The sequence below is a fragment of the Ciconia boyciana genome, chromosome 7, assembly GCF_034638445.1.
Source record: "Ciconia boyciana chromosome 7, ASM3463844v1, whole genome shotgun sequence".
NCBI lineage: Eukaryota > Metazoa > Chordata > Aves > Ciconiiformes > Ciconiidae > Ciconia > Ciconia boyciana.
In genome coordinates this window covers 4,513,186-4,574,133 of record NC_132940.1, presented here as the reverse complement: position 1 = coordinate 4,574,133, position 60,948 = coordinate 4,513,186, and the positions used below count along the sequence as shown (strand labels likewise).

Here is a 60,948-nt window from a genome sequence, read left to right as displayed (position 1 = left end):
AGGGTCATTTATTTTTATCAGTTCTGTAGGAATTGCCGTCGCTGTTACAGTGCCAGCCTCTCTGCTAACAGCAATGCCGCAGCGACGTGGGTCAGACGCTGTGCAGCTGCCTCTGCCCGGGTGGGCTCGCAGCCCCCTGCCTCTCCCCGGCCCTGAAACGTGGGGCACGGCTGAAGGCTACACTGGAAATTGCCTGCGTTGGTCTTCACTTTGCAAAATGCTTCATGGCAAAAATGTTTCAGTAAGGATTTATTGATGCACGAGAAAGAGGTGTTATACAGTAACTCTTTTTTAATGGATTATTTGTCAAGGATAACAAAATCAAAAAATGTTTGTAATTACTACCTGTATTAAAGTTATAAAGCAAGGGCTGGTAGTGCTCTTCCACAGTACACAGCCATAGCCTGAACACTGCACTCTCTAAAGTGCTGCTCATTCTCTTGCCACTGTGAAGCATGGCCATCCATCATAAAATTAGGAAAGCCCCAAGCCCCTCATTCATTTACAGTGCCGTATTGCAAGCCTGAAAGTGCCCTGGCAGATCCCCAACTGATCACCTTTCTGATGTGATACAGAGTGCGAGGTCCGCTTGTAAAAGAAATTATTTTGCAATTGCTTTAAAAGAAAGAAACAGCCAGCCTCTCCCTGGAGCCAGGGGGTTGTTACCACCGCCCATCTTGTTTTCAGCATCTCTGCCAAAGGATTTTCCCTGCTACGACAGTGGCCAAAGCTTCCCTACCGAGGCACAGCGCAGATCTTGTAGGACTGTGGGGCTATCGTGATGCCCAGCTTGAACTGGAGGCTGAGCGTGGTGTCCGGGGGTGGCTGGAAGGTGAATTTCTGGAGCAGAGCCGTGAAGAAGAGGAAGAGCTCGGAGCGGGCCAGCACTTCGCCCAGGCAGGCACGCTTCCCTGCGGAGACAGCCACCCATGACATCCTCAGCCTGCACCGGCTGCTCAGCTGCTTTTGCTGCTGAAAAAGCCTCTGCCTTCCCTTAGGACCATGGTCCAGCTGTGTCACCCCCTTCCCAGGATGAGTTTTGCAGCCCAAACTGAGCTCCCCAATAACAGCATTGGCGTTACAGCATGGGCTGCCCCCTGAATTGCATGACTTTGTGAGGGCACGTGTGTGTAACCCTATGCACAGGCATGGTATCCTCCCCTGCTTGGATAAGCTGTGCTGCCATGCGTGGTCTGGACGTGCCTATGCTGGGAGAGGTGGTTTGTTTGAGCTACCCCAAAGAGAGCTACCAAAGAAGGTCGGTGATGCTGGTACGGGAAACAGGGGTTCTAAAAGCAATCTCCCCGAGGAAGCTGTTGGCTGGGGTACCCTGTGGTGGCAACAGTGAAGCCCCTAGTGACCTCAGCCACGTGGGAGCAGGAGCACGGAGTGATGCTCTTGCTTTGGGGAAGGTATTTCTAGGGTCTCTGGCATTTTTATGGTCTTTTCTTCATCATCTCTCTTCTGTGCATGTGAAGAGAGACAAGAAAGGGCTCTAGAGTGTGGTTGCAGTGCTTTGGGGTGGCCATGTGAGCACTGCTTGAGCGGCACCTCCCAGGGTGCAGCCAACATCTGCCCTTTGCAGTTGGAAGCCCCATCCCGGTGCCTCAGCATGGAAGCACCAAAATCCAGCAAATCCTACCTATAGAAAATGGCACAAAAGACTCCCTTTTCCAGAACTGGCCATCCTTCAGGAAATGCCCCGGGTTAAAAGTGTTGGGGGTTTCCCACTCGTTCTTGTCAAACATCACGGAGGTTAAATTTGTGAGTACAACAGTGCCCTAAGAGGAGAAAAAGAAAAATGAATTGCACTTTCTCTGTCATTGGCAGCAGTAGGGGCATTTTTATCTTCCTGTTTCCTCTCCATGAAGAACATCCACGGTCAAATTCTGCTGCAATTATTTGTCCAACACCCCCTGCATGGCCGGTTTTTCCTACTTCTTCTCTATTTGGAGGTGCAATGATTACATACCCACGTTTTTCCCTCATCAGCATCATTTTTATCTGCTGCAATCTTGGGCCAAAGTTCCTGTAAAAACTGTTTGAAATGGGATCTATGCCTTGATGGTGTGTGTGGGGGGGTGTCTCGCACCATTCAACGTGCCAGAGAATGGGCTGTTTGGATGACAAAAATACGTGTTCAATAGGAGTGAACTCTGGACAGGGCAGAGGCGGTGTGGCTCTGCCCCTCCTGTCTGTGCAGGAGGGACGTGGCCCGGTGAAACATGCCTGGGGAACTGGGAGTCTCTTGCTAAAGTCTCAGCGCTCAGGAGCGGGGTTACCTTTGGTATGTGGAAGCCATCCAAGACAGTGTCCTTCACCGTCAGTCTTGGCACGTTGAAAGGGATGATATTGCCTATCCTCTGCACTTCGTGGATGACGGCGTTGGTGTACGGCATGTTGTTCCTGTCCTCCAGGGCTGGCTGCCGTGCCTGCCCGATGACCGCGTCAATCTCGGCTTGCACGCGGGCTGGTGGGAAAGAGCGGGGATCAGCCAAGGTCCAAGAAAAAAACCCTTGTAACAACGCAAGATGGTTGCTGTGAGGGTCCCCAAGGACTGAGCTGGGACACCTGCCACTGTTTGCACCTCTCTTGTGTGCGTGCAGGGGGATTCCCAATTTTGCTCTCAAAAAAGAGAGTCTCTCACAAAGCTGTGAGGGCTAAAAGCAAGGAAAAACACTGACCTTTTGCTAATTGTACCTTGAATTTCTGGATATATGGCCATATACAGCAGAGCCCAGCGCATGGTTGAGGAAGTGGTCTCGGTCCCGGCGAACAGCAGGTCAAGCGTGCATGCCACAAGGTTTTCCTCCTGGAAGCTACCGCCGCCGTTGTCCTTCACAAAAAGGTGTGTTAGTGCTGTGCGAACCGCGAGGGCTGCCCTGACACCAGGCTTAGTCTAAGTCAACCCCAAGGATTTTGGCAGAAGCTGCTGGCCCCCTGCACCTCCATCCCGCTGACAGGTGCCCTGAACCTGGTGTCCATCCTAAGCTCATAAATGGCCACGCAGGCAGCTCAGATGGAGAATTTGGGCTCGTTTCTTGTCCCTCCTGATTTCCAAGACCTGCTACAGAAGGGTTTGCTCTGCGTTGCTGACCTTGGCTATCTCCTGCAGGTAGCTGTCGATGAAGTCCCGGCTTTCTGAGGGGTTCCAGTCCTCCTTGTGTTTTATGATCTTCTCTTTCACAAAACTTTTCAACAACCTCCAGTTTTTAAAAATGGTTTGGTGGGATCCGGGCAAGAACTTTATTATAGACGGGAAAGAGTTGTACAGCTTTGGACACAAAAGGAGAAAGGCAAATTGAATAAAGGACTGAAAAAACCTTCTGTTATCAAAACTCGAGGAGCCTGCAATGCCACGCTTACTAAATTGCTGGAGTTGGTGGAAATAGCACAGCTCCAGAAGAGCATTACAAGGGACTGGTATTCCTGTTACGGAGTGACTCGTGCATTACCCAGCGTTACAGCAGGCAGGTTGGCAGTCAATGGGCAGGCAAGCTAATGTTGGGGGAGAGAGAGCAACGTGAGCATTGTACAGCTTGAAAATAAGGCAGAAAAATTATGGGGAAAACTACCCTGTGCAAAGGAATAGGGAATGACAACGAAGTTTGGTAAAAATGCTATGAGTTTCGAGGTTGACTCCAGAGACGAAACTATGGCCCTGCAAAACTGCACACTGTCCATGTTGGTGGCAGGAGGGCTGTACCTGGCTCATGATGGTCCCGTGGAGGCCAACCGTCTCATCGATCAGCTGCAGCAATTTTTGGAAGGCCTCATCGTGGTAGTCAAACCGATTGCCAAAGGTGACAGAGCAGATGATGTTTGAAACAGCGTTATAGATTTTAAAGTGAGGGTTGAAAGGATTCCCTGGAGAAGGAAAAGGGAATGATCAATTCTCTTCCAGTCTTCACAGAAAAGGAGAAGAAAAAGTTGTCAGAGGTAAAATATTCAACAAATACGAGTGAAATGAGTGGCCCCTGATGGGCACCTTCCTGTGTCACTGCTCTGCCGGGATGCCTTGCCACCCCCACGAGCTGGCCAGGCTTCGCTGGGCAGCCCCAGCGGTCCCAGTTCAATCAGATTATGGAGATGTTTGTTTACTTTGGAAAGCAAGGTCTGCAGAAGAGCAGACGTCATTTGAATTCATTGGAAACATTGGAGTTTGCACACATATGGGACTTTCCAGAGATCTCCAGGAGAGCAGTAGGCTGAAGGTGGGCTATGAATAATGCTGTGAGTGTTACCTGGCTGCATTCACGGGTCAGTTTGAAGGCAACACACCTGTAAAAGGGAGCTGGGAGGGTGCTAGCATCACTTGCAAGGTGAGGTATTTTTCAGCATGCAGTGAATCATGGGTGAAATTATAATGGGCCATACTGGTTCCTGCCTTCAGCACAGCTTATGAGGGCTGTGGCACTCACCCTGCTCTTCCCCAAACGCTTCCACGAGGCACCGGCACTCCGCCTGGATGCGCTCCTCCAGGCCCCTCTTCCCCAAGCCGAAGTTTCGGAGGGTGGTCAAGGTGAACCTCCTCTGCTGCTTCCATAAGTGTCCGTTGGAGGAGACCAGTCCTGGCAGAAACACCCCACCATGAGCCAAGGCAGATGCCACCACCGAGGAGAAAAAGCTCCAGGGCTCTGTCTTGTCTCCAGCCGTCTCTGACCTCTGCAGGGTCAGTGCTTTGACCTTACAGCTGAGATACGTGTCCAGAGGGGTAACTCACCCATCTTGCTGAAGATCTCCTTGTCGAGAGGAATTTCAGGGCGATCCATGAAGTTTTCCCCTTGGTTTACAAGAACTTCCTTAACCATCCGCAGCCCATTTACAAACACAAACGATGCGCTGCCCACCTGCACGCTGAAGATGTCCCCATATTTTTCAATAAGCTGGGGGGGTGGGGGAATAAATAAAAAGGGTTTCATTTGCAATGAATGTGTCTGTCGGGACAGGGACAGCCCTGGCAGGGGACACGGGTGAAAATAAGGGAAGCTGAGAGCGGGAGGGGAGACGGGGTGTCTGCACAAGTGTCTGCTTGTCTGCGTATGGTCTTTTTTCTTTCCTCTTTTCCTGAATCACTGATCACGATTTGGTGTTAACTGGCCATAAATCTAATAAAACTCCCCAGGTTTGATTTTTCAGTCCTGTGTTTTTCCAGCTTTTTTTTCACTCCCTTCCCAAACGCCCTTCCAGTCCCTGGTCAGACCTACGGGGCTCCTACAGCAGTGACTGCACCCGTGGTGTCATGCCATGCCCTTTGCCCAAAGGATCGCTCCACACTTGTCCCCCTCCTTGTACCCGGGCAAACTTCATCCACGTTACTGCTGACCGAGGGCAAACCTCCTGCCTGCCCCGGGGTGAGTCCTCATGGGCCATGGGGTTTGGGTTAACCCCCTCCCTGCTCTGCAAAGGTTGCGTAGCCGCAATCCTCTCCGTCCCCTTCCCCGTGGTGCCCACCACCCCCATACCTTCTGCACCATAATTTGGGGATTGCTGAAGTTCAGCAGGTGGATATGCCCCACGAAGGGGAATGAGAAGGGGCTGGGAGGGAAGTCCTTCGGCTTTCTGTGCTTCATGTAGTCGGCGACAAGCAGGAAGACAATGAAGAAGACAAGGAGCATCTGGAAGGAGATGCTGTCCCAGAGGAAGCGCAGCATGGGTGGATGGTGGGGCTCTGCAGGGACGTGTCCTGCAGCAGGTCAGGGCAGGTCAAGCTCACGGGGCACCACTGAACCCCGCAAGGACAGGGGGAGATGGGCAACGTGCTGGCACAGCTGTGGGCACAAACACAAGACAGCATGGAGTGGCTTTTGCTGACCTGGCCTGGAGGCTGCGTTCAGACTCCTGCTTTCCCAGGTTTCAGCAAGCACGGTTTGATTAAACCCCTTCTTGATTAAACTCATACATTTCCTCTGATCTCATAAAAAAACCCAAATAAAACACAAACCAAAACACCCCCAGCTCCTCCTTTCCCTTCCCACCTCCCACCGCTGCTTTACAAAACCACAGTGATCCGCGTCCTTGTCTAAAGGACAGAAATGAGCTTTGCAGAGCTGGGATTAAAACTTTCTGGCAGCCTCGCCATGCCGTTCCCACGAGCCCATGGCTCGGTGCAAGCCCCGCTCTCTCCTCCCCGTGGTGCCCTCACCGTGCCGCGTCCCGGCGTCAGCTTCACGGTGCCAGGGAGGCTCCAGCTGCTCCGAGCACCTCGCGCTTTCCTCGTTTGCAGAAGCTCGTTCGTGAGTACGAAGAGTCCCAGACCAAGCCCCAGGTCAGCAGGGACATCTGAGATAAGGTTGCACAAACCTTTCACAAACCATCTGACTCATGAGTTGAGGTTTCGGTGCGTCAGGATGATGTGGGCTGGAAGCAAACAGCCGTCCAGGATCTGCAGCAGTTTCCAAGCACCGTAATTTTCTAACCTCTGCCAGACAAGTGCAAGCAGTGCAACCTGCTCCGGCCATGAGGTTGGCCCTGCCCCGAGCCCTCCAGCCATCCCTTCCCACCTGCCTTTGAGTCCGTAGCCCGTGCTGAAGCTGTACCCAAAGCCCGACAAAGCTAAGGTGGGTGCTGAAAAGCCAAAGCAGATGACCAGCCCTGCAGGCTGTGGCCCTTCGGTGGTAGCTGGTAACAGGCTGTGCCGAATTTTCCTGTCTAAGAATGGCTCTGAGACAGGTAGTTGATCATGCACGTACACCACACTGAATTTTGACTTATGTGTTGTGTTTTATTGTGAAAGCAGCAGGGGCATTTGCAGCAGCAGTTCTTCATTGCACCATGCGGCTCTGCCGCGGCCGTTCGCAGTCATCAGCTGCCACCTCGTGCTCCAGGAGATGATTTGGGTTCATTTTCTCTCCTTTGGAGACGTCAGTTGTGGCCGTTGGGGTTGTCCAGAGCCGAAGACAAGGCGTGGAGATGCAACAGCACCGCTGGAGCAGTGCCATATGTGCAAGAGCGAAGCTGCTGCATAACCTTTACACTTGAGAAACTTGAAAAGCTGAATCTCTGGTTTATTGTGGAAATTAAAGGGGAAAAAACTGTTTTCGAGGAGAATCTCTCTTTTTACCTCTGGCTTTTAAGCATACGTAGGCATGATCCTATGGAGATGCACATGTTCCTTCACTCACATGAGATGTTCCACTCAAAAAATAAACAAATTCATGCCTCCTGCCTTTATGGTACGGGATCATCACACTTAAAAATGGGGGTTTTTTGGTTTTTTTCCCCCAACTGATTTAAAAATTAAAAAGAAGAAGACTTCAATCATTTATTCTCTCCATGAGTAGGGAAGGAAACCCTAAAGTAACAGGGAAAGGCAAGTTTGAAATGGAAGAGGGAAGACATCAACATTTGTTTGCTAAGCCAGTGCAAATAATGCAAGCTGCAGCCACATATCAGAGGTCAGACCTGCACCAGAGCGAATAAAAAAATGGAGAGATATCAGTGCCTAGTCCTGAACAGCTTTGAAAACTTCATAGGTGAAAAAAGTCCAGAGATCTTTTATGTTTTCCCTTTTAGAAAGAAAAAAAAAACCACAACACAGGAGCCTGTAACTGTGAAACATTAATTAAAAACGCAATAGGATTAAAGTGATCAGTTAGAAGGACAGCTCATTGACAAAATCCCTGTGTGCCCGGCGTGGCAGGGATGTGATGTGCAAAGGACTCTCCCATGTGGCATAAATCTGCCACTGCACAGTGATTGCTTTGTAATGCAGCAAAGGTGGTTATTGCCAGAGATGGAGGCTAAAGCCAATGGAAATGAAACTTGATTTAATCCTCTTTTCCTGTTAACTATTCAGTATCCTACATGGGCGCCCATAGAAAAGTCACTTATGAAAGGTGAGAAGAAAAAAAAAACAAGAGGAAAAAACCAACCTTTGCTGTGACTATATTCCAAATAAAAGCACACAGGAGACAGCATTTCTAAGCATTAATGCTTGGTCACATAAATGGAAAAATTCTCTACACGTTGCATGTGTCATTAACTCTTTCCCAAAGAGACCCTGGGATGGGCAGAAGCAGTGTCCCCATCACAGGCGGTGCCATGCTCCCGACCCACCGCCTCGGCCCCACGCCATGGATGTGCCTGCCGTGCATGGCCACCACTCTTTGCCAGAAGCAGAAGGGAAGCGGGCGAGCTCGTGACTTCCCACTGCAAAGCCTCCGTGCCGCTGTTTCCTTCCTGATGGCCAGCGGTGAGCCGCCGCGGGCACAACCCTTCCGACACTCTCAGCTGCTTCTTGTTCTGTTGGGCTTCAGCTCAACTACTCCTGAACAACCCCATGCAATTATTCTTTTGCAACTTTTCTTTCCTGTTGTGTATTTTACTACCACAAACCTTTCTGGATAAACCTTTCCCGCCAATACAATTGCAATACTGCATTTTTATAGCCATTTGCGACCTGGAGGCATGGCTCCTCATGCCATCCCACTTGGGTTGGCCTATGGTACAAGCTGCTTCTACCACCCTGTAGTCTCATAATTACAACTTCCATATACATATGAGATTAAAAAACTGCACGCTGCTGCTGCAAGGATCTCTATTTCCACTGCAAAGCAGCAACATGGTGGTGTGGGGAATGCATACCAAACCGAGGCTGAGGCCACCTGAGCCTGGCCATGGCCACCTGGAAGTCCAAATTGATGCTGAGGCATGAACCCAGAGCTTGCACGTCCAAGGCCAGCTGCCCCCACTGACCAGGGAGACCTCGGAAAACTCAGCCCATGCCCATTCAGGGTGCTGCAGCGTTGGGATTTAGGGGTTGCTAAATGGTGTCTGGGCGGTGGACCTTCCCTATGGAAGAGCCACCGTGGACCCAACTGTGCCCATGGTTTTGCAACTGGCAGACAGCTTCCTGGGAGATGCTAATGGTGGAAATTAAGTAATAAGGCTTTTAAATTCATGCATTTTGTCAAACTGATAGAGGGGAGGAGGCAGGAGGCAAAGGGAAAAGCCCCAAGAGTTGTTCTCGTTGCAGTGTGCAGGATGTGGCCCTCCTGCCACCCTTCCCACTGCCACCCACACGTTGGTGGGTGCTAGATATCCGTGGCCCATCATTTTGGCCCAAAATCTATGGGGTGGATAGGAGAAGGGGCACTTTCCAGGCTTGCGGAGGGCTGAAGCGTGGGGGCACGGGGCAGCCCCACGCCAGCCTCAGTTGCGAGGCAGCGCGCGGATCTGGAAGGGCTTGGGGCAGCGTGTGAGGCTGAGCGTGAAGGCGAAGGTCAGCGCGGAAGCCGCTGGCGCCCGGAAGGTGAACTTCTGCAGGAGGGCTGTGAAGAAGATGAAGAGCTCGGTCCTCGCAAGCTGCTCCCCGGGACAAGCCCGCTTGCCTGGAAAAGGAACAAAAATAACGGCACCGAGTCCCAAGCCAGCTTCAACCACCTCTTGGGCTTCTCTCTCACGCGCTGCCTTGCACAGGCTGCGGGAGCTTTTCTTCCTCGAAAGGTTAGGTGGCAATGTTCACCCACACATTTTGCAGAAATCTTTCCCAGAATTTTACTGCTGAGCAAACTGCGACGGCTGTTCAGATAGACGAAGAGGGGAAACTTGTCGAAAACCCCCCATTTATGCAGCTCGCACAAGAGGAAAAAGCCTTATTTTTTTCATCCTGCAATAACAAATTGATTTCCCTCCTGCTCCGAGCAGTCAGTATTAACTGTTACAGGGATTTGCACTGTGGGAAATGCTGGGCATGGGCTGAAAGCCGGACAAGGAGCAGTACCCCCTGCTCCGGAGGGGGTGTCTTGGGGGGAAAAAAAAAAAACACCATTGCAAAAAGGAAAACCATCTCAACATCTATCATCCTACCTGCAGAGAAGGGCAGGAAAGCCTCCCGCCTCCTGTACTGGCCGTTTTCCAGGAAATGTTCAGGATTAAAGGTGTCTGGAGTCTCCCACACGTTTTTGTCGAACATTATCGAAGTCAGGCTGGTCATCAGGGTGGTGCCCTGCAAGAGGTGGAGAAAACGGGCGATTACGTGATGGAGAAGAGCCGACATGTTGTCAGACTAGTTTATTATTAGCTCTGTTCCACACACAATGTAAACTACATTTTTTTTTTAAGGGCAAAATGTTTTTCCCGAAGCTATGTAATTAAACGAGGGTGAAAGCCTACAGGATTGTTCACTTCTGTGCTCCTCCATATATCACCATAGTGTTGATCCGTACCTTGTGCTGCTGTCACTGGTGATGTTAATACAAACCATCTTTAAATTGATAACATTGTGTTCCCATGGGAATTTGAAGCGATTTAACCAAATAATTTTCAATCGATCCACTTTATTGTGCCTTTTTTTTAAAACCTGATCTGGTTTATCTCCACATCCTCCATCAGAAAAAGAAAAATATTTTAATCAGTGTGGAGCAAAATGCCCAGATTTTTTTTATTTTTAATTTTCTTTGATGCAACCAATCATATACATGGAAGAGACTAGATATACCTAAATCTTATATTTGCTTTCATAATGCCAGAACAGTGTGTACACATCAATACCTATTACCTGGCTTTTATCAAGTGCTACTTTTAATAGATGATTTTTAATACTCCGTGGAATGAACAAACCCAAACTGTTTGCTTTCCTATGTTTCTTGGCCCTCTCTTCCCACAGTGCCTGGAGGGCGTCTTGTATAAAATTTAAGGGATAAACCTTATAAAACTGAAAATTATGACCAACACTGTAGGATCTCACAATTCTCCTCCACAAGGAGGTGAGACTCGTAAGAGCCCTACAGCATCCATGAGGAGGGCATGTATTTTCTATACAACTGTGATATCTCCATAAGATCCTGACGATTGGTTCCCCTCCAGATGAGATCTGGGACTTGGGACATGAAGACATCGCTCTGTGGGGCAATGGGAGGGGTGGTGGTCTCCACCTACTTTGGGCAGGTGGAAGCCGGCCAGGGTGGTGTCGCTGGTGGACATCCTGGGCACCCCCAGCGGCACGACGTTGCCCATCCGCAGCACCTCGCTCAGCACCGCGCTGGTGTATGGCATGTTCTCCTTGTCGGCCATGGTGGGCTGGCGGGACTGCCCGATCACAGTGTCGATTTCAAGCTGCACTTTCTCTATGGAAAGAGAGGAAAAAAAAAAAGACGTGTGCTCAAAGGTTCCCAATAAGAAAACTGGGGCATAGGTATGTCCAACATGTGGTAAAGCTGGAAATAACTCTGTTTTCTGAGTGTCACTTATCTGGTTTGGGGCTAAATGAAGGACCCATCAGTGGCCCTACCCTGAATGTGAGGGTACGCGGCCATGTAGAGCAGAGCCCAGCGGATGGCGGTTGCCGTCGTCTCAGTCCCGGTTAAGAAGAGGTCCAGGGTGGAGCACAGCAGGTTTTCCTCATGGAAATATGAGCTGGTGTCACCCTTAAACTTGGGGAAAAGCATGGCAATGAAAACACTTATTAGGAAGGAGATGCTTTCAAGAACCCAATCCAAAACCATCCATACGTAAGTCAAGTCCTGCCGCTATTTTATTATCCATCACCCCTGGACTTGGAAATTTCTACCCCTTGCTTTCATTGAATTACGAGCCCTGCGGAATGCTTTGAAAGACACCCTGTTTGCTGTAGAGTGACTTTTGAAAGCAGGTAGCATTTTTAAATGTGAAGTTTCACAATAGCAAACACAGGCCTGAGAGCTCTCATAGAAATGTGAACACGTTCCCTGAGAGTCCTCCTACGCTGCATGACAGAATGAAAAATGGGAGAAGACAAAGTGTAAATACTTTCAAATGAAAAAAAACCCCAAATCTGTGTGTTTTCAAAGTGATCAGGCTCCTGCTGTTGCTAAAAGTTTGACGTGGAAGAGGTAGGGAGGAGGAGGCAACGAGGGAGGCACGAGTTCCTCTGACAGAACAGCCTTGAGTCTCATCTGCTCATTTCTTGGGTTAAGCTTTGGGTGACTTTAGGTATTTCCCTCTTACCTTTTCTATTTCCTTCAGGTAACAGTCAATATAATCTCCTGCCTCAGACTGGTCCAAATCCTCCTTGTGCTTTGCGATCACTCCCTTCACAAAATATTGAAGTTTCTCCCAGTGCCTGAAGATTTTCCTGAAGGGTCCTGGTAGCCATCTCATGACGAAAGGAAAAGCATTATACAGCTGGTGAGAAATCAAACCAAGCAAAAGAGCATTTCTTGAGTTAAAAAAAAGCAGTTGAGATGATAGTACAATTTATTAGCTCCGCTTGCTACCAGCAAAAAAATCAGTTTTGCTGCAAAGGTAAATTTAGTTTCACAGATGTAAACGAGTACAAACAAGAGAAGAATCGGCCAGATGTTTTCTGCTGATAAAGTTCTCTAATATTGGGTGGCCAAAGCTGTCACTGAATGAGGTGGCCACCGGAGTCATAAATCGGCGTGGATGCAGAGGAGACCCTTAGTGCTGGGGTCCGTGGATGGGACAGAGATCAGACCTGGTCCATGGTGTGTGGCCATGCAGAAGCTATGTGCAGTCTGTCCCCAAATCCACCTACTTTAGTTGTAAACCTGGACTCTCAGACAGCTTTGTCATAAATAAAACTTATTTGAGAAACTGATTGGGAAAGGGGTGGGGGAAAATAAAGGAATTTTCACTGAGAGTGCTACTAATTGACTCTTCTTTTTGTAGAAAAATAGATATTTTGAAGGTTTTTCCATTGCTCTTCGGTTATGTCAGGCATAAGATTGGTTTTACAATCCTGCAGTGTTTTTCTCCATGTGCCTCAATAATTTTAACTTGCTTCCTTGCTTTCCTGACGGATTTTGTGTGTAAATCCAGCCTAATGTAAAACAATACTCGTGGTCATTTCCCTTATAACATGGCTCTTTTTCTACAGGGAAAAGCAGATTACGTCAGTGCCTTAGAAACTCCAGTTTCCGAGCTCTTACATGCAGCTGAAGCTAGAAAAGCATCCGACTGGCTTTACCTGGCCCCAGAAACTTCCGATGAGCAGCAGCGTTTCAGCCAGCGAGTACAGTAATTCCTGGAAACGGTTGTCATGGTAGTCGAAGCGGTTCCCAAAAGTTATGGAACAGATGATGTTCGAAACAGCACTATTAATTTTGTAATGAGGGTCAAATGGTTGTCCTGGAGGAAACAAAATGAAAGACAACTTTTTTTTTCTTTAAAGTCTCAGTCAAAACCACATTCTCTACTAGATCAACAGTTGTGAAGTTGGAGTGAGACCTCACCTACTTTTCACCCATAGTGATGCTAAGGCTTCACCCCATGTCCTGGGGAGCCCACCACCCCCATCACCTCCAGCATCCCACCGGAGGTTGGATGCTGTGTGCCACAACATCCTTTCTCCAAGGACATCCCCTCCAGTCTCCAGCCCAGGCTACTGGCACACACCAACGTTAACACAGAGCTGTCGGAGCAGGGTTTGAACTGTTTTCCAGGGCAAACAACCAGTAGGATGCCACGCTATGGCTGTTGGGTTTGCATGCTCCAACATGGTTTTGGTGCCAATTTTAAATGCCGAGAGAGGGTCCCTCAAAGCTTAGCCTGGGGCAGGGAGCTCAGGACTAACCACACTGCAAAAATGCCGTTGCATGGGCCTTTAACTGTCCACCACAAGGAAACCAAGTGGGATGGGAGAGAGGGGAGAGGGTGAGGATTGCAAGCCTTTGCAGCCGCCTGTAAAATCCAGCAATAGCTCATATGGCCCATAGAAGTGATGCACATAGCTCCTAAAAGAGCAAAGCGTGGTGTGATGTTCGTCACATCTGCATTCCTTGGGAGAGCTCTTGAGCAAAGACCACCATCTCCTAGGGCACATTTAGGCATCCTGGAGAGCTACTTGCCATGATATGAGAGACTAATATCAGTAACGAATCCAGTCCAGCCCTGAGCTGCCATCGGTACGCTGGGGAGCATCATTTTGAAATGCAAGGCACTCTGCACAGGACTGCTGATCTCTCCGCTCTTCAAGAAAGTAATTAAACTGGGCTGGTGCTCAGATATTAGAGTGATGGACATGATCACTATTTGTCATTACTAATGGGAAGAAAGGCCCAAAACAGCAGCTTAATTAGTTTATTGATTAGGACTATAAAGGACTATAATCAATTGGCAACATGAAGTATTTGGCCTGTTCAGTGCAACAGCAATTAAAATGGAGCAAGTTCAGTATATAATTTCACAATTCCTATTTAGATCTTTCTTGTTTACTATATATAGCTCCATAGAATTAGCTAAACCCCATCTGCTTCTATTTAAAGCTGAAGTGCAACATCACCCATGTACCAACATACAAATTATTCTTACTAATATCCCTCTGGCAGTTCTTAAAAGCTGGACCATAAAAGAGCAAGGCACACGCTTCATCTGTGCACGATACAAAAGGAAAGCCTGACTAAACAAGTTTTAAAATACTTTGTAAAACCAAGGACAAGCAGAGGTTAACTAAGCCTCTGAGCACACGTGCCTGATAGCAGGAGAGCTGCATTTATTCCTTCACGGAATACAGGAGAGACTTTCTTAGCCATATAAACAAGCAAGTTTTAATAAACACCTAGTATATATTTGCTTAATATTAATAAGGAAGAACTAAAATAGTAAGCCTGAGGTCTAAAATAAGTGCTAAAAGGCGCAGTCTGGAAGTATAAGATAGAGATTTGAGCGACTGAAGAAATGTTTTGCATGGTAGGAGCTGCATTGGAGTAAGAACTTTACTTCTTGTTGTTCATTTAGCTGGAAGCTTTGGGCACGGTGCTGTACGTTAACTGCCCACCTTTCTCCTCCTCGATCGTCTCCACAAGGTACCGGCTCTCCTCTTGCACTTTTTCCTCAAAACTTACAGAAATGCTTTTCAGTGTCGCTGAAGCAAACTTCCTCTGTTGCCTCCAAATAAGCCCATTTGATGATATGAGCCCTGTAGGTGGAAAACACAAGTGAACAAACCTCGCTCTGGGTCACGTATGAATGACAGGATTCAGAAACAGCCATTCATCTTGAACAAAAACCCCAAACCAAAGCAAACAGAACCCGTAGACATTGAAAAACTATAGCTTTGCCTGGGAATTAAAATTCAAGACTAATTGGCTTATGCTAAACATCTAGCTTTATGGATTTGCTTTAATCTGCTACTTTGTCACTTTGCGTGGGAAAAAAGGTGTAAGCCCAAATACTATAAGTACTATCACGCTGTTGGCAGAGCTGCAGTCAGGAGCACCATACCCCGTCTCTGGAGCTGTATGCAACTGGGGGAGAAAAAGTAAAGGAGAAATTAAAACCAAGGGGAAAACTCTTCAACTGTATCGATCACCGGGCAGCTTGCATTTATTTCTTCTCTTTCATCAAAGCCTGACTTTGATCCCATCATCATCCCTAAATCCCAGAGAGATTAAAACGTACACCTGTGAGATTATTCGACTGAATTCAGTTCTTGCCTTGCTCTGTGCAAGCTTTTATGGATGCAGCTAGCAAGGGTTGAGTTCAACCTGTTTCCTTCACTCTAACTGTAATCACTGCAAACAGACGGAAAATTTGTACCCAAATCCTGGTAGCTGTGCTTACCAAAGCCTCTAAATATTTCTTGGAGGAGTGGAATGTTTGGCCGATCTGTAAATATTTCAGCCTGGTGGACAAGAGCTTCTCTCACCATCTGGTACCCATTGACTACCACAAAAGTCAGACTTCCAAACTGCACGCTGAAGATGTTCCCATACCGACCGGTAAGCTGAAAAAGAGTTCATCACCCTCTGAGAGCAAGAAGGTGGAGATTTTCAAAACTCACCTGGACAAGACCTCGAGCAATGGCATCTAACTTTGAATTTAGTCCTGCCTGCAGCAAGGACACTTAAGAAAAACCCAAACCCAAGTCTGCAGGTCCCATCCAACCTAAACTATTCCATTAAGGCTGAAGACGGCATAAAAATGCTAGAGAGCTATAGTGTGGGAGAGATGGTTTGCTTATATTTGTTAGCAGGTATGACCTGGGTTTCACCAGGCAGTTGCATCAATTTAACTTGTAACAGGGACATTACTTGCTTTGTAACTGATGGGCATCTGCTCCATCCCTCTTCTTCATAGGAAGGGTATAAGAGGTGAAGGCACCACCTGGGTCACCACACCCAGGCTCTTGCTGCTGAGGGCAAAGCACAACAAATAATCCCTTTCATCAACTTTGTGTCTAAAGTAGTGTGGTCTCTTGTTCCAGCTATCCCATTTAGAAAGTGGCTCCAACTGCTGATGGCTAGAAACCTACTTCTAATTTTAAGCCTGAATGCATTTATGACTAAATTATAGACATTTTTCCTTGCATGGATGCCGCTGGCATTAGTGTCTCCTGTGCAGTGTTCAACTCCCTGATGTATAAGAGCAAAGGGCGATCATATAATCTCTTGGGCCCAGCTCTGCCAAGGAGGTCAGGCCATCCTCTTATTAGAATGAGTCTACATGAAGGGACACACATGGTCATCCTGAACTGCTGTGGTGCCTCGTGAAAGCAGTCTGGAGCCAAATGGGTCTCTCAGTCACTGTGTGCATGTAAATGAATATGACTAATTTTATTAATAATAATTGGGTGTATTGACAAAATATCGTGAGCACGCTGCCTCAGCCTTCCCCAAGGGTTGCCCTAGGGGACAACCATGCTAGCGGCCTGCGAAAACCCAGGGTAGATAGGCTGGTATCAGCCTGCTAAGTAAAAAGCAAGAGATAAATAGTCACCAGAAAGGATGTTTGCAACCAGAATGTCAGAACTTTTCCTTCCACTTTTTCAGAGAAGTGTACTCAGCATGTATGAAATATCTCTCTTTTGTTGGCTTTGGTGGGAGTCAAAGCTCTGGAAACCTTTCCAGAGCAATCACTGCCTCTTTCTGCGACACAGAAGAAGCCACAGGGATGGTTAACTCAGGGTCTTAAATGTTTCTTTCAGACGTAATGGAGCAAATCATTGGCCTCCGAGCAAAGACAATGACAATACAATTTCCAGAGGTAATGTTCACAGTCCAAACAGTTCATTTCTCACACAGCACTTGCCATCCTTCCCCAAGCCTGGCCCAGCCCCTCCGAACCCTTCCTGGGCTCCGGCAGAAAATGGTCATGGTCAGATGGGAAAAAAGAGGAGGAACATGTAGGTCTTCCTCCATTATGGGTTTCTTTCCCATTGGACCTTCCTACTCCCATGGAAGAGGAGGTGACAGTAAGAGATAAAACCAAGAAGGGTCATCTCTCATACATGGTTATTATATAGCTAGTTCTTCAGAGGCTGCCCTTGCTTCACAGGTTTGGTGACAAAAGTCACTGAAGAGGTAAAATATTGTTAGTAGGAGAAAAGTCCGTGGAGCTCTTACCTTCTGCAGCGCAAGATGGAGGGGCTGCTTAAAGTCCACAAAAGTTCCCACAAGAGGAAAGAGCTGTGGCCCTGGAGGGAAATTCCTGGGACGTCTCTTTTTCACAAGGTCAATAATCAAAAGACATGTAACCAGAACCACCAGGAGTGTCTGACCGTTCAGCTTTTCCAAGAGAGAAACCAAATCAGGCCAAAACTGAAGTTCCATCTTGGCTGATGAACTCACAGATTTTCATCCCAGGAAGGGACTTGATGCTGGTGTTACATTTGCTAAAACAGGAGTAAGAAAGGACTGGAAAGAAAACAAAACAAGCTAAGATGCTGATAGCTTACTGGAGACAGGACTTGCCATGGGCGAGCTGCTTCCTCATGTACAGCTACTGCCAGACCACCTGCTGAACAGCTAAGTTTAAGCACTGGGATCTCCAAAAACAACCCCAAAACCTCAAACGTTTGGCCAAACAAAAGCAATCTTGCAATCCTTTAGCTTTATATCTCTGCCAACTCCCTAATTTTCTTATGGAAGAATATTCCTCCCTTCTGCCCTTAACAAGGAGCTCCTTTATACAGACACCTAGCTGGGATTATAAGCATTAGAAACATTTGAGGTTAGGTGAAAGCAGCTTACTTGGCTAATTACATATGGTGGGCGTTGCATAATTTCAAAAACGATAAGGCATCTGAGGTGATGCACACCATACAAGTCGCTAAGGGGCTGATCCTGTTAAGTGCTAAGCACCCTCTACAAAGGGCTGGATGCCTTCAGCGCCCACCAAAGCCTGCCCGGCTTTGCCAGAGTCATCAGGTGAAGTTCGGACAAGGGAAGCACTGCGAGAGCCCAGGGCTCTGCCCAGCCACTTAAACAAGAGTTAAAGGAGCTTAATTTCGAGAGTGAGAACGTAGGCTCGTGCACTTGCCAGCTAAAGGAGAGATTGGAACTTATGCATTTAAATCTCCTGGGTTTTCCGAAAATCTCCTTTGAATAAAGCTTCACGCTGTCCCGGGGGAAGGCTGCAGTGGACCAACAGTGACCTCTGTGACTGTGAATCAACCTCGCGTCGCCCACCAATATTTTAGCTACAACTTGTTTCCAGGTCCTTTTTTTTCCTTTTAAGAGATTTACTTTGCAAACAATCTAAATTTATACCGAAGCAAAACTGTCAATAATGATTTTTCAAATTATTTGCCTAGAAGTTATGGTGAGAAGTTCAGAAGAATGCTAAATTTTTGTCTTCAACATTTTTCAGAAAGCTTGAATTTTTCAGGAAAAAAAGCAAATTTTGATAGGCAATAACAATTGGGAAAAAATTTTAGTATTCTCTAGTCTTTCACCACTTTTAAAAGGTTTGCTGTCCATGTCTTTCATGACCTTGGTGACTGCAGGGCCAGCAGAAGCACACACAGCAGAAGCACACACAGGTGCTGTATGACAGACCTGCACCTCAGTTATTGTAGGAGTCCTTTTCAAGGGTAATAACTACCTGCAACCCAACACTTCTTGGTTTGAAATGTTATTTACAGGTTTCTGGATGGTATTAGGCACCAAATGCAGAGCAGTAATGGGAGAAACATCTCACATTGCTGGTCTATAAAGTATATTTTACGTGTCACCGTAGCACAGCTGTGAGCAGCAGTGGTTGAACATGCTTTGCGTGTCCCCTTGCTGGTGCACCCGTGATACTCTTGTACCTATTTGCATCAACGCACCTATTCCACCCTTCCCGGTGTGGCAAGCCAAGCCTCGCTTACCAGAGGCTAAATCAGGATAGTGGGCTCGTGCTCTTCATCCTGGCATCGGGGAGATGACTCGGTTGGTGGAGGTGTCAGCCTACAGCATGCTCAAAGGGACTGTGATGATAAGGCGTCAACTTCTGCTAGCCCAGTTTCACTCCTCTGTTCTTCGCTATGCCATATGATTTGTCAGCGTGCACACAGAGTGCAGATCCCTCTACCACTTGTGGCTGCTGTGAATCGGGCTACGTGCAAAGCCAAGGTGTTAATGTGTTCTTCTGGGTGGTGTTGTGGGGGTGGATGCATCGTGGTTGACAGGAGAAATGTTATTTTTAGCAGGAGGAGCACATTTTGCATGTACTCACATGTGTCTTGTCAGTCAGAAACCTCAAGCCTATTACTTTGCCTTGAAGCTTCACATGTCCAAATGCATCTCTTCACAAAGTCCTTAACACGCCAGATTTACTAAAAATTAGGGAAGAGCATTCCAGTATTACCAGGGCTCTCCTAACCTCAGTAGACAATAAAACCAGCATGTTACCAAACTGCATTGCAACGATGCTATTTTGGGTCCCAGGCTTTAATCAAATCAGTTCCCAGCACGTGGTGATGTGCAAATCCCCAAAGCACTGAGGAAGTCATATTGCTGCGGCGCACGGGCAGTACAAGAGTGTTGGACAATTCCTATTTTTGCAGTCTCGGCAAGACCCTTAGCTATAAGATCCTGGTCACCTGGAAGATGAACCTGTGCCTCTGGCCAGCACCACAAACACAGGAACACCGGTCTTTTGTGGTCCAAATAGCCAAAATGTGAATTAATATGAGATAAGGATGTACACCCGTGCATCTAATAGGGAGCGGGATGTAAACCCGCCTTCCCCAATTCCTTCTTGAATACCTCTTCTGACCACAGTACACAACTTTTTGATCGCCTCACCTGAGCTCATGGATACTGCGTAGATAAATTGTGCCATATTGCATGGACACACACACATCACTGCTTGAATATTAAGGCATCTTGAACAGCCAACAGACAGAAATTGGCCCATATGCTTTGTACCTTCTTCCCTGGCTAGATGTCTAACTGTGTGCAGAAGGTTTTGAAACACAAAGAGAAACATTCTGTTAAAAATGCAATTACCATTTGTTTTTCAAGATATAGTATCCCATTATTTTTTCCAGAGAAGTGAAATTCAATAAGGTTACAACAGAATGTAGTCCAACAGTTACCGTACTTTCAGAGCATTATTTAAGCTACAGAATTTCTTAATGATTAGAAACATATGTAGGAAAAATCACATGCAAAATGAGAATGACTGGAGACAATTTTCCCCCCGAACACTTTTTTTCAGGCAAGTAACAGCTCATCCACCACTGTGGTTCCATCCGCCACGTTGGAGGTGTGAGACTCCCACCCACCCGGGAGCCATGTGCTCAGGTCACATCAACAGACAGGCTCCAGCGAAGTCCAAGGACCCATCCTGATTTACATCAAGGAATATTTTGCTGCTTCTTTCCTCCTTCCATCAGACCCAAATGACTGATGTCATTTTTGTCACGGGCAAGCTGGTGAACAGCAGCGACCACCCTGATGTGCATGTTAAGGCCGTGTCCCGGAGGGCTTTCACGCAGGTGTAGCTGCCATTTCACCATCCAGCCCAGGTGAGTCCTAATGAACCTAGCAGCAATAGCAGCTCTGGACACTCATTTCCTTTTAGGATTTGCTTTACTGGGTCAAATGAAATCTACAGGAGATTTGTAATTGCAGAAGGTGAGGAACGGAGAGTGCTGGGGCACCCAGACCTCCCGGAGCAAGCTCAGGAAAGACATGCTTGGACCCAGTCCTTAAGATTAAGTTCCCAACTTGGGGCGAGTTCACTGGGACGTAAGTGCTCCCATGGGAGCTCAGGGCTCAAATATCTCTGGGAGTCTGACTCCAAGCCCCGAAATCAAGGAGCCAAGTCCATATTTACTGCTGTGTATGCATGGCGAATACTGAAGTACCTCCAATTTTGCATCTTCTCTCTCTCCTACCTAAGACTAGACGCAAATATTCTCCAGGTTTTCCTGGGACTCCCACAGATCTCTCAACTGTAGCCTCCTGGCCACAACAACGTTTCCAGCACTAATTAAAGCTATAAGGCAGGCCACTGGCACCATGAATGGGTAAACTGAGGCATTATGAGCCTAAGCCAAGTGGTGTGAGTAGACCTACAAAGTGTCCTGTTGTGCAATCCAGGAGGGATCCTGGAAGACCGGACGCTTGGTCCCCTTCTGTAACAAACCAAAACACCCCTTTTTCTGCTGTAGAAGACAGTTGTGTTGAAGGGATTGCATTCAGATTTGTCAGCCAGATAATTAAATGCAGGTAGCAGAAACTGCCGCAGGGAGCCCTCCCCGTGCCTCCAGACCCTGGATCACCCCCTGACTTTTTGGTCTTTGGTCCAAGCTTTTATTCCCTTCACAGACAGGAGCTGCATCGCCTTTGCCAGCCCCGTGCCACCCTGCACGGCAGACCCCATGCGGACGCATCGAATCAGATTTCGGGGGTGCCGGGTGCTTCCCCCCGAGGGGGCCGTGCTTGCGGCGCTGCCGGTGGCAGCCGCCCACGATCCCCCCGGCAAGACTCTGCCGCCGTCTGCCACAACCTGGCAGAGCCAGGGCTGCAACCCCGGCTGTTCGCACGGGGCAGCTTCCCGCATCCAAGCTCTTCCTCTGACTCTCCGTAAACCTCTGAAATACTCTCCTTTCTAAGATGCACCTTTTCAGTATTCACAGAGAAGAGTATAGTCACATATTCCTCTCAAAGCCACAAGGACTTGACTAGAGCTAAAATGTCATTTATGTACATATCACAAGCGTTCTTCTAGGCACAGATGTCTTTCTGGTGCCAATATGCTGTTTATGTACTTATCTGTCACAAGCACATGTCTACATACATATGCCCTGCTGGCAGAGGCACAGAGCATTTTGAAACTCTTATTAGACTGCTAATGAATAATACGCATACAAAGGAGAAAACAGAAGGTGGATCTATCAGGAACAGCCTCTTTCTTAACTACCTTTTAATTGTAGGAGAGGAAGAAAAGAGATGAATTTTGATATGTTGGCATCTGTGAAGGCCTGCTTAACAGCATCGAACGCCATCATTTTAAAAGCGGATTTTTCACAGGTTTGGGTATTTTGGGGGGGGATTTTTTTTCCTTAAAAAAAAAAAAAAACCCACAAAATTTTGACACTGAGAGTATTGCAAATCCTGGTGCCAATGATGTACGATAGTGTGATTGTCACCATGGAATGCTGAAAAGCCCGAGCAGCTGTTTGGCATATTGACAGTGCGAATTCGGAGCGTTTTAAATGCAAATGACAGTATTCAATTGATCGCACGAAAACAATGGGTCATAGCCTTACCTTTCCTTGGCTACGCTCTGAATAATCAGTCTGCAAATCCATGCACAATAAGGATATTGTACATGTTCTGGGGATTTTGTTCCCCGTGTACACGGGGGTCAATACGATGCTTCATTTGGGCAGAGCTGAAAAAGAGGCACTGCTGCACTGTCCCGGGCACTGAGCTGGGGTGAGGCAGAGAAAGGGGCATAATTTGCTCCAAATCCACCACGTCCTAAGTGTCAGCCTGTTTTTCTTCACTTCTATCCTTTTCTGCTTGCTCTTTAATCATTCCCAAGGGTGGCTGGCTTTCTGCCTGACTTGTCTCCATTATACCCTGCTGCAATCAATATGGCAAGCAGAAATCAGCAGGAGAAGGCATGTTCTGCTCTCAGTGAGAGCCGGTGGGAGGGAAGGAGATCAGGCCAGCCAGCTGCAACCCCAGCCCAGCAGGCAAACCGAAATTCAGCCGAAAAAGCCACCGCCAGACGCCTGGGTCCTGTTTCCTTCGTGGTGCACCCTGCCCAGCAGCGAGCAGCGGGTGAAAGTCTTCTTCCCTCTCCTAGCTGAGGGAGGGCAGGCAGCAAAACCTGGCTGTGGTAAAATTTCCACTAAAACCAGCTTTTTTCACAGTGGGGGAAAGAAAAATGAGAAGGGTCCTTCCAAAGCAGAAAACTCCAGGACCCAAACTTTCACCCTGTGCAGGACCGTTAGGTATGGACACTGCTGAGCGCTTGATGGTGCTCACACTGGTTCAGGTCTCCAAGGCTGGCCATGCTAAATTGAAGGCAGCCACTGCCACTCCTGAATATCTCTAGCCATAGCTTTTTGTTTTCAAGACCCAGATTTCTTTAAAAACAAGTTCAAAAAACGTGCAGGAGTGCACATGGGTGAGGACATCACCCAGCCAGTGCTATCTGCCCATGGCTTTACCTTACAGCATACACATATGACATCTCCCTCCAACAATTTCGACTTGGTGAATTTCTTGCCTTTCCTTATTTTGTAAGCCTGAAAGAGCTTTTCAGGGTTCCCGCTCCTGCAATCCCCTGATTGCAGCTAAATTGTACCAGTTAGCAGTGCTTTTCTGTCTCCTGTGCTTCTATCCACCCTTCTGGTATTTTAGTCATAAGCATTTTGGGTCAAGCACTGTTTTCGTGCATCTCCTTGATCCATGGATCGTGTGTTCTGAGACAGCTCTGACTGCTTCTGCAATACAACCAATGTACAAACAGCATCACTGTTGCCAGAGCAGTTGCTGAGATGTCTACGAGATGCCCATGCTCAGGCTTGTACCTAGGATCATAAGGTTGAGTTGAACATCACAAACAGCTGATGTTCTTGAGCTGTCTGAATGTGGGCTCTATGTGGTGGGCTCCCTGCACCAGAAATCGGCTTCTCCAGGGAGTTTGCCAATTAGAAAATGCTCCTTTTTAAACCGAGAGGCTCATGAGGAGTTGGAGGCTGGAGACCACATGGCTAATGTCATCCATTTACAGAGTCCTGTTAGGAGGCTCCATAATTTTTTCAGGCTTTCCCAATCTTTTCCAGCAATCCTGCCTGGGTATGAAGATCTAGTGACTTCTCAGTATAGCTAAATTACACCTATTTCAGCATTCAGCTTCTCAGTCTCTGAAGGAAGGCAATGAATAAAACCCAGCATCATTATTACCTTTGCCTTCCTGAGATAAATCTGTTTACCTGTAAAACGGACGCATTAAAAAACAATCAGCCAATAGAAATAATTAGTTACAACATAGGCATGTGATTTGCTCAGCCTCTGGAACAGGGTAGTGTCTTGCTTAGCTTGAACTCATTGCTGATGGATGCTTGGTGAAAGGTCTTGGAGACTATGTACTCAGCTAAACGCTGGGGAGACAGAAAGTGATTACTTCAGAGAGACATTGCTCAAGTCAGCTCTGCAAGAAATTCATCACCTAACAGCATTGGCACCACACATGAGCAGTGGCGTATGGAAACTGAACTGTAAAAAGTTACAAAATAAGCGAACTAAGGGAATATTGCATACCATGAGCATGGGGGAATGCATCATTACCCAAAGGGAGAAACGTTCTTATTTAGCGGGCTTTTGTTTAGTTAAAGGAAACGCTTGTATGAGGGGATTTAGCTGTGAACACAGAGCCTTTGTTTTCTGCGAACAAAGGGAACCAAACCAACATAGGTTGGTAATGGATAAACTTTCTACCAAATTATGCTGAGCTGGAAGGTAAAGCCTTGAGCTTGCTATCAAACACGCAGGACTGGCCTCTTGTCCCTAAAATCCCATGGCCCAAACAGTTGCCCTTGGAAGGAAATTTATAGCTCATTTCTGCTTACCTCCAAGTGGCCAGAAGGCCACCTTGAAATAAAGCCAAGCCAAGACCAAGAGGAGAGGCTGCTGCAAAAGGCTGCTCCCCTCGCATCATGCACGTGTCTTAGCAAGATGCTCTTGTTAAGTATAAACCTTTACAAGAAGTAGATGTTGCATTTAGACTGGAAGGTCAGTGCTTGGTCCGAGTCCTTCTGGGGAAGTCCTCCTGCATGGAAACCAGGAATTGGGGGGCTCCTTTGCCCCAAAGACTTTCTGTGATCCCTTTTACATGAAAGGTAGAGCACAGCAGCCATCAAAGGCTCATGAACGTGCAATGAAGTGTTTGACTTCATGTCGAATATGAAGAAAGCTTGCATTGTTTACAAATAGCTTAGCACATCTGGAACGAACAAGAAGATGGCTTGTCTTTAGCTAAATGGAGGGTCTGATCTCATTCTACCAGAAGGAGAAGGATAACAATAAAACCACTCCACAATTGTCTCTTGCGATGACAGGACCAGTAGAATTTTTCCAATCTTCCTCCTGCTGGCAAACGGTAGAAGGCAAAAGTCTTGTGGAGACAGACGGAATAAAAACAAAATGTCTTGCAGAAGGCTAGAAAACTTTCCCAAAGCATTTTTCTTTAAACTTAACCACATGATTTACAAGCTTATTATTAGTTACCCCCCTCCTTACATAAAAAGAGAAATTTTAAAAGTGTAGATTAACACATTTTTGGATATCTTCCAAACTCTTGATTCCTCTGCATAAAGGATTATTTTGACAAATCAAAGATCACTTTTTGGGTGGCCTGGAGAGACACAAATTTGTGCTCTCTTTGTAGCACAAATGACAGCTTCTCGAAGGGCACTTACTTGTGTCTCTCAGACAATTACAGAGACGAATCCAGTCCAGCTTCTGCTCTAACTGTGGTAAAATATTGGCTGGTGATTCCTGAGAATTTTTTCCAGGTCGGTCAAACATGGGCTGGGGACTGCCTTGGGTACCTTAATCTCTATCTAGTAACTACTCAGAAGCTACTAGAGGTTCTTCAGTGAAGGGAACCCTTGGGAGGTGCTGCGAGACCATCTTCAGTGGAGGTCTCTACTGAGAACAGGCAGTTTATTTGGTGGTAATTTATTCTTCATTTTAAATTTATCTGCTTCTTATCACAAGCTGCTTGTGTTTCTGGATTGCCCGACAACTCTTTTAAAAAAGATGTCTGGCCATTGAACAACACCTGGGTCACACTACGTGACTGCAGAAAATGCCCCCGAGCAGGTGACTGAACGGCATTGTGGTGGAGAGCATGTATCGTGGCAGAGAGCAATAGTTGGGATGTCTACTACCCTGCTTCTTCTGGTAGCAGCGAGTCCGATTTTGGTGTAACAAAAAAGCAACAAGCCTAAACTGACTCACCCCGTTGACCAAGACCAGCATTACTGGAAATGCCCTGGTGTCACCCATCTTTGTGGTACCCAGGTGGACACCATAATGCCATCCACGGGGCACGTTGGGTTTCTCACCGGGATCTAGCCGCAGGTCACAGTCTAGCCCTGCCACAGTGATCACCATGCGTTGGACAAGAACTCCTCATGACCTTAAAGCATACTGTCATATCAATGGATTAAAGCATGTATTAGAGAGGTAAATGGGTCAGCAGAAAAAGTGCCCAGAGTAGTTCAGCGAGGCAGTTTAAGAACAAATCAAACCACTGTGAAAGAAACAATTGTCCTGGAATGGAAAAAAAAAAATATATATATATTCACTTAAAGGCAATCTTCGTAAACAGGTTGATCAAGACTATGAGGCTGGAGGAACAGATGGGAAAATGGAACAAACAGATGGAAAAACTCTATTTCTGAAAAAAAAAAAAATCTATTTGTAAAGCTATAGCTACTTTGAATGAATGCTTCAACGTTAGGGAGCTGAGGCATCAGAAAATTCATAACAAGGCCATAAATTCATACATCTGAGATCAATAGGATGGCAGGTCTTTTAGGCAGGTAAATAAGGTGCTTCTCAAACAGCCATGTACATTATTTATCCATACTTAATGCCTCCATCCACATGGATACTTTGTTGTCCTTACAGGCTATATCTTACTCACTTTACAGTTAAAAAATATCTTTCAGCTTTTCATTAGCCATCACTGGCTAATATATTAAAAGAAAAGGAGCACGCTCACTTTGCTTTCTGTCATCTCATCACAGGAAAGAAGTGGGCCTGATCTCACCAACACTGGTAGAAAAGTCCTACAGGCAAGAAGGGGAGAAGGAGTGAGCCCCGTGGCTCAGTCCACCAACATCACGGGGAACTAAAGCCATCTCCATTAAAAGCCTCCTATCTATCCAGCTGTCCTCGGTCAGATCTCTGTGTAGTTACAGTGGGGAAGATCAAGAGAAAAAGAGGGAGGAAAGGTCTGGTGCTACACCGACTTCAGGAGGAAACCTCACTTGCAGCAACCAAGCTGCAATGCATGAGATGAGACACAACCTTGCAGGAAAATGTGGGTCTTGTGTTTTAGTCCAAGAACCACTACCCTGCAGAAATAAATCCAGCCCACGCTTTGCATAGTGTTCCTAGGTGAAGATGGGTGACATACTTAGAGCAAAAATTTCTGGCCATGGACCAGGTATGCCGAAACTCTCCCTGGAGTAAATGACTTCAGCGACCTCCAAGCAGTGACTTGCATTAGCAACAACAAAAACGCATTACACAAAATGCTAACTTACTCTGAGGACTTGGGAGATGAGTGGTTTGAGCTGGGCAGGCAGTGTTAATAGGTACTGGTTTATGATCTTGGCTTTAATCCCTCTGAATCGCAGCATCGCAGCTGCGAGAAGGGACAGTAGAAGTGCTCCAGCTCACTGGGGAGATGAGAAGATTGAATTTTTAACTGAGTGCATTCAGCAGCACGGGGGTAAAAAAGGACATTTGCTTTCAGCACAGGGACCAGGATGGGGACACAGTGGCGGGGCCCCACCTGCCAACTGTGTTTTGCTCTCTTCCTTATTTCAGGTCATTTCTTTTAAGTCATCGCAGGGCTTCTAAGGACTGTGTCCCATATCTGGGTCTTAGCAGATTTGCCCACATGTTTTCTGGGACTCATAAAAGCGTCTTTAGCGCTCAAGTAAGTTCCCCTTCGAGGAGGGACTGTCAAAGACGGGCGCTAATGTCATTAGGAGGTTAAAAGGGGGAAACAAGAGAGAATTTGCTACAGATCCTCATTTCCATAATCTTGCCTCGACATCCTCGTTTGTCAGTTCTTAACCTCAATTCCTTAACCTCCAAATCTGTGGAGTCGTTGACCTTGGGGATTTGTCTTCAAACTGATTTCAAGTTTTAGGCAATCTAAATTAGGCTCCCCGTGACAGAAGACAAAACTTGATCTTTGCACCCAAATGTGAAAGACAGGCCCAGAGTGCAAGTGAAATCTTGCAATCATTTTTTCAAACCATCTGCCCATCTGCAGTCCCAAAACAATATCAGTTCGGTGCTGGCTTCCCTCTCTCTCTCATAGGAGTAAAGAAATTACCATAAACAAAGCAGATCAAGGGTCTATTTAAGCCAAATGCAGCCAAGACACATTGCTTCAGAAGGGAGCAGGAGAAAAAAAGAGCTACAGGGGAAGTTTCTTCCTGCCTCCCATTAACTCCAGTTTGGCCAGTGATGCCGGACACGAGAGTGTAATTCGGAGTGGACGGTGTCCCTCTCCATGGGCACTCCATTTCCAGGGTATTTCTGCGGCAAACAAAAGTGATCACCACAAAGCATTCTGGCCAAAAAAAAAAAAAGAGAAAAAAGACTGCAGAACTGCTCCCTAACTGTGCAGAGGAGGGAGAATACAAGAAAATAGGAAAATTAGGCTGGACACAAAGAGCCTTTTGGTCTCTCAGGCCATTTGTGCATTGCACATGGCAGTCAAACCAAGGTCTGAATCATGCTATTTATTTCAGGGTGTAAAGCCATTGTGAAAAGATGCATTCTTTCCAAGAGTGTACTCTGAGTTAGAGAGTCTGCGGCAAACTGGCAGGGCAGTTTGGCACAAGGATTTTTCTGGAGCAGCAGGTAGAGATGAACAACGGGAGCTGGACCAGTCCCCGCATGACAGGGAAACAGGGGAGGCAGAGAGATTAAACAATTCAGTGTCTAGGTTGATGTGATGCACGGAAACGTACCACCAGAAGTCATGAAGCTAAATGCTTGGGTACCTCTTCAATGGATCAGACAGCAGGTTTTGGGGGTAAAGAGAGGGAAATGGGCACATCCATGTTGGGGAGCAGCTTGTGCAGCCGTGGTGTGAGCGGCGGTGTGCGGGGCTGCGCAAGCTGCAGAGAGGATGCCCCCGAGGTGCCGAGAGGGGGAAGGAGATCTGCGGGAGCCTCAGCCTCATTATTTTTATGTTCAGCTGCCTAATTACTACGTGTCAGCTGTCTGTTGGAAGGAACGATGTACTGCAGCCTCTCGTTTGGGAATTTATACTGATTAATGGGCCTGGAGGGAATGACTAACGAGGAAACGTTAGAATTAGTAAATATGCATCACCGTGCAATGAGTAAACCGGGGAACGTGACAAATGAGCCCACGTATGCGAAAGATGTAAACGTTGCAGAGGGACAGCCTTTGGGAGGCCTCGGGGACCCACGGAGACCAAGAGGAACAGGAGGATGGGAGCAACAGAGGTATGATCCCATGAGCTGACAACAAACCAAGCAAGAAGGATCCTTCAAAGCCTTTCAGACAGTCCTGGAGGAACAAACTCATCCTGACACGGCACTGCAACAGGACTACAACCCTGTTTCCCGTTCACGCTGTTGTCTCCTACGGAGCACAGCAACAAGCATCGGTGTAATGGCCCCATGTTGGGAGATCATGGCGGCAGCTCAGTCCTACATCGGGACCTGGGTCTTTGAAGATACTTAGCTACTGGAAGACTTAAACCACTTAGTTCATCCATTTCATCTGCAGAAATTGCTTTCAGTTTGAATGTTTCAGAAGTATTCTTCTCCTAAATAACAGCTTTGCTGCATGCCGGAGACCTGGAGCTGGTCCAACAACCGTGCTAAGTAATACCTGCAGGTTCAGTCTTATAGGCAAGGACAACAGGAGACAGCGTCATGGAGGGTCCTGGATTTTGGGGCTACTTTCCTGTATATTCCTATATAAGAGAAACGTATAATCCCTTAGAATGACAGCCTGTTGGTGTTCTTGAATGGCTGGCACTTTAAAACTTTAACTCCTGGAAAAATTCTACCAATTTCAGTAAATTCTATTAGAAACTGTAAAATCATTCAAATGAACAGAGTTAAGGAAGAAAAGCAGCTCTCTTACTTTCTTGGTCTAAAATCTCATTGAGATCATCGGGCAATCACTGTTCTGCTATATCTGTCCACCACCAGCATCTGCTGGTGAGACCACTCCCTGAGCAGTCTACTGTAAACCTTTGTGTTGATGTTGCTGCCCTTATAAGAAGAAATCAGAGCCCCAGATTCAAGTGTTCTAGACTTTTGGGTCATGGAAAATCTAGAATTATATCTGCCACAGAATTCTGAAATTTGGTCTCATTTGCACCTACCAGATCAAACCCCTAACTCCACGCGGCTTTCCCATTTTATTTCAAGCACAGCAACATTATTCAAATTTCACCCAATTGAAAGATGCAGCTGTTTCTATTTTTGGTGCATCCCTGTTAGAGAATAGGAAACAAGCAACAATTCTGCACTGTGTTTGGTGATCAGCAATATTCTGTCTGGAAGATATTTTTCGCTCATTGGAAACAGAAGTCAGGGGAGCAATGGCTTAGGTGCTTCTGCCCTTTACCGCAGAACAGCCGTAATGGTATGTTTTCTCTACAATAGACATTTCTGAAAGCTGAGGCAATTTTCAGAGGACATAACTAGATCATAGCTAAGGCTATAGTTGTGGAATAGATAATTTTTCTTTTCCAACATGCCTAGATGCAAAAAGAAAATTATTTATAGGAAAAAACCCAACAAAACAAACACCCCCCTCCCCCAAAGCAATCAACTAATCTTCTCTGTGAAAATTAAATAATCTAAATAACTCTTGCCTTGGTTAGCGTACAGTGTCTAAATCCCATAAAATGGAGGGTGAGAAAGGAGTGAAATAATCTCTGACTGATAGTATATTGTCATTCAGCCTGTGTATTAGCACATACTTAGCATGCACTCTGATTTGCCAAAAAACCAAGATGCAGCAAACAAGGAGAGTCGCACAATTCCAGGAGAGCTCAGATCCCATGGTTTTAGGAGCCACGTGTACACCCACCTACATAAAACTGGTTTAACCAGATCCAAACAAACCCATTATGCAGGGCATGAGCTTCAACGTCCACACCTTGGCTGGCACAGGTTAGCTGCTCACTAGCTGGTCTGGAGGACTAGACACCAGATGAAAGACTAAGATGAGCTAAAGGAGAACTGAATGCAAAAACACAGTAAGTGGAAATGAAGTTACTTGTCCATGGTCATGCAGCAAAATCACCATGGAGCTGGGAGGAGAACCCACATTTCTTGACTTTCAGGATTATGCTTCACCCACAGCGCTATGACTTAACCTTCAAAGAACCTCTCCAGTGAAGTTCACAGGGTGTCTTGTCTTGGAAGACGCAACTGTGGTAAAAAATGGTTTTAAAACTGTTTACTTTCATAGGATAGATCTAATTCCCAAACCCTATGTCATGTAAGCAGACCCCTGAGTACAGCCTGTCAGTTTTATTTGACTTTTTTATTTCACTTTTTTGTTTCAAACTGTTGCACAAATAGAGTGTTCTCTCCAGCTTTCTGTGTTGGTGTGTCCTGGTGTCCCACTCATCAGTCTGACTAAAGTACAGCCAGAGTTATTTCACCTTCTCTGCCTCCTGGCCACATCACTTTGCACTGGGAGCCTTGTGAGCTTCACTCTCCCGGGCTGCTGCGAAGGAAATGATTGAGAAGTACAAAAGAAAGGACAAACCACTAACCATTTTTAGGGCGATGAGGAGAGAAGAACTGCTCAGAGGATGACTGTGAACTCCTACTCTTGTTTAAAAGCACTTCAGGGCTTTGAAAGCAAAGCAAAACCACCAGTGCTGTCCACCTTTAGTTGCTGACTGGGCAGCAATGATTTCTATAATTATTTTTTTAAAAGAACAAGTACATGCCTCTGTTGTTTGTAGAGATCAATATAAATTGAGACCAGCCACATACCAATGAACTTCTTCATCGGCTGCTTGACTCCATCCCTTCCACTGACCCTGCCCGATTGGCACCACAGTCACTGCAGAATCCTTCATTGGTCTTTCCTAAAGCAGAAATGGCAATAGGAACGCCCTTGCAACCACTTCCCTCCACAAAAACACTCACAAAGGCAAGTTTGGCAAACTGAAGGCCTTCTCCAGTGCTCCCTGCAGGTGATGGGACATTTGGGTGATGGACTCAAACATACCTTCAGGAACAGCCCAGCACTGCCCCTTTCTCTGGGAGCAATGATGTAAAATATTAAATCCCAGTCTTGAAATCAGGACTTTCCCCTTTTCCATAGGTCTATGGCCTCGGCCAAATGCCACTTCCCATCACTCGTAACAGTGTGATGACCACTGCGCACCATGTGAAGGGAGAGGTCATCTCCCATTAAGAAGGTACAGGACTGAACCATGGCTCTCATGTTGCCTGGTTTCACCACTGGCAAAAGCAGTTCAACACTTGGTTGAAACAATGAAAAATAAAGCATTTAGTTGAAACATTATATATATAATCACATTGGTATTACATTACAATATTACAATCAATCCATCCCCAAATGAAATATTTCATTTCAATTTTCCCAATGATGGCTTCACTTGGGGGCTGTACAAACAGGGGGAAAGGACTTCTATTTTTCAACAGCAAAATCTGATGTTTTTGAATGTACTTTTTCTGTTGGAAAATGACAGGATGGAAAATCCACAGCTATCTCTACTTATAACACATCATGGTTAGGTGTGTGTGCATAGCACTTAACACAGCATAAAACATAACATAGCACATAACACATCCAGGTGGGTGTGCATATGGCATGGGCACAAAAAGTAAGTTTTAGAGACAAAGTTTGAGGACACAGAAACTATTGGAAAAGCAGGGTTAAATAGCATTCAGTTCAGACGGTACAAAGAAAGCTGTATTTCCTTGATCTCAGCGAAGGTTAAAATACAAAAGCCAGTTTGCAGGTGACACTGAAAACACTTGGAGGTCCCTTCATTTATTATTGGGTATAGGGAGATCTGGAGCAAGAAAAAAAAATAAAATACAAAGTCATTTGCGCTAGGGAAAAAATATCCAGCCCTCAGCACAGATAAAGTCAAAACCCAGCTGATGTTTCTGAGTTGGAAGCAAGTGCAACTGGTCAAACATGCCACACACTTTCCCCCCCTCCATCTGAAAATAACACTTCTTCAAAATTTTCTGGGAGCATGAAGAATTCAACAACAACAACAGCACCAACAGAGTTCCCCATATGCTGCGTTGTTTACTTTTTGAGGGAAATTGTTGACTGATTTTCATTTTGCCACATGTGAGATAAAACACTCTACTATCCTTTTATTCAATAAAATCCTTTAATATTCCAACTTTCTCATGTGATTCAGAAGGGAACTGTTTCAAATGCCAACCCTTCCTGCCGGGGGGTGGAAAATGCCTGTTTCTGGCTTGGTTTAGTAGCAGGCTGACGGCAGATTGGCCTTTCCAAAGCAAGGTGCCTTGGGCAGCAGCAGAAGGAGGTGCCCAACCCTTGGCCAAAATAGACCTAAATATCACCCAAACCCAGGGGAAGAAATTTTTTAATACATCACCTAAAAAGGCAAAATTATTTGCCAACTGTTCCAGCAGTATTACAGTTAATGCAGACGTTTCTTGTGGCAAACATGGGGAATTGCCTGAAGTGGGTCAGTTATTGTCCTGGGAACTGCTGGCCAAGTCTGACCTCTCCACCCAACACCTGGGTGTAATTTCCAGCAGCCCAGCCGCTGTTTCTAGTGAAATCAAAGCCGATACAGCCATTGACTTCTAAGATCTCTGACAGGGAGATCTCAGCTGTGGTTACCAGCTGGGCTCCGCAAGTGTCACTTTCCAAAAAACCCATCTGCCACATTGAGGCTCCAGTAGCCAAGAATCTGCTACTTACTACTACAAAACTGCTCCAGATTTTCACAGGGGCAACTACTAGCATTTACATTTTGGGAAGGACAGAGAAGGTGGATTTTAGAAACTGTTACTTTCAGTGTTGAAAGGAAATTTTCATCTTCCTGCACTGGTCCAACCCTGCCTTTTTCTCTGCTGCTCTCTTGTTTTGCTACTTCATTTTTAGATAGGTGCCCTTAGCTTCCCAGGACTATGGCCCATCTCATAGCTTTTATCTTTCTCGACATTTTGCATCTGTTTTATGTCTCTAACTGCTGCCTTTGCCTTCAGCCTGGCTTCCCTTTTCTCATATTCAAGCTTAGAGGCAGAGACAACCCAGCTGAGATTCATGTCTTCATGGATGTTAGATGTCTCCAGGGTTGATGTCAATATTGGAGCTAGTGGTCTAGATTCCCTTTAGCATCAATGGAGAGAAATGAATGACTAAAGCATGATTTATCTGACCTACTTGAGGCATCTGAACTTAGTGGGAGGTAATTCCTGCATCGCAAGTATCTCTTTCACTCAATTAGCAACCGATGGAGAAGTCGGTGTCAGGAGAGATTACTCCTATCCTGTATCACTAAAATCAGTTTTAAAAATGCTCTGAATGTGCCTTTCCTTTGGGAGGATCAATGCTCTGAATGTGCCTTTCCTTTGGGAGGATCCTGTCCCTTCACAGGTGCCTTTCTACACCCCTTAGCTCAAATGATTTACAGGCACCTGCCTTCCCAGGTGATACCACCACGGCGCATGTAGCTGGTGGTGGGTTTCTGCAAGGTCTGGCAAATCTACCATTATTGGCAGGGTGTCTGGTGTGAGTTTTCTCCAAGAGGCCACATGAAACCTAAACAACCATCAACGACCCTATTTGAAGAGTATGGTCATTTACGCACAGGGAGGTAAGCTGCAGAATGAAGGTTTGTTGGTAGAAAAGGGGATTTATCATGATGGATGAAGGGCATTTTTAGCTCAGGAGACAGCTGGTTTTCCTGCAGACAGATGGCCACAGGGTCCAGGCCAAACTTCACATCTTGACCATGCTCCAGTGTGATGATTACGACTGACTGAACTCAGAGTTTGGCCACTGTGCAAATATTAAACACCCCAGAACGATTTCTAAAGATTATTAGATTAGTGTAGCACCCGGCTCAACATCTCACTACTGAGCTTGGAAAAACAGGAAGCAGAAATCAATAGCTTTAAAACAAAGAGGGTGGTAAGGAGTGCTATCTAAGAACAAAACACTAAGCCGTTCAAACTGGACCAGGATGGAGATGCTGGAGCCCACCTAACACACAAGGAACTTTTAAAATGTACCAAATCTGAGCTCAGATCTGGATCCTGATTTTACAAATGTGCATTTTATCAATAAAATGCTATTATTTTATCAAAAACATCTCAAGACCTTCTGGTTCTCCAAATTTGGCCTTGTACTGAAATTCTGATGTTTTAGCCACCTCTATTAATTACTTATAGTGATGGCATATGATTATCCAGAATTACATCCAAAACCACTTCCATAAAATTCAACTTGAGTTCCCCTTATGCTGAACATCTCCAAAACAGATGCATGAAAACCTGTTAGCAGTAGCAATCTTTAGGTTACTTTAGTAAGACAGCTGAGCGTGGTGGCATCTTGGGAACTTGCTGTCAAGCAAATCCCTGCTTTGGGGAGGGGCAGGAGGAAGAGGGGAACCAGGTCTATCCGAAGGGGCAGGATGAAGGTCTGGTACCTATCTGCTTTGGTCGTCTGGTATTAGTCTGCAGCCAGGTGTCTGTCAAAGCTCCCAAAATCTGTGGGTATCCTAGAGGCAGCTGAGAGAGATCGTGCATGAAAAGGAAGCCAGGTCTGAAAATCAGTCCTGTGCACATGATACAGCTGGAGCACCCAAAACCCACGGCAACAGAAACCGCTCGCTTTCCTGCAAAAAGGCAGAACTTATTCCCATGTATAATACGTATTTTAAGAGCTAAACGCAGGGACCTGATGAACCATGCTAGCACAGAAAAGAAGGAGAAAATAGGAAGATAAATAAAAGTAAAACCCAGCTGAATTAATTGTGCTGACATGGTAAGCTATGAAGGTGACCGAGGTATATAAAACCTCTTAGGAATGAGTAGTCCCACTAACAGCCAGTGCAACTAGTCTGGCCCTCGACGCCTGCAACCAGCTGCCACAAATTGCATGACACAGCTCCTCGATGCATCCTGGTCCGGGGTTCATCCATGGAAGGAGGATCTTCCTCAATGCATCTGCACTTCGTTAGTAGTTTGTAGACTGCTAAATGAGCAACAGACCCCAGCATGAATACGCATTGTCTGAGCTCGGCTGATCACACTGTGTGATAAAAGGGAGTGTTAAAAAAAACTGCTGTTCTTCAGTAAACATTGGAAAAGAAGACTGAAGATTAATTCAAACAGCTTGGATAACTGAAACAAGAGAAACGAGCTGAATATTTCCAAATATGGGCTACCTTACTCCAGTATCAAGCCAGGAGAACCTTAGGGCATGCGAGCCAACTGAGCTGCAACTCCCTGGATAACAAGGCCTTAATTAAAAGCTAAATTGCACATACATAAAAAAAACCACAGGGCTCACTTCAGCCACAGAGGTCATGAAATCACAGGCAATCATATGACAAACATTAATCCAAAAGGGTCCAGGGAACAACTGCTCTGCACACACTCACTCAACACAAGCCACAAAAACACTTTGCAAAAATGCCATAATGAGCTTAAGGCTTTTAGTACAAATAAATAAAGCCACAAATAGTAACACTAAAGGAAGAGAGAAAAGGAACCACCAAGGGCTCTGGTCTTCTGTAGCGGGGATTTGTTCAGTGAAAATGCCAAATTAATTCTAAGAGAGAGATTATATCCAGTGCCCCCCCGCATTCCCCAACCCCTCACTTCCCTGCTTCGCTCCCCCAACAGCTCCTGCTAATCTGATCTGGAGGAAAAAGCCTTCCTCACTCCAAATCTGGCACTCATTTTACCCTCACATATAATCAAAACATGCCAACCAGCACTTGAGATGTTTTTCTTTAATACCATTAGGAGCAATAACACACCATGTTCAACATCCCATCTCCAGCTGCTTTGGAGAAAAGCAAAAAACCCCAACTCAGACACCAAACTATGCACGGGGGCGCAGGGAGAGGAATAATTAGCCGATTTATGTAATTCCCACATTCAGCTCAGGGTTTTACTTCCAGAGGTGCAGAGCACCGGCCAGCACCCTGTGTTGGATGGTCCTCACTCCGACCACCTGGAGCGGCAGATCTCCCCACATGTGCCGTGGCACTGAGGATGAGCGCAGATGGTCCCGCGCTGCCACTGCATCCAGGAGGTCAGTGCAGGGTGATTTATCTCTTGGAGCACAGCAGACCCTGGGACTCAGCTGGTGTAATTTGGGGGCAACCCAGCTACTGCCATGGACATCTGCTGAGGATCTGCTCCTCTGTTTCTGCAATATTTTTGCTATTAAAGACCAGCAGCTTGCAAGACCAGCAGTAAGAAAACCTATAAAAGAGAGAACATTTATATAGGGCGCACCAGGTGTGTTGCCCCATTGGTGTGCGCTGCCTTTCGATGAGAAGTAACATGCCCGTGTTGGCAGCGCTGGCCCACCAATGGCATGTTATGATGCACAACCTGCCCTCACTGACCCTAGACTGCTAACTTTGACTCAATAGCAGCATTTAATGAACTTTCTTTGTCTTTTCCTTTCAGCTGGAGCCTTGCAAGACCTTTTCATTTGGAAGAAACACCAACCCAAAGCTCAGCGTGGTGCTTGGAGATGGTGGCGTTGCCCATAGCAGGGCTCCTCTTAGCAGAAGGCTCCCTGTGCCTCTGGGTCCTTTGCCCAAGTTACAGATAGCCTTCCCTGGTGGCTCATTGCATGTCCCAGGTGTGACACAGAGTGACAGGCTCTTATCCCAGGGGACAGGCAAACGAGGAGTCTCATGGGAACGAGCGGTCCTGAGCAACTCCATGTACAACTTCTGTCTGCAGGAGGGAACATGCCAGGATTACACACACAAGGAAAAAAAAAATCAGATTTTGCCAAAAATTCCTGAGCTTCACTGGGTGGAAGGCCAGAGCCTTGCCGAGAGCAGGAAATGAGTATGCGGATGTACTCTTGAAATAAACAATGCCCTCTCGAACAGGCCACAAAACAATACAGTTAAACACAGTCTGCCAGTGGAAATACACTTGGGACAATGTTTCCCAAACCTCCCCTCTTCACCCACCACCATGTGCACATTGTGGTTGTGGGGTTTTTGTTCTGGTTACTGAGATAGGAAGAAAGCAGGCCCAGGCAGCATCACTGTTAGGGCCGGATCCGGAGGCAGCACTGTGCAATACAGCTGGATTTTCCTCTGAGGGTCCAACCGGCAGGGATGTGGTCACACAGCTGTAAGTGAAGAAGCTGTAGCTATAAATGAGTGCTGTTCTTCCATCTCCTGACGTCAAGGGAAGCTTTGCTGGTGAGTCCTGCCAAGCGCCGAGCTCCAGAGAAGCTCTCCCACCCCACGCAGCCCCCACGCGCCCAACGTGAGATCGCAGCCATCTCCTTCCCCTGCGCCGGCGCGCGCCCAGCCGGGTGCTGGCACACCTCCACCCCGGCCCCGAGCTGCTGTGGAGGGGTGTTGCTGCCAAAGCCGCTTGCCCAAGAAGCAACTTTCCATCAGCAATCACCTCGTGCGGGACCCCAAACAGACGGAGGGGGTGGTGGTGTGTGTCCAGGGGACCCCGGGGCAGGAGTGTTGCGAGTCTCCCCGACGCACGGCAGCGTGACGGAGAGAAACTGTCTCACCACCAGCTTTACCCGCTAATGCTTTTCAATCAACACCTGGTTTGGAGTTGCTGCTGCTCTTAATTTCTATTACTGATAGGGGATATGACACTGCGTCACTCCCTTTCACAGGGAGGGAGATCTTTGTGCCTCTTCCAGAAAAAAAAAAAAATCTTACAGGTATGTGCCATTCCTGCTGCAAACAGTCAGGACTGAGCTGTAGAAAAGGTGACACCAGGAGAAGCAGGTAGCCCTCCCGCAGCTGAGATGCAGGATTAAAAAATGCCATTCCCAGCATATCCTTAAACAAACCCATGAGAGAAGCCAAAGCCGCCTCAAACTTTCCCCTTCAGCCTGTAATTTTCAGACAACAAACCAATCCTTTCACTTTTCCAAAGGAGCGAAGAGAAAGAGAACTGGAAAAACCCTTTATAGAAATATCAGCTGTTCCTCCTCATTTCCACCCCCAGTTCTGTTTTTTGACAAGTTAAAGTGAGGCCATAACTTATTCTGCTTTGTTCGACAGGGCTAATCACACGTGACTCTAATCACTCATGATGTTTTATTGATTTTAAGCACATTTAATCAGAAATTGGCTCCGAGTTAGATTCCTGCTAATTACTGAGAAGCAGCATTTTGAATGACTTCACAATTGGACTGCAGATTAGAATGGACAATATGTACTAAAATAATGATTCATGCATTCAGCTCCCTGGATTTATTTTGTTTATATTGGATTTTTTAATCTTTAAAGACATAATTCTGCATATGGGCAAGCAGCATTTAAAACCCTTAACAAACTGGGTTTAATTTAACAGGCTAGGCTTTAGCCAGAGATGGGAGATGTGGGGAACAGTTTATCCCCTGCACATGTAATTCTTTCTCTGAAGGTCACTGAAGGTGCCTTGCCCACGGTGTCACCACGCGCGGATGGTCGCGGCACCGCCGGGAGGTGGGAGGCCACTGCATGGGGCCCCTTTAGCATCCCCACTCTGCACGTGGCTCACGTTGCTGGGTGGGAGTACGGATGGGCAGATGGGTGTGCTGCACTTTGCAGCATCAGGCCCCTATGCCGAATCCATCAGCTCTTCTGCCCTGAAGTCAGGGCGAGCTTTTCTGATGCAGTCTCTGTACTGTCCCTATTCCCAGCCCCAACCCCCCCTGGAAATGCAAATGGCTCGTTAGGGCAAGGGGACCCCAGCTCCGAGAAGTGCCCGCAGGGAGCAGAACCACCCCAGCCGAATTCAGCTGCCACAGCCACATCACCACTCCTGAACAAATCTTTCAACACCAGAGGGTTAAAGAGTTTATGTATCCATATTTCTCAACCTAAAAAACGACTTCTCATTGAAAATCAGATTATTACTGATCACAGCCTGGTCACTGATTTGTATTTTTCCGTAGCCATGGGTTTCTCATCTCCGCCAGTACCTAGGCTGGAGATCTGCAGCAAAGTGACTTCAAATACTCCAGTGACTTTGTCTGTGCTAAGAGGCAGCTGCGGCCAAGCACGGACCATTTCTCAGCTCTGCAAAGCTCCCACTGCCTCCCGGGAAACACTGATCCATGAGCAACAGGGAAGCCGGAGGCTGGCAGACAGGCCAGGCTAGAGACTACCAGCTATCTGAACTGGTAGGAGACTTTCCTTCTAAATGAAAACAGAAACTTTCCATTTCCATCTATGCTGTTTTATTTTTGTTGGAGAACAAGAAGCCACACTGGGGAAGGCTCCCACAGTTTTCAGCTAAAATTTTCAAGTTTTGAGTTATAAAGTCAAAATTTTCCATGAAAAAAAGGAATCTTTTTTTTTTCCCAACACAACTCTACTAGGAATACTTACTGCAATCTTGCCAGCCAATTGCTTTCATACAAAAACAAGCCCAAATTCAGAATGATGCACAGAATACTCTGCAATAACCGGAGTCTAAAAAGCAACAGCTCTGAAGTCTCCTGTTCTGCTCCCACTCCTTTCCGCAGGTCCATGACACTACGATTCAGTGGGTGGAACTCGCTCACGAACGATGTGAAACCTCAGTTTCACAGCAAGCTGGGAAATTCACCCCAGAATCACCACTGGCCTCCCAAGGAACCAGCCTGCAACTTAGCCTTTAAGTACCGTTGCACTCCTTGCATATAATATAGCAAGACTCTACTCTTCATGTAGCTTTCAAATAATAGTAAATCCAGTGTGTAATTCTGACTCCTTCATGCTTCCCCACATCCCCACAACCCTCCCCATTCCCCACTGTGCCATTTTATTATCACTGCAGAACAGGATTTACAGGCAAAGGGAACTCCCACCTTGGTATAACTTCACAGGTTATAAAAAGGAAACATCTCTTTGAGTTGGGCCCCTTTAATATTTTTTTCTTTCCTTCTTTTTTTCATTTGTTCAGTCATTCTTTCATTCCTTCTTTTGTTCTTTCAGTTGCCTTTTGTTCTTTCTTTCCTTTGCATAAAAATACAGATTTCAAATATGTTCTGCAAAAGCAAGGGTGTCTGCCTTATCCACATTACTTGACATGTCATTGTCTGCAACGGCACCGGGGGTTGCGGAGGTGGTATGCGTGGTGATATGGTCAGCCCATGCCCTGGCCACGCGACTTCGTGCCTCTCAAAACTGAGTGAAGCCCTGAGGAATACTTGACTTCTTTCTGAGAAGTCAAGATCAGCTTTTCTATGTTCAGTTCCTGCCTATATCCCTTCAAAACTGGCTTCAAGGTCTTTACCAGGTCTTCAGAAGACAAAGACCTAGAAAGGTGCAGTGTAGGTAACACCAGTTCACCTTACATTGAGAAGAGCTGCAGAGAGGAAGCCACTGAGTGCCAGGATGCACAGTCTCAACGTACCAGTTTCAGAGGCCCTGTGGAGGTCCCTGGCCTGAGCCCTGGCTTGCCTGTACTGACACAGCTCCCACGCATAATGCAGTGCTGCCCGGGCAGCAGGACATGGATAACAGGAGGAAAGACCCCTCCGATCTGATGTTCAGTGGGTCATGACTCACCTACAAGGACGATGGTGTTGTGGTGCACTGCAATGGCAAAACATCCATCAGGACAGGGAAGGTTAAGATCCAAGCACCCACTGAGGGCACCCACCTCCCTCCACCAACTATAGAGACAGCGCTTGGACAAACAGTCTCTCCGAGCTGCAGTCAGTCACTAGGACTATCCCTAGGAGAACTCCAACAGAGACGTGACCTCTCTACACCTCCCTGGTGTATCGTCTGTATACCCCTGCGGAAGGCATAGTGGAAAGCCCCGGAGTAGGAGCCATCTCTGGTGTTACTGCGTGGAAGTACACGTCTGTCCTCAACATGCCAGGGCAAACCTTCTCCCGATGTGAGCTGAGGCTTGCAGAGGAAGGTCACCTACCAATACAGCTAGAAACATTTTTCCTTATGAAAGCTATGCAAAGGGGATTCTGCATCAACTGTAAAACTCACTGCATCCAGCATTACTGGATGTAGGTGTTCACAGCCCTGAGATGTGTTGCTTTAGTAGTTTCTGAATGGACATGAGTGACACAAAAGCAAATCTGCGTTCTTCCACTCACTGGTTGACTCCAGCTTCAGAGTCTTCAGTGAAAAGTACAGGCTTGAAACTATTCTGAAGTTACGGCACCTACAAGACTTTTACCAGATGGAAACCTGAAAAAAGATTACTTCTCAGATGCATTGCTCATTTGTTCAGAGTAATTAGTAGATGTAAAACCAAAAATAGACCCTTTTCCTTTGATCCTCTCCAGTTGGATTCTGTGCGTGACGACCCAGAGCACATGTCTCGATATTCTGCACTGAAACTGCTGCAGTTTTCATTCAAAACCCAACCAGCGTTTCACATCTCACCTACGAAAATGCAAATGAAGATAAACCCCGTCAAAGGACACCGGTGAGCATCAGCCTGTCCCAACCCCTCACATTTTGCATCCTCCTGGGGGAAATAAATCACACGCAGGCTCACTTACAAAATTTGAAGTATCCCAATGCTGAGCCTGTGCTGTTCTCCTCTGGTTATTTAATCATCTATTAAAAATCCACCCTGAAGTGAGCAGCTAAGGTCCTTGCAGTCTCCTGAAGTCAATGGCAGCCTTTTCTTTGACACCACTAGCTTTGGGATTAGCCCTTTATATATAGCCTAGGGCAAAGGGTGAGGTAGAAGAGTGGTTTCCAGGAGACGCGGATGAAGAGCAGAGCAGATGGGGCCAGGGCAGAGCTTGGCAGCAGGCGCCCGTGTGTGTGCGAGAGCCGAGGAGAGAGCTGGCAGCAGGAGCTCGGTGGGTGCCGGGAATGGGCTATGTCAGGAATACTCAATGCTACCAAAACGGCCCAAGAGATACCGGCTCCTGCATCTCAGCCGATTGCTCTAACAAAAGAGGCGATCCTCTACTGAAAGAAGCAAAGCTGGCTGAGCACGCACGTGCCAGCCATCCTGCTCAAATACTCCTGAGCTCATTCCCCTCTGAGCAGCTCTGGCAGCTTGACATGGGCACCCGCCTCCCAGGGAGCTTCTGGGAAGTGGGAGCCAGTGCCTGAAGTCTTCCCTGCAGGTTTTCTGGCAAGGCGAAATTAAGGGAAGACCACATGAACCCATTTCCCATCAGTGCCTGGAAAGACTTGTCCTCCTTGGACAGCTTTGCTCCCCTTCAATGTGGTACCAAGAGCTGGACTGACTACATGGCCAGGACCAAAACAGAGAACAGGAAAACTGGGACTCACACTGCTGTACAACTCTCTTGGCTTGTAGCAAAGCTTCAGCACAAAAATACAGTCCCAAATACAACCAGCAGCAAATATTTCATCTACCCAAGCAGCAAGAGTGCGGAAGCTGGTCAGCAGACGACAGAGCTGCTCGCACCGGACCGGAGGGGGCATGGTCGTGCTTCCAGCTGTACGTTTAACAAGCCTCATTCTTTATGCTGAGCATTAGCAACGATATCCTGCATTAGAGATTAAGGTAATACTGTACATTATTTCCAGCAAGGGATTAATTAAATCTCAACATTTCTGAGAGGCAACTGGTATAAAGGAAGCCATTCATTTCAGCGAGATCCAAATTAACAAGTTTCTCATTTGTTTCTAAACTTGCTTCATGGTGGAGTGAAATGTAAGCTGGGAACTGCCTCTTGCAAATGCTTTAAAAGGCTAATAATAATATAGATTAGCTACCTCCAAAGGTGCTATGTGCCAAACCCTACTCCTTCCTCTCCAGGTCCCGCTGTAGGTTGTCCTTCCCACACTCACAGATCCCTGCCGTTACCAAAATAGCCTTTGCTCTGCCCTAACAGTAGGTCCCAAGCGTAACAGCAATGTCCCACTCAGCAGCCTGCCCAAATGAACTCTGCAGTGCTTTGTTCTTGATGTTCCTTGGGCTGGAGGGAAGCAGCTCGAAGCCCATGGTACCATGCTGGGAGCGAAGGAAAGCCCTGTTTGGGGCTTAGCAGGGTGAGGGGAGACGAGGGGGACAGGACCACGTGTTTTGCTCCAACTGTCTGTAAACAGGGGATGTGGAGGAGACCCAGCAGGGATGGGGATGGGGCAATATAGCTGACGTGCCCTGGAGATGTGAAGTGGGAGGCCACCAGCCAACATCTTCAGGGGTTTTTTTCCCAGGAAAATGGGACAGCTGTCATCAGAAAGCCCCAAAGCTGAGCAAAACACTGGCTTCACTAGGACTCTTCACTGGCAAAATTGCTCACTGATTTACGTGTTGCCCTCCCTTGCCCATAGTGCTCACGGTCGTATTCATACGGCTACGGAGAGACCCGGGGATCTCCGTGCCGTTCACCACGACATGGCATTTTCCATGGTTTCTTGGCTTTTTCCGGGGCAGCTCAAACAGCTGGGACTGCCTGTAGCCACTTACCTCACTTTCTCAAAATCTGCTGTTTCTTGTTTGGGCTTGTTTAAACTTGCTTTCTTCCTGTTCGCCTTTATTCTGCTTTTCGTCATCAAAGTCCTGATTGGGCTGATGAGGGCTTTTGAGACCTGGAGGGTTTCCATGGGTCTGGCTTGTATTAGAGGGGGGCAATTTCCCAACTGCCGGATGAGTTTCAAGATTCCCGCTCTCCTTGCCTTGCTGAGGAAAACCAGGGGCACACATGCAGCCTCCTGCAAAGACTTACTCCGTTTCCAGCAGGATGAAACCATGGTGGGGAAATTTTGACCAGATCAACAGAGGAGGCTGGACTGGAGAGCTGTTGCTGGGGTGCTTGGAGTTGAGATTTGCAGCCTGATGATCATTTCTGCAGCTCATCCTCCATAGTGGGGTGGAGTGGTTCACCCCCGCATGCTGCTTCCCCAGCCAGAAAAGGTGCTGCGTCTGCAAGAGCGGGGCTGTGGTGGGTCCCTCTGGTCTGGGGCGGCTCAGGGAGCCTGACCCCAGGATGGGAGGGCCAGTCGGTGGGATGAAGAGAGCACCCAGCACAGGTGGGGAGCTCTGTGCTGGCAACCTTGCAACAATTCCTCCTTGCAATCGCAACCCCGTGTTCGCAATCTCACAACCATCCCTCCTCACAAACACAGCCCCCTGCCTGCCTCCTTGCTCAGCAGGGCTCTTGCACAGCCCTACCTCACCAAGCTGATTTAAGACCTGGAGGTTTTTTACTCTGGGATTAATATTGCTGGGACACGTTAAAATGAATCAGGGAGCCCAGTTTTAGACAGACTTTTATAAACTGTAGGTGCAAGGCATGTCCATAGGACTAAACATCATTGTAGCCTTCACAAAAACTGCACCTTCGTGTAAACAGAAACGGCAGTGTAGGTCGAAGTAAGTGACCATTCCCAAACCAATACCAGTGCCACGATAATAATGTAATAAACACCATAAATCTGATTTTTGCCCTTCACAGTTTCAGTGCAGCTCAAACTAATAAAAGAAGTAAAATTATGTGAAAACCTATCGAATTTACAAAAGAAGAATTGCATAGACATAAGCATGCCATATATCCTACTCTAAATAACAGCCCTGGTGTCTTTCATCATTTGGAGGAGAGTTTGCTCCTAGTCCTTCCCATGGATCAGGATCCGGCCCACCCCCCCTTTGCATTTGCAAAAGCAAAACCCATTGGGCAATGATCTCCAGCGCTCCCAAGTCCGTGGAATGCAGGAGAGTGAGCAACGTGGCCGTGGCCAAGGGCCCACATGTGGACAGCCACGTGCAAGGCAGCACTGAGCCCCAGGAGTGCACAAATCGTAACTGAACTCTCTCCATCTCTCCCTCCCCAGCTTCACTGTTACAGGCCCGGCTATGCAATATTAATTGCAATTGCCTGTGTATCCCATGTCCAGTGGATATTACCTTTTAATAGGTGCCATCGTGCAATTAAGCACCGGTGGCGTGAGACAGGCATTCTGCAGCACCAGCAATTTTTGCAGAAAACCACGAGATGGCGATGCAATAGAAATTTCCATCGAGAGAAAAAGCACTTTGGGTTACGACGGAAGGCCCAAACCCCCCCGGCTGCTGAGCCCACCACCAGAAAGCACAAAGCACGTACAGAGAAGTGGAAGTTTTACATTATTTTCCTTCTTTTGGCGGGGCATGCATATGCTTGTCCTGCATTTATTGTTTATTTTTAAAGATCTGAAGCATAGCACAGTTTGCATTTTTTTTTAATATTAGTAGCTGCCTTGAAATCTCCTTTTTGAGCAGCAGCGTGATCCTGCCGTGACCAAGTAAGTCTGCAGGAAGAGGCAGTAAACTGCAGCCTTTTAGAGTTTGCTGCGTAACGATCATTTAAAAAGAAGTATCTTTCCTTTCTCTAGCAAACTGCCCCATTTCCCAAGAGATATGTCCGTCATTGATAGTCGCGCTGAAAGAAATTTTGACACAAAGTGAAAAATTAATTAAGATTTTTAATTAAAATACAGGGAGGCATAGAAAATGGAGAGCTGGCTGATGCAGCGCATGTAGTTGCAATCCCTTTACCCTCTGAGCTCACCCCTTCCCCCGGGATGGTGTGACTGGGATGTGTAAGGTGGGATGAATAGGTGTGACTTGAATGTACAAGTTGGATGTCAAGAGAGATCTGAACATTGCTACTTTAAAAACCCCTACTTTATCACCTTATTTTTGCTTATAGTCTTTTCCCCTTACTGGAAACATGTATCTATAGGCAGAGGTGCAGTCCTCTTTTATTTAATAACTGAATATTGAACGTTGCTATGGACAAGCTTCAGGGTTTTACATGATGCTACCCTGCCCTGAAGGACTCCACAGGGGTGTACCTGCTCCCCTGCAACCCCAAATTGAGCAGCTTATGGTCTGCCTAGCTCTACTGTCAGGGATGGGGTCTCAAATAGCAGCACAGGGGCTTGGAAACCTCCTTCCCACCTGTCCTGTGGTGCAATGAGGCCCCATGGTCGTTCTTGTGATTATTCTCAGCACCGAGGAGTAACGTTAACAGTTTTATACAAGGGGAATTAAAACAACAAATATTGAGCTGTTTTCAAATGTTTACCAGACAAAAGACACACGTTCAACATCTCCATCCTCCCTCTAAAAGCCCTCAGTGAATGAATACACAAACCTTAAAGCCATCAACCAACAGTGGATTTTTTTCTGTGACTTTTTAGCACAATCCCATTAAAAAAAAATTGCCTGACTCTTCTCTGGGTCTCTGCTCCCTCCAGCTCCCACAGTGCTGGGCACGGCTCTGGCCGATGCTACTACGAAGGCAGTGGGCACACACTACCAGCCAGCCCTTCCAATTTACCCTGTTTGCCCTCAAAAACAACCCTTACCTGCTCATGGAGCAACACCCACTTCCCACCAAGCCCTTCGGCACTACACAGGGACAGGGTGGCAGCTTCACCTTCCCTCTCCAGGGGAGCGATATTTCTACTGCCAACCCCAAAGTTGGGGACCAGTGGCTATGCAGGGCTGTTTCTCTCTGGTTTATGGCACCCGTTGAGCTGAATGAGGATAAAGCACCAAATTTTGAGCCCACAAGTCAATTAGGATTTGCACAAATGCAGCTTCAAAGTGCCCTCGTGAAAATTTGCCCTGCAAATTAAAACTCCCCTTTGCAAATCTGCCCTTTAGGTTCATGCTTGAAAAGGGGACGGGAGACAATTTGCGGAGATTCATTTTTCCTCTAGTTTATATATAACTTGCTAAGCTTTTTATTTTTTTAAATGAGCTTACTATGTCCAATTTAAGTCAAAATTTAATGATCCCTGCAGTAATTCATTTAAGGATACAGCTTCAATAAACGCCGTGGCATAAGTCAGGGAATAACTGTCCTTGTCCGCAGCACAATGATTAATCAACTTTATTAAAATTAGGATTGGCTGAGAAGATTTGCATAATATAAGAAGACTCAGAGCCTTCTCCAGGACTAAAATGGACCTGAGACCAAACTTTGGGGCTTTCCTCCCCACTTTCCCAGGCCCCCTGGCTCCACATAGCTTGGGAGCATCCAAGTCCAGAGCAGCTGGTTCAGCTCATGCGTGGAGGTGGATGGTATGGTAGTGGTCCTGAAAAGGGTTAAAAAAGACCAACAGACCTTAGCACAGACAAGGTTGCAACGCACTTTGGGCAGGAAGGAGAGGTGGGAAACATCCTATATTTCTGTCAATTTAAGAGGTGTTTCTCAATGCTTTGGTACAGGGATGCTTTCTGGATGAGGCATTAATAGGAGCAACCACCCGGAGTTATTTTGTATTATTTTATGTTATGTGCTCATCTCCCCCTTGAGTGGAGCAGGGCCCTGGATGCCCACTCGGCTTAGTGAGGGACCCACGCCACACCACAGCCGATGCTCAGAGCAGCTTAGCCCCCTTGGCAGGTCAGGGAAGCAGCCCAAGCTGCTCGGGGAGGCTCTGCACCCCCGGCTCCAGAGAGCAACACCCCAGCATGGCCCGGGCCACAGTGCCAGCACGGCCCCCTGCCACCAGGCTGCCAAGTCGAGCGGACCAAGCCCCCGCAGACCCCACATTACCGCTGCAATGACCCTATATGTAACACCGGCCAACCATGAGGGACCAATTAGATTTCTGGATCCAATTAGCAGCAGCTGTGATTTGTGTGCATCCCTCCGTACATATGGCTACGCTGAACTTTCCCTCAGTTTCAAATGTCGCCGTATAGCGCAGGCGAAACGAGAGGAAGGACCATTTGTCTCAGTTTTTTTGAGAGCCTTTATGATGATGGACGAGGAACCTTTTACATCATTCACCAACTTGCAAACAAATTAGCTACCTTCATCACCTTCCCCTGATAGCAGAGCTGGCAAGTGACGGCCCGATGAGCTGTCGGGGAGCGGGTAATGGGTGCGGGGGGGTCTACAAGTGTTTCATTGGACATGATCAACTAAGTTTGCTGGAAATAAAATATAAGTGAAGTCAGATGCTGAGGGCTTAAGTGTCCATGCATTAACCAAGATGGTTTCCATCTCATGGAGCAATTTGGGCTCTGGCCATTTAGGGCGGGACAGGAATTGTTACTCATTTTAATGGATGCCGGGCATCCAAATCCCTTCAGTAGGATTGAAAAATCTCATCCCTAATTTCTATGTGCCTCAGTCCCTCACATGCAGCCAACTCTTGCAGGGTGCTCCGGGAAGGCTGATAAAAGCATTACTGGTGTTACCCGTAACGATCTTCAATTTCCTTGAAAAAATCAGAGTAGGAAGAAGAGAAAGGAAGGTCCAAGGCCTGTTGACAAAATGACAGGCAGATGAATAGAGCTGGGTCCTTCTTCCCCATCAGTGGTTTCAGCCCAGAAAAAGAAGATCCCATCAATTGCAGCCCACCAGAAGCCCCGTGCTCAGGACCACGCGTGCAATGAGACTGCAGCAGTGATGGCTGCAGAAGGGGACGATGCAGATTAGTGCAGGTCCTGCTGCTAACGATCCTGGTAAGGGCAGTGATGCTGCGAGCACCGGGGAGCAAGGCTGCCATAAATGACTGGGAGTTAACGGCAAGGCGTTCTGCAGCATTGCCCAAGGGGTCAGCCCCTTTCTCCTCCATCCGCAGGGCTTTTAATGGCAGGCTGCCGTTCTTGGCAGGAGGTGTTGATAACAGAGTGGATCACCAGCTCCCGTGCAAAGGGAGAAGATAAAACCATTTTACAGGGTGCTTTAAAAAAGAAGCCGTCTTAGCTGGAAAGTATCTGTAAAAAGATAAGGCAGTGTTGGAGGACAGACCCCTGTACACATGCATAGCCTTGGCAAAACTCCACTAGAAACGAGGCACTGGATCATTTTATTGCACAGTAAACAATTCGGTATCTCTGTTGCCTGCAATATTTGGAAGTGAGCCTTTTTACACAGCAGCCTTTCAGCAGCCAGCCAGCCCTGGCTCCTGGGGACGAGCATGGAGAGGGGTTGTGTGCAAATCAGGAGAGGAGGAAAGGGGCTGAAGGTTGCATGACATCACTCCCGATCGTGTCTCTGGAAAAAAACAGGAGTTTCTCCCTATTTGGCTGAAAAGCAAAGGGGACAGACCTGGTGGTGGCAGTTCCCCACCCCTCCTCTTACAGCTGGTTGAACCTGTGTTTCCTTGGTGGGTGTCTCGTCCCACTCGGTGGGTTGCGAGAGGGGTGAATCTTTTCGATTCCCCGACGGTTTGTGTACCGACAGAGGCCGATCTCTGCTCGGCAGAGCCGCGTGGTCGATAGAGCCACGATAATGACCCAGAGGAACAGGCTGGCCAGCAACTTTATTAACTGGCGAGTTCCACAAACGGACAAACTTAACGAACTGGCGAGCTCAACGAACAAACAGAGGCGATTTGACAATGGCGCTATTTTCCGGGCAACGCATCACAATTTATCCCAAACTTGCATATATTGGAAGAGCAGAGGAAGAGAGAAGCGAGAAAAAGAAAGGAGAAGAGAGGAGAAAAGAGAAAGAAAAAGTATCACTACCCTGGGATCCTGCGATGCCGATGACAGACGGGACAATCCTCCAGTGGTGGGGGCGCGCGGTTCCCTGGAGGGGCGTGTCTTTTATAGGCTAATCCCCGCCTCCAGGCACGCCCCTTCAGGACTTACATGGTTCTTGTTCTAGAAAGTTCTCAATCTTCTGCGCAGGCGCTGGGGGAGGGGGGTGGTCGCGAGGGGTCTCTCGGGCGGTCGCGAGCCCGTTCCTCAGATCAGCGCTGTGTGGTCTCTGGCCGAGCACGGTAGGGTCCGGCGGAACGCGGAACCGCGCGTCCCGCTCCCGCTCTCCCCCACCCCGTGCTCGCCGACCTGCAGTCGCCATGCAAATAGCGCCTCAAGTCGCCACAGTGTTTGAGACATTAACTCTTTCCGTCTCTCACAGTGGGGAGCAGGTAAAGTCGGGCAACGTTATCCGTAGAGGGGAAGGATACACTGGATTATGTTTTCCATGGAAGTGAAAAATTGGGCGTAATTAAACTTGATCCTCGGAAGAAGATAAACATGTTTGAAAACCCAGCCTGAATGCTGAAGTTACAGTAGCTGATCCACAGAAGGGAAGAGTGGTTTTGTGGTTAAGGCGCTTCACTGCGCTCTGAAAAATCTGGGTTTAATTCCATCAGCCACAATCTCCCTGCGTGCTCTGGGACAAATCACTTTATATCTTTTGGCCCCGCTCACTATATAAAATGAGGGCGATAGCTCTTCCTTTTCAAACAGATAGTCCTTACCATGAAGAGCCTGCAGTCGTGGCTAAGTCTACACATTGCGGGTTGAAGCAACAAGTTTCAGGAGCGCGTCACCTTGATAACGATGGCAACGTTTTATTTCCTTTGTGGAAGGAGCTGAATTCCCCGCTTGAAAGCAGAACATTATATCCACAATCCACTCCTCTTCATAGGTCAGGATTTGAAACCAATTTCTGTATTTTAAAAAAATGAATCGTAGCACAAAAATGGCTTAATTAGCTTTGTAGACAGCCAGCGTGAGTACAGAATACCCCGAGCGAGGGTCCTCTCCAGCCAAATACCGTCCTTTAGGGAACTTGGCATTCCTTCCAGGCTGTGTGTCAAGGAGACTGAGCAACTTTACATCAACACAACATGGATTTTCCTTCTACCAAACTACTCTGCAATCTGTAATTTTTAACCTCACAAGTTTGAGATTGTACCTTAACATTTGCAGGAAGCAGATGGCTTCTGCATACTGCCAACCTGTTGTTACAAAAGCATCTTCCAAGAATTGTTTTCTACCCACAGTCGCTAACCATAATTAACCTTTCATATGATTTAATAAACAGGAAAAAATATTTGCCATCTCATATTAATAAAGAGAGCTCTTCAGGACATTTTTTTTCCCCTTCTAGAACATAGAAGCTGTGTTAATGTTTTTTGTGCGCTTATTTTATTGCTTTTCAAACTATTTAGGGATGCAGCTTACCTACGCAGATTAAAGCTGCAAAGGACAGCATAATAGTGGATGTGCAGAGCACCTTCTGGCATGGCACAAAATGACCTCTTATTTGAGGGAAAAAAAGCAAGACCGAGCGAGAAGAGCGACTGCTGAGCCCGGGGTGCAGATGGAGAGCAGAGCTCACCGACAGCCCCAGCGATACCAAGGGAGCCAGCTACGTTTTACACCTTTCCCACACTCATAATTTTAATGCCTCACAGAGTTTTAAGTGATGATAATAGAGTCCTGTAGTGCTTTGACCTTTTTAATATTCGGAAACTTTACTGGCTGGTCCTTTTTGGATGGAGGGCTCTCTCTATATACACACCCCGCAGTGACAGACACCTCCAAAGTGCCTAGCAGAGAGCTAAGTGCAAAGTGGTCTTATTACCATGATTTCACTAATGAATGAAAATGAAGATGTTGGCTAAGACTTCCCCCCATATTAGGGGGGAAATTAAATGACAGACGTAAGTAAAAAGCTGGCATAGGGGACCAAAGTACGTCTCAGTTCCTGATGGGTAGTTGCTTTGGCTTAGGACATCAAAGGCTTTCTGAAGAGCTGAAACTATAAAGGAAATATTCTCTTGGCTTAACCAATTTCCATAATGGGGATTAGGGAACACTCTCCCTGCTAGGACAGGAGAACTTCTTTTTTAATTAATGTTTCTTGTAACTGCCGAGTGATCATCATCAATAAGAATGATAATGCACCCTTGAAATTACAAATACAATTATGATGATAACTGCTTGGCTATAAAAAATAAAATCATATACATACAAGGACTGAGCTGCAGCCCAGGAACCGATTCCAGGAGACAACCCCAGGTTTTCTGTTTTGTCCCTGGTTTTGCTGGTACAGCGGAGTTCGCCGAATGACATTTTACTCCTGTTTGCTGTCGATATGCTGCCAAGATTGAAATGGATCAACTTGAATTAAGATGGATGCACGTCAAATTAATGCAAGCCTAAGGAGACTGACTTTGTAGCTGAAAACCAAAAATGGACAAATCATTTAAAAAAAAAAATAACAGTTTTGTTTTCTGAGGCTAGGAATTAAACAAGCAAAACCGAAGATCTCAAAGAGGCAGGTCTTGTTTTTTACTAAAGATAAAATCTCTGTCTTTATATACATAATACGCACCTGGAAATCACCAAGCAGTTCCAGTGTTTTCTCTGCATCCTATTACCATCTCACACATTGACTGATATATTTGCTTGCCTGAAATACAGCAGAAAACCACCATTCTGTTAAAGCTGCCATTTCTTTCATTTTCAGTAATTAATTCTTCAGTTATATCAGACTGGGGGTACACTCCTTACGCTGCTTCCTTTTGCAATAATTTTGTCCCAGTCTTGCTTTAGAGAATTTTTTTTTAGTGTTCTCAGATTTTCTCTAGATTAGAACAGCTTTTTTAAAAAATTATTCCCATTTAAAAAAACATTATTTTCCTCCAGATGTTGTGATCACAAAATGTGCATTGTGATATCAATGAAAGTTAAAAAAATGCGAATATGGCTTTTACTTTTGTAGATCTCTGTGAGATACAGGTTAGAAGAAATATGGACTCAGTAATCTTTTATACGACACCTTATCTTTTTGCATGATACCTTAAGGTGCCCTCACCAACTCTGAAGATTCAGAAGTTTGGTGCTGCTCTTGTCCTTGGAGGGCGCTTTCCTTTTTTAAGCCCCAAGCCCAGTTTACAAGGTCTGACCTATTGAACTTAATTTTATTTCCTTTTCTTTCCAATTCAGTTTAAGATTCAGGCTGCAGTTTAGCCTTTGACCTTCTGAATTTCTTTTTTCCTGGCCAGTGTCTCAATATTATTATTATTTTAATATAAAGGGTTTTTCTTGCTGTTGTTTCTTGTTTTGCTTTTTTGGTTTGTTTAGCTCTTTTTTTTTTTCCCCCTACAGGACAGGTTAAACAGTCGCTCCGAGCACTTTTTGGATTCATTGGATCCAGCCCAAATCCACAGGACAAACATTTTGCCGCCCCAAGAGCCCCGAGGATCTGTAATTTGTGGCTCCTTTCACTACCCTGGCAGCCATTTCAAGTCAGGACGTGTTTGATGGATTTTTTTGGGGGAGAACACGTTTTCATTCAAGAGATGTTACAGCAGAATTTGAGCAAGGTCTGCGTGGTCTGTGTCTGAAGGCAACAAAGCCAGCTTTCTCCTCCGGTTTGGGTTTCTTTTCAACACTTACCAACTTTGTCTCACAACACCCTTGAGGAGGCAAATGCGCTTTTTGTTCCTTTCTTAACAGGCGAGGGAACCGGAACATTAAAATCTCAGTTTTGCAGCGGGAGGCAGCCCTGGGGGGACGCCCCATGAGGTGAAGGGGTTTGGGTGGGATGCTCTGGGTACCCCTCCGCCCCTGCTCACCTTCCCCGCCCTAACCTCCTCTCACAAATTTATTCCCCCAAAAAAATTGAGAGTTACTAAGCTTTGGGAGTGCTGCTTTGGTGGGAAGGCAGAGGATTTATCTGCCTTTAACATCTTTGGGGAATTATTTTTTGTTCGTCTCCAGCTTGTGCACAGCCCTGCCGTCGCTGCCGCCCCTCACTGGTTGTAAGGCATTTATTTATACACATGCCCATGGAGGAAATGGACTTTTTTAATCCCATATTGCAGATGGCAGCTACGAGAGAGGAAGATTTATGTCACTTGCCCAAGTTCACCCTGGAAGTCTTTGGCAGAGATTTGCACCCCAGTCTCCAACCTCACGCTACAGTTAGTGACCATCGCTCCTGTCCTCCCTGGCTCTGCTTCAGCCTCACTTCTCTCAAAGCAGGGATAAGGACCATTGCCATCTTTCACCATTTTATCATGAATCTCATGGTTTTGTGGTTTTTTTTTTTAAACTCCCTCTCTTTGAAGTGGTTTGAGAATGTGGGAAACCCCACTTTCATTAAAAGGAAAATTAAGTTATGGACAAAAGGCTGAAGCAGAAAGACTGGAAACTGTAATGCCAACAGAAACAATTCAACATTTAAAAAAAAAATCTGCTGCTCTGAGGGTCATCCCGTGATTTACATGGAGTGACTCATGATTTTCCAGCACAGTTGCTGGGCAGACCTTAAAGATCGCCGCCTATGTGGGAATACTAATTTTAAAAAGCATTCGGCTCCTCATCAGATGTTGAGGAGCACGGCACGTTTTCATTTTTCCTGCACATTAGCCAAATTAAATCAAAATAAATATCAATGAAAATATTGCACAGGACATAAAACCCCATCCATTTGCGCTCTATCCATATGCTCCTTTATGAGACGCTGGGTTTCACTCCTGCTCCAGCTCTCCGCTGCCAGCCTTGAGAACGCAGCAAGGCGTGGAGTCCCCGATGTGCTTTAGGCATTCATCCCTCACATACCGCACCCCGGGGCCTGCCTGCGTTTTTGTTCTCACCACACATCTTCGCCAGGCTTATTTCTGCCTGCAGGCAGCAGCCGTGGCTGGGCTAATGCGTGCCAGCCTGGCTCCAGCCCCTGCCACCGGCTAGGGCTGCACTGCCGCTGCGGGATCAGCCGTAAGGTGCATTTCTGCCAGCAAAAAGTACAGTTGCTAAAAGGTGCTTCATTCATTAATTATCTTAGGGGGGTTTGAACAAAGCAAACGTTTACATGCCCGGGAAGTTGTTTCTTAGGGATGCTGGCGTGTTCACACCAGCGTCCCTCGCCATACAGCTGCATCGGAGATGCCACTGCTCCCGGCGTGCATGCAACCTGCCTGCAAAGCAAAGCACGAAACACCGGCTAAAGAAATCATACAACAGAACTCAGGATTTAAAAATGCAACCAATTTGTGTCGTCTCAGGAGCAAGCATAGTGATCTCAGCTTTTAAAACCGGTGCAGTTTAGGGTAATGTGATTAGAAATTCAACATTTTCCCCTCTCATTATTATTTAGCTCCCTCATTTGAATGCTCAGGTTGGAGGGAAGGGGGATTGCTTGGAAATTACACACACAGCCAAATTTCTTCCTTCCCCTTTGACAGGGCAGTGCTGATGGTTATTGTTCTTTTCTAGCTGCATTACGCTGTCCTTGATTTTTGTTTCAAGCAGTCTAATGGCATGATGTCAAATCCTGCTAATTGGTTTAGGATTAAAATGCAGGGCCACATCACTCTCTTGATTAACCAGCAGCAAAACTGCTTTTGTCTAACGATCGTTTCAGAGGAGAAAGAAAATAAAGAATAGAAAGGAAGCTTCAGGTTTTGTCAGTAAAAATACATAGGAAACTGCTTTTTTTTTTAAGGGGAAAAAAAATTGCCACTGCTAGGCCCACTAAGTTTTAACTTGTAGCAGTTAAAAAGCAGCCCTGCAGGGAAAGACTGCTTCCTAAGGAGCAGAGACTCCGCTTTTATCCAGCATCCAGCCCCTCACTGCACTGCACCAGAGCATCCATGGCTGGACCTTCTCGTATTTAATAAACCGGCAGCCAAAAGTCAATGGGAATGTCTCAGTCCCATTTCTGGCCTCCCTGACACCTAAACGGCTCCAGCCCCAGCCAAGTTTGCAGTGGGATAAATAACCCGGGACCGAGCAAAGGCTGCGGCGGCCGGTGCAGCACCAGGGAGATGCTGGGAGCTGCGGGCGCTAGCAGGGTCCTGAGCGGGCTGTGGGATGCCGGATGCCTGGGGCCGTGGGGAGGGGGTTTGCATCCACAGCATCCCCCTTTGGTCACCCCACGGCCACAGAAATTAATTCTGTAGCCCAAGACGGGGCTGTGCTTGCCGGGACCGAGCTCACCTGTTGGGTGGTTAGCACAGAGCCGGGACAAGTAGTTTTTCCCCCGTGGCAGCGAGGATCGGGGATTATTGGGAGGGGAAGGGGGGGATGCATGGTTCAAATTAAAACGGGGACAGAAGCAACACTAAACCACGACTTTGTTACTCCTTTGCTAAAAAAAAAGACCCAACAAACCCGCAAGAAACGCCCCCCATCAACCCCTGAAGATTCTCCCTGCTGCACTGTTTAATCTCTTTGGCTCCTGTTTTCCCTGACCAGCTGAGGGATTTAATTTCCAGGGAATTAGACGTCCGATTCAGGGTATTGTTTTGGGAGCTCTGCACACGATTTGCCACACACAGTCCTGAAAGTCACCGGCGGACTCGGCGCTCCCAGCACGCTCCTGGCCCAGCCCCGCTCTGCCGGGAGGTGAAAGGGACTTTATTGGGAAGGTTTTGATGCATTTGGCATGTCTTTGAACCTGGCTCCCCCAAAGGGAGAGAATGAACTCAGGCGGAGAAAGAAAAAGGAAATAAAAGGGCCCTTCCCATCTGCCCAGTTGCATTCAATGGGGAGCTTTTTAAAAGGTATAATAGAGGTTTGTGTGTTCCTGCTGAGATTTGTTCTGGTCAACTTCTCCAGGGCACTCAGACGGGGCGGCGTGGTGTGCCTGTCCTCCCCCAGCGCCCTCGGAAAGAAATTATGGTGGGTTGGTTGGTTGTTTTTTTTTTTAATTGTTTTTTTCTGCTGCAAAAAGTGCGCGCCATGCACACACTTTGCTCTCGCACAAAAGCGACTCGAACCAGCCCTGCCGAAACAGAAGTGGGTTTTTCTCTGGGTTTTCACCAGCAGCGCCGTTTAGCCCAGCGCTCCCAAGCGTGGCGTCGAGGCAGCCAAATCCCAAACATCCCCGCAGGATCCAGCCCAGGTTTTCCCAGAGAGCATCTCCGGGACGGTCGGGGATGGGGAGCACCTTAGGGTCCAGCCCAGTTTTACAGCATTTCGTTGTAGAGGTAAATCACCAGCAACAGTGACTGTACTCCAGAATTTGCCCTGCTCTTTACTGTGCTCTGCAACTCGTTGGTGCCATTATTAAAAGCCAGGTCAGATGCAAAGCTGATTTTTTTTATGTGATCCTGGCTCCGGCACAGATGAGATGACATTTAACAACACCAAATGCTCAAGAAGGGGCTCCGTGTCAGCACCCAACAGGTACAAAAAAGCCTGAGAAGTTCTTGGCTGTCGTGAACAGCTTTCTGCTTTGCAAACTATGATAGAAAGAGTGGAAATATGTTTTGTCTGCTTTTCCCTGACTCCAGGACTCCAAAGCAGGAAGACGAGAACATCCTGCACACATGTTAATTAGTCATTCCTTAAAACCAAATGTCACAGCGCTCATATTTAATTCCAAGAACAGACTGATGAATATGTACGTATAGTTATATTTCATTTACATACTCTGGGATTTGTTAAGAGACGCCTAATAAAACCATCTAAAATGAATTAGGTCTTCTCCTACCAACATTTGTTTTAAATACACATATATCAGAGGAACATGCCCAATACTGTAATAGGAGATTTTCGCAGAAACAAAATACATATATTACATTTCATAAATGCAGATAGTGAGTTAAAGCAGCCACCCTCTAAATGGGATTTGATTCTCGATGTAGCAAACACACAAAAAAGGGGCTTGAGAGGCAGGGGGGAGGCAGCGATCGGGTTTATAGGAGTCCAAAGAGGCCGCAGCTTGGCACCCAGCAGGCCGTGAGAAAGTGTCCACGTAAGGGAGATGTTAAAGGCACTGAATTATCTCCTCAGACCCAGCAGGAAAAGAAAATCCCTTTGAGACTTTTGCATCCTCTTATTTTCAGTTTCGCAGTTCTGCATCTAATGCTATTTTTTAAAAAATATATTTTCTTCTTTGCTCGGAGCCCCCACCCCTGGAGCAGGGTGGCATCCAGGTAGCTGCACTCAAAAATCCCCTTCCAGCCTGAGAGGCCTTTCAGGGATTTTTTTTTTTCTTTTCAAAACAATTCAGTTTATAGGAAAAACACTGTGGTTTTGGTTTTCTAATTTCACCCCCCCTCCCCAACGGCCCGGCACCCTGCGAGCTCTCGGGGGGCACGAAAGCGTGGCTGCTCGTCCTGGCGGGCACATCATCCATTCGACAGGTCCTGCGGCGGGAATTCAGCTCACACTCCTGCTGATGTGTGAGTCTGGAACAAATCTGGCTCACTCGCCCCGCGCCGGCCGGCCTCTGTAGGGCTAAGAGGAGTGGAAAGCAGTAAAATCTCCTTTCAGTCTATAAAAATCTGCAGAGATATTTGGAATGTGCAGAGGGAGCAGATCTCCCGAGTAAACCAGAGCAATGATTAAAATAGTCACTTTTCTGACCGTAACCGCAATTTAAATACTGCGGCTTTTGTTTGCAGAATAGCTATGGTTTATATTCTAGTGACAGTCACACAACTCCAGGGGTTGTTTGCAGAGTTAGTGGCAAAAACATGTGGTTTGAATTTAAAGTCTTAAAGTTAGAGGATCAACGTTACTCCAGCAAAGATATTGCCAGTGTCTCTGCGAGTCATAATTTTAAATCATCAGGAACCTGAACACTCCTCATTAAATGATTAAAGGGAACAGTAATGAAAAAGCTAAAAGAAAGGATAAATATAAAGCCATATAAGCAGGAACATCTATTTTCAAAGCAGGAAAAAATATTGTCATCCTGACAAAGGGCAATAAACATATCAAATGAACTCACTTCTTTTTTTTGGCCGAGAATGTAATCTTAATAAAGCAACAAATTTTAGATGGCAGGGTAAGATTACAGCTCTTCTAGACTAGGACTAGAGTTTTCCCATAAACAGGTTATTGCTGCAGGTTCCGGTCACAATTAACTCTGTATTTATGTCTCACTTTCTGAGAATAAAATGATCCTTGAGACGAGGTGCTTTCATGGTGAAGTTTTCCATTGGGGTATCAACCTCATTTCCTTACCGCGAGCTCCGCGTTCGCATTTTTCCCAATAACAACGGCCTCAATTCAGCCCTCCCAGACCTGAGCCCGTTCCCTTCTCCCCTCCCAAAGGAGGCAGCAGGACAAGCACTGCAGAGCTGGGCTGCGTTTTGCAGAGCATCATCAGTATGCAAGGGCGAGGAGCAAAGCGACCTTCCTTCCCAGCCCTGGTTGCATTGCTTTTGTTACCCGTTTGCCCTCTCTTGGTGTAAGAACATACCTCAGCTGAGCTGCTTTTCCTTCCTCAAAGTCAGACAGGTCATGGGCTGCCCAGTACTCCAGGGCCATTTTGACCAGTTTCAGTAAGTCCTGAAACGGGAAGGATCATGGTTACCAAAGACGTCGCTAGTCGAACCCTTGGTACGTTGTGTTTACAGGAATTGCGTTAGGTGGGTTGCAGTTGTGGTCTTTCAGTGCCTGTTTGGGAGAAAAAATGTGAAAAAATAAAAATAAACAAAATATAAATAATGGGTAAACGTATTGACTGAGGCATTACGTAGTATATATAAATATAAATACATGAGGCTTGCTGCAGGAGGGAGAGCCTGACTGTATCGATACATTGGCAAGAATGCAAGGGTTATATTTGAAATGTAGAAAATAATCCAGTGAGTCATCTTCCACACGCTTTGGCTTGCGATCCTCTCCCATTTTTGCTTTGACCCAGGAGGACACAGCGCACAGCCTGAAAATAGGCAGCAAGATGATGTGGTGTAGCTGCACCGCTCGGCTCCTTGCGGGGAAGTGTACCAATCCCATCCGCAGGCGTTCATGAGGGATGCTCAGAAAAAGTCTGAAAAATGCTGCTATCATAGGCGTTGTCATGCTTTTCTTTAAACCATATTCCACCACCTAACAGAAATAAGCAGATTAGAAGAATACCCCCAAAAGAAGTGATGATGATGATGATGATGATGATGATGATGATAATAATAATAATAATAATAATAATAATAATAATAATAAAAATACTGATGGCACATAAAAATGCAACACCCAAAGGCACTGTGTTTCTAGTCCATGGGTAAAGCAGCCGTGCGTTACCTTGGATTACAAACTGAATCAAGAACAAAATCAGAACAAGAAACTGGAGGCACACACATTAAAGATGAAAATGAAATTTTGGATTGTAACGTTTGCAGATGTAAAATAGGATGGTCAGCCTTAGGCTCGGTTACAGATGA

General features: G+C 46.7%; 2 protein-coding genes across 2 annotated transcripts; both read right to left on the bottom strand.

Annotated features, from left to right (window-relative positions):
- Positions 1 to 374: 374 nt before the first annotated feature.
- CYP2J2 (cytochrome P450 family 2 subfamily J member 2) lies at positions 375 to 6,276 on the bottom strand. The gene is made up of 10 exons (XM_072867672.1): positions 6,146 to 6,276; positions 5,466 to 5,771; positions 4,724 to 4,886; positions 4,422 to 4,571; positions 3,707 to 3,867; positions 3,098 to 3,274; positions 2,701 to 2,836; positions 2,283 to 2,470; positions 1,643 to 1,781; positions 375 to 911 (listed from the first exon to the last, which is right to left on the bottom strand). The coding sequence occupies exons 2-10, from the start codon at positions 5,652 to 5,654 to the stop codon at positions 736 to 738; spliced, it is 1,479 nt and encodes a 492-aa protein (XP_072723773.1). The 5' UTR covers positions 5,655 to 5,771; positions 6,146 to 6,276; the 3' UTR covers positions 375 to 735.
- A 391-nt stretch (positions 6,277 to 6,667) lies between these two features.
- Positions 6,668 to 50,607, bottom strand: LOC140654420 (cytochrome P450 2J2-like). Its single transcript, XM_072867670.1, has 11 exons — positions 50,549 to 50,607; positions 31,928 to 32,022; positions 17,286 to 17,576; positions 15,505 to 15,667; positions 14,720 to 14,860; positions 12,911 to 13,071; positions 11,929 to 12,105; positions 11,234 to 11,375; positions 10,882 to 11,069; positions 9,811 to 9,949; positions 6,668 to 9,332 (listed from the first exon to the last, which is right to left on the bottom strand). The coding sequence occupies exons 3-11, from the start codon at positions 17,490 to 17,492 to the stop codon at positions 9,154 to 9,156; spliced, it is 1,497 nt and encodes a 498-aa protein (XP_072723771.1). The 5' UTR covers positions 17,493 to 17,576; positions 31,928 to 32,022; positions 50,549 to 50,607; the 3' UTR covers positions 6,668 to 9,153.
- Between the last annotated feature and the right edge of the window lie 10,341 nt (positions 50,608 to 60,948).

Coding starts and splice junctions, on each gene's coding strand:
- LOC140654420 (XM_072867670.1), bottom strand. CDS start 17,492: ATGGAACTTCAGTTTTGGCCTGATTTGGTTTCTCTCTTGGAAAAGCTG. Junction 13,072..14,719: donor GACGATCGAGGAGGAGAAAG/GTGGGCAGTTAA, acceptor TGTTTCCTCCAG/GACAACCATTTGACCCTCAT. Junction 11,070..11,233: donor CGCGTACCCTCACATTCAGG/GTAGGGCCACTG, acceptor CTCTTTCCATAG/AGAAAGTGCAGCTTGAAATC.
- CYP2J2 (XM_072867672.1), bottom strand. CDS start 5,654: ATGCTGCGCTTCCTCTGGGACAGCATCTCCTTCCAGATGCTCCTTGTC. Junction 2,471..2,700: donor CATATATCCAGAAATTCAAG/GTACAATTAGCA, acceptor CTTTCCCACCAG/CCCGCGTGCAAGCCGAGATT. Junction 912..1,642: donor TTTTGTGCCATTTTCTATAG/GTAGGATTTGCT, acceptor CTGTCTCCGCAG/GGAAGCGTGCCTGCCTGGGC.